At 46.5% G+C, this 71,822-nt stretch overlaps 3 protein-coding genes and 1 pseudogene across 3 annotated transcripts; 3 read left to right on the plus strand and 1 right to left on the minus strand.

The window, feature by feature from the left end:
• Positions 1 to 2,305: 2,305 nt before the first annotated feature.
• Positions 2,306 to 30,696, plus strand: LOC117192669 (ryanodine receptor-like). Its single transcript, XM_033397390.1, has 28 exons — positions 2,306 to 2,386; positions 6,499 to 6,672; positions 8,170 to 8,373; positions 8,710 to 8,721; positions 9,356 to 9,433; positions 9,502 to 9,890; positions 9,955 to 10,479; positions 10,550 to 10,674; positions 10,731 to 12,153; positions 12,221 to 12,824; positions 13,334 to 13,433; positions 15,075 to 15,279; positions 15,344 to 16,103; positions 16,161 to 17,332; positions 17,593 to 17,745; positions 17,831 to 17,946; positions 18,027 to 20,305; positions 20,377 to 20,856; positions 21,108 to 21,245; positions 21,360 to 21,646; positions 21,719 to 23,816; positions 24,970 to 25,082; positions 25,850 to 26,195; positions 26,375 to 26,675; positions 26,989 to 27,099; positions 27,156 to 27,575; positions 27,647 to 27,848; positions 27,912 to 30,696. Exons 2-28 carry the CDS (start codon positions 6,619 to 6,621, stop codon positions 30,592 to 30,594), a joined length of 15,378 nt encoding a protein of 5,125 aa, XP_033253281.1. The 5' UTR covers positions 2,306 to 2,386; positions 6,499 to 6,618; the 3' UTR covers positions 30,595 to 30,696.
• Positions 30,697 to 31,259: 563 nt separating this feature from the next.
• LOC117193779 lies at positions 31,260 to 33,852 on the minus strand (annotated as a pseudogene).
• A 1,272-nt stretch (positions 33,853 to 35,124) lies between these two features.
• Positions 35,125 to 36,610, plus strand: LOC108160631 (dynactin subunit 2). Its single transcript, XM_017294758.2, has 3 exons — positions 35,125 to 35,275; positions 35,336 to 36,257; positions 36,317 to 36,610. The coding sequence occupies exons 1-3, from the start codon at positions 35,240 to 35,242 to the stop codon at positions 36,499 to 36,501; spliced, it is 1,143 nt and encodes a 380-aa protein (XP_017150247.2). The 5' UTR covers positions 35,125 to 35,239; the 3' UTR covers positions 36,502 to 36,610.
• A 637-nt stretch (positions 36,611 to 37,247) lies between these two features.
• LOC117193254 (protein transport protein Sec31A-like) lies at positions 37,248 to 42,344 on the plus strand. Its single transcript, XM_033397995.1, has 11 exons — positions 37,248 to 37,345; positions 37,544 to 37,759; positions 37,821 to 38,787; positions 38,856 to 39,099; positions 39,170 to 39,282; positions 39,668 to 39,767; positions 39,831 to 41,257; positions 41,328 to 41,438; positions 41,498 to 41,815; positions 41,881 to 41,952; positions 42,016 to 42,344. The coding sequence occupies exons 2-11, from the start codon at positions 37,563 to 37,565 to the stop codon at positions 42,202 to 42,204; spliced, it is 3,738 nt and encodes a 1,245-aa protein (XP_033253886.1). The 5' UTR covers positions 37,248 to 37,345; positions 37,544 to 37,562; the 3' UTR covers positions 42,205 to 42,344.
• Positions 42,345 to 71,822: the final 29,478 nt, after the last annotated feature.

Here is a 71,822-nt window from a genome sequence, read left to right on the forward strand (position 1 = left end):
TGATTGCTATGAAACTCCCAAAGGTGTTTGCTATGTCACCCTTAGAGCTGTTTGCTATGAGACACCTAAAGCTGTGTGCTATGAAACTATAGAAGCTGCTTGCTTTTATTATTATTATATTTTATATTCAGAAAACTATTCTTTTTTTACCATATTATAAAATTTGAAATTATGGTTTACTTCAATTTGTATCATATTATTGCTAGAAAAATATTCATTTATTTGTACGTTTCGCTGTGGCGCACATTTTGGTTGCACGGACAAGAAATAGGGATAACCCCATTGATTGTTTCGCCTTTTTTCAATCATTTAGACATTCCCATTGAATTTCAAGGGTATTCGAACTTCGACCAATGGGACTATCATTCAATTTGTTCGACATTCTTTTTTAGCTTTCTTTATGAATGCAGGTGACACAAGTACCCCCTCCGGGCCGTACCTGAGAGAGACGAGACTGTTCTTTCTAGATGGCAGCGATGGCCGTCAAAAGGAACAAACCTCAATGGCGACAGCGTGGAAATGCACGTCACAAGTACTCGAATAGTTCATCTGGCCGAGTAAATGGAAAAGTTTTGTTTGCTAAACTTTTGGGGCAGCAGGACAGAGGATGGAGAGGAAGGTGCAAGTCTGAAGTCCACAGTCCAGAGTCCGCAGAGTCACTAAGGAAACAATGACGACCGAAAAACTTTTTGTCGGTGGCATAATCATTGTCATAGCCATTGACGCAAGGATTTGCAAATTATCAGGGAAACAACTTGGACCCGGGACCCATGTGCGACGACATGGCAACCACGTGGGCCAATAGCTGCCGTGGGAGAACAACTGTAATATTCCATCATTTAATTTAATATTCGGCTGGGTCAGAGGGCAGGGAAACCGGAGAGAAGGTGGCCCCAGTGTCTGGACCGCATGAATTGTGGCGAACCCGAAAACCCATAATGCCAAAACACACTTAGAGAGATACACAGAGAGACACAGTGGGAAATGATGGGAGGCAGTTTGCATACGAGTACGGGTACGAGTGCGAGTACGAGTATATCTTCCTCTTTCCGGTTGCCTGCACAATTCTTTGGACCTTTCCTTGCAAGGATCACGCATGCAGTTGCATCAAAATCCAGCCAGTTTTATCTTTGAACAGCAGAAACAGCAGAAACAGTAGCAGGAAGGAGCCTTACACTTGGCTAATTTGGGGCCTAGCCCCCATCTGGCTGTGCCTCTGCCCTGCTAGTGGCTCAAGTGCATGCCTTGGAAGGAATTGCAATGAAATGAGCAATAATTCAAATTACGCATCCGCCGCATGGTACAGATAGCAAGAGCTCTAACCAAAACCCTTTTCCAGGCCCCCCTACTACTATAAATAGAAATAAGCAAGAATGCAAGAACTAGCCGATATACCGACTGTGAGATGCCACCTATCTATCTTCCCAATCGTCTGTCAAACCGAATGTTGCTTTGATACCCCGTGGACGAAAGTCTAAAATTGTTCCGCCTGAACGCATCGCCGTCAAGCCAAAAAGAGACTCAAAGAACGAATGAGTTTGGCCACAAAAATATGATTTCATTCATTAAAAGCTGACAAGTTCAAGTTGAATGAGTGTATACGATAGATGCACGAATATAGTCGACATATGATTTATTTTTAGCACACCTATTACAGCATCATCATCATCAACGACTCGGCGTCTTGGCAGGCAGGCGTTTAGCAGCGAGGAAGCGGTGGCCCACACAGAGGAGACGCCAAAGACAGCGATGCGCTGACAATTATACAAGAAAACCGAAAAAACTTTTAAAAATGTGTTTTTATTTTGTTTTCTCGGTGGGGTGCGGGAGGGCACTCGTCTTCGGCATTTCCTCGAGCCTCCAACAGCTGATTCCTAGCCCCAAAGCATCAAAATACCGGAGAGCAATTGGAGCGAAATAAAGAGTGTACGTGCGAGTGTGGTGTGTGTGAGTGTGTCAAGCAGCAAACAAGCAACAAGCGATGAGGCGAAGAAAATCACGGCCAAAACGGCAAAGCCGGCGAGAGAGTGCTTCGGGCGAATCTGTTGCAGAGTGGGGCAAAACATAGAAGTGCCCATTATCAATCGATCTAAGACAGAGCAGGGCATATACGCTTTTTGTCTATAGATAGTAGGGTTTTTAAAATAATACACGTATTTTCATATGCCATTCTCCACAAATTGCACATGGAAATTACAGCATCCCATTTATGATTAATTGAAATTCACATACTCAGCCCACTGTTTCGCTCTGCCTCCCGACTGCGGAGGCTGGCTGCGTGTTGCGTGCCGCAGTCCGTTCGTTCGTTCGTCTGCAGCATTCTGCACTCGTAGTCGCCGTCGTTTGGGGCTCGTCGTCAGTCTAGAGAGTAATATCGACACGAAAAGTAAGTTCGCCGTGGTTCTGCTGTCCCCGTACTGGGCCCCCAGCATCGAGTATAGAATCTATATGTGCGTTCTGTGTGGTGCTGTGAAACTGGGGGAAAAACGTGGAAAATCCATGCTTTCCTTTCGCCTGGCCCCTGCGCATCCGCTTGCCGCATGCCAGAGCCGGTCTCCAGTGCGGACGTTCGATTGATTCCAATTGCATAAGCTTTGCAATTATCATTTTTCTGTATCAAATAAGTAAAAATATGAAAATTTGAGGAAAATTCTGAAAAGTGTTCTAGTTTTTTGCGCTGCCCAGGCCTTTGCGTGTGATATTTTTGGACATGTGTGCGCTCCTCGTCGGCTCTGTGCGCCTTCGGGCGGGGTTCGTGCGGCGGTGAAACCAAAAATAAACACACGACACCGCTGAACGCGAACAATTTGTTGGGAAAATTCAAATTCTACAAGAAAACTAAAGAATCTTTTCTGAAAAACAAAAAAAAACCGCCTCTACTATAACGAAATCCCAAGTGGCGCGCCGGGTTGGGACGTGGGTGTGGGAGCCGCCGCAAAATGGCGGCAGCTGTTTCGGGGCTCCGCGTTCACTGCGTTGTCATGCGGACCCTTGGATTACCAATTGCCACGCAGTGGGGGCGTCCCGACGCGTATGTCGTATCGTCGCGTTTCGTCTTGCAGACACTATGTCTCCAGTAAAACGAGTGAAAGAAAGTCCTTGGCCCAAGGATAAAACAGCCCACGCACAATCAAGCAATTATTTATGATATCCCCCCAAGCCCCATCGTCATGTCAGTCGGGAATTCTATGTGTGAATAGCTGTCAAACGGCAACATGTTGCACAAATAACAAGTACCTGAACAAAATATATCTAAAGATTAGCCATGTCGACCACGCCATTCCGACAAAGTAACTTTGGCACTTACCCAAAAAGAAACGAGGGGGAACGTTGTGAGTTGCTGCGGACACCGCAACTCTACAGTTATACCCGATACTTAGTCAGTATGGCTCTCCTCCGGCAGACGCCGCTAATATTGAACGACACGACAAAGAGTGCGTGCGAGAGAGACAGAAAATCAGTCTGAGCTTGACGTCGGGCGCTGCGTAGCCAGTGCAAATTGATTTGTTCCTTTTGGCTATAAAAATTATCTGATCTGATCCAGATTCAGCAATCTGATAGATATGATCATTATCTATGATTCTGCGTTTTTAGTTTTCTCGTATCCTCAATATTGTGGATGCAACAGATTTTCATCCTTTGTGGGGGCGGAAGGGGATGGGGCGAAATTTTGAGATAAACGTTTTAAAGTGAGATCTAACAGGAGTGCGGATACCAAATTTGGTTACCCTAGCCTTAATAGTCTCTGAGATTTGTGAATATCCCCAGATTTTCATCCTTTGCGGGGGCGGAAGGGGGTGTGGCGAAATTTTGAAACAAACTCGTCTCGGTCCGATATATTAGGAGTGTGGATACCAAATTTGGTTGCTCTAGCTTTTATAGTCTCTGAGATCTAGGCGCTAATGTTTTACTCTAAGCAAAGCCGGCTATGCTACGTGTGTGTTAGAGAGAGACAGGGCGAGAAAAAATGAAATTGTTTTCTTGATGCTGGCTATAATAATAATACGATCCAATTCAGATTCCGCAGTCTTAAAGATATGGTCATTCTCTACAATTCTACGTTTTTGGTTTTCTCATATCTTTAAAATTGTGGATGCCACAGACTTTCGTCCTTTGTGGGAGCGGAAGTGGGCGGGGCGAAGTTTTGAAATATTTTTGTAGCAGTGACATATCACAGAAGTCTGGATCCAAAACATCGTTGCTCTAGCTCTTATAGTCTTTGAGCACTAGGCGCTGAATGGGACGGACAGACGGACGGACGGACAGACGGACAGACGGACAGACGGACAGACAGACAGACAGACAGGGCCCAATCGACTCTGCTATTGATGCTGATCAAGAATATATATACTTTATGGGGTCGGAAACGATTCCTTCTGGACGTTACACACATCCACTTTTACCACAAATCTAATATACCCCAATACTCATTTTGAGTATCGGGTATAAAAACACTAGATGGAATGGATTTCGATTAGCCGCAGCTAATATACACTGTATTTGTTTAATTTCCGGACACACTTTTCATTTTTTAAAACATCGTGGACTTTCTTGTCTGAGTGCGCGCCTTTTTCTTTTTATCACCTGATCGCACCACCTGCTGTGAAGGCACTATCGATAAGAGTGGAGCTTTTGATTATTACAGAATTATTGTTGTAGTACTAGTAGCTTAAAAAACAAATCAATTGTACATATTTGTCAGCATATTGTTTACTTAGAAACACTTTATCAGCACATTGTGTATTTAGAAACACTTTTTATACCCGATACTCAAAATGAGTATTGGGGTATATTAGATTTGTGGTAAAAGTGGATGTGTGTAACGTCCAGAAGGAATCGTTTCCGACCCCATAAAGTATATATATTCTTGATCAGCATCAATAGCCGAGTCGATTGAGCCCTGTCTGTCTGTCCGTCTGTCCGTCCGTCCGTCCGTCCGTCCGTCCGTCCGTCCGTCCGTCCGTCCGTCCGTCCGTCCCCTTCAGCGCCTAGTGCTCAAAGACTATAAGATCTAGAGCAACGATGTTTTGGATCCAGACTTCTGTGATATGTCACTGCTACAAAAATATTTAAAAACTTCGCCCCGCCCACTTCCACCCCCACAAAAGACGAAAATCTGTGGCATCCACATTTTTAAAGATACGATAAAACCAAAAACGCAGAATCGTAGAGGATGACTATATGTTCTAGAGTGTAAAATCTCAACCAGATCGTATAATTATTATAGCCAGAATCAAGAAAACAATTTAATTCTTTCTCGCTCTGTCTCTCTCTAACACACAGGTTTTATGGTCGGCTTTGCCAATTGCAGAATATGAGTTCAAGGATCTCAGAACCTATAAAAGCCAGAGCAACCAAATTTGGTATCCACACTCCTGTGATATCGGACCTTGACCGTTTCGTGTCCAAATTTCGCCACACCCCCTTCCGCCGCCGCAAAGGACGAAAATCTGGGGCATCCACAAATCTCAGAGACTATTAAGGCTAGAGTAACCAAATTTGGTATCCGCACTTCTGTTAGATCTCACTATAAAACGTTTATCTCAGAATTTCGCCCCACCCTTTTCCGCCCCCACAAAGGACGAAAATCTGTTGCATCCACAATATTGCACATTCGAGAAAACTAAAAACGCAGAATCATAGATAATGACCATATCTATCAGATTGCTGAATCTGGATCAGATCATTTTTATAGCCAAAAGGAACAAATCAATTTGCACTGGCTACGCAGCACCCGACGTCACGCTCAGACTGATTTTCTGTCTCTCTCGCACGCACTCCTTGTCGTGTCGTTTAATGTTAGCGGCGTCTGCCGGAGGAAAGCCATACTGACTTAGTATCGGGTATAACTGTAGAGTTGCGGTCTCCGCAGCAACTCACAACGTTCCCCCTCGTTAGGTTTTGGATCACCAACAATTCCTTATTTGGCTGAATCTATCGATAAACTGAGCTTTGAATATCGTTTAGTCGAAGAAATTAGACAAAATAGCACGATCGGCAATAAAGTAAAGTCTCAAGTGCTACAATGGCATATCTTACCCTAAATTCATACATATTTACATATGTTCGTCTTTCTGAAATCGTGACACACACACACATAACGGTAAAAGTGAGACACGAGGAAAAAATGCGGCGAAAAAATGCAAAGAGAGCAGAGCGAGCAAATCAGCTGTTCGTGGAGCGAAACCAAAACAAAGTGTCGAAGAGCCGACTAGTGGTTGTGGGAGCGAGTGAGAAAACAAACGAAAAAGAGAGCTCTGTGCATTGCGTGTGTGCGTATGTGTGGGTGTGTATGTGTGAGTGCAAAAACGAAGCGGGAGAAATTAACAAACTATGAAAAACATAAAAATGTGCGCGCACGTTTCACTCAAATTCTGACATCCCATGCAAAAATCCACACAACGAATTCTTCGGCGGCGTCATGACGAGAGTGTTTAAATAATGCAACGAGAGAGTAACTAACAAAACAAAACAAACTCTATTTTACTTTTCTTCAAGGAAAAGAAAAGCGATACGAGTGGCTGAAAGGGAAATTCCCAACCAAATTAAATACACTACGCTGCTGGGTTGATCTTGTTTGCCTGGAGGCGCTGCAGTCGTTGGCGTTAACCAAACGAAATGGCTGAAGCGGAAGGTGGCTCCGAGCAGGATGATGTCTCTTTCCTGAGAACGGTAAGTAACGGGGCGGGGGGGCGATTGGGCATCCGGAGGTTATGCGGACAATGCCACTGACAGACAATCTGGCCTTAAGGGAGATCATCTAAAATCAATTAAAATCACTCAATAAAATCCATGGGGATTTTTCACAATTGGTATCATAAAATATACGACAAAGCGTCGGCGTCATCGGTGGAAGGGAGTAAGGGAGGAAAGAGTGCGATCGATGGGCCAATCCATAAAAGATGTTCCGGCCCTCAGTGTATCTGTAATGCATATTTATGGGCGCCCCTAACTTTTGTTTATGGCACGCAATAAATACAAAACTCGAGTCACAAATTCAATCACAGTCACCAAAAGGGGGCCTCAATTTCGGATGTAGCTTTCGTTGGGGCTCATTCTCCACTTTACATAGATTTATCCCCAGATGTCGGGTGGAGCCGGAGGTCGGAGCCTGGCGATGAACACATCTTCAGCTGACAAATGCTCCTATATATCAATGCCCACAGCTATAAGTAAATAGTGATACTTTCTGTTCCTGCTCCCCCTGTCGTAGTAGCCGAGCTGCCCACCCCCTTCCGTAAGGGTCAGCAGAAGCGACGACACCTTGCCGCAATAAATAAATATGTTTAAGGGCAAAAGTTGTTGAGATGAAAGTATCCGCAGACACACATTTTCGTATATCAGTCCCTGAATCCCAGACCCACAGCAGTAATTCAATAAATGCCAGGGGAATGGTGTCCTTAAGATGTGTTTGTGTCCGCCTCCTTGTTGTTGGAGACAATTTGCGGTTCCACAAAACCATTGACCGGAAAAGTGCAAGGTTGCAAAAACATTTCTCGGAATCGGAATGAAGTCAATGCAAATTTCGTCAATGAGCTGCAGTTTTTGGGGCCAAGTCCTTCGCTGTGGGCATTGTAGGCGTGTGTGGATGTGGTAAAGTTTAAATTTTAAACAGTTTTATCATCCTGATCAGGGAGGATAGGGGACACAGGACAGTAGTGGAAGCTGCTGTGTCAGGGACTCGCTCGGCAGGCACTTCATTCGGATTTAAATTATGCAAATTGCTCGATTCGAAATCCATTACCGCTCATTTAACTTCGAATACTACACACAACATCACATCCACACATCACATAACCCAAGAGCAACGCAAATCACATCCAAGGGGGTCCGTGGTTCAGGGAACATCCGTGTCCATTCATTTGCACATTCTGTGCCCTGTAACAATTCCCTCAATTTGCGTGTGCATTGCCTTTGCATGATCTGGCATTGGAACTTGTCCCCAAAGGGCTCACGTGTATGTGTGTGTGAGGGGGAAAATACCAATTGGTATTGTGGTTGCTTGCCGGTTGGAATTACTGCCAAAGTAATTAAAATTGCATCAGAACTTTAGGCCTCTTAACGACTTAATTGTTACCTAGCAACCGCCAGCCACCAGCCTCCCATTCTCCATTCTTCACTATCCCCTTCCTTTTCCGAGATTCTACTCACATCTAAATACAATTACAGGAGGACATGGTCACACTCTCGTGCACAGCGACGGGAGAACGTGTCTGCTTGGCCGCCGAGGGATTTGGTAACCGGCATTGTTTCCTCGAGAACATTGCCGATAAGAATGTGCCGCCGGATTTATCCCAGTGTGTGTTCGTCATCGAACAGGCCCTGTCGGTGCGTGCCCTGCAGGAGCTGGTGACGGCGGCGGGATCCGAGACTGTAAGTAAACATCCATCCATTTGTACGCGGTGTATACAGATATTTCATTAGGGACTCTTCCACAATAAACCTCCAAATTTTTACTTTATCCGAACTTATTTTATGTTGTGCTCAGAGATTCATGTCGCTTGTTCTCCTACCTGTTCCACTCCCACTCATTATAATATAATACTTTGGTGTATTACGGAAATATCCTAATGCCCTCTCTCTCTCTCTCTCTCTCTCTCTCTCTCTCTGTCTGTTCCCTATTCTACCTATTCTTCTACACATTTGTAACCAATCAATTTTTCGTTGTTTTTTTTAAAATTTGTTCTAAAAAAAACCCCACAAAAACAGGATAGTCAAGTTGTAAGTATACCGTTAAATTCTCCTTCTTCCTTCGCCGCTTCTTTTTCTTTCTATCTCTGACTCTCTTTCTGTTTGACTTTCTATCTGTGTCACTTTTGTCCGTGTAATGTCTATAGTGCTATTATCGCTCGCTGTTACTGCTTCTCTTTACGAGAATAATCATTAAGCGCTCTGTCTGACTCTTTCACTATCTATAAGAAACAAGAATATGTAGATCATGTAGTAGCACATTTCCTTTAGCAATACAATTCACAACTGTACCACCCCGAAGCGTTCGTGGTGAATGGTTAAACGTGTCAGTAAAGCGCAACATTCGTATCATTCGACGAAGGTCGCTACTGCTATTGCAAATGTGGTACGATAAGAAATAGATCATGTTGAAGAGTACTACCCGAGAAAGATGGCATCATTTCTCTGCTTGTACTACCACGTGTTTCGCTAACCCCGTAACCCCACAACGCAATCCTTAATACCCAGTCTAACCCACGAGTAAACGCCTTTGGAATGCCCCTTACCCCTTGCTGTTATGCTGTAGAAATTAGAAAGCAGATTGTATTTTCGTCCAAACCCTCAAGCTGTACCCATATACGAGAGGATCTTCAGTCATTAATCAATCATTTCCGATATTCGATAGGGCAAAGGTACCGGATCGGGACATAGGACATTGCTCTACGGCAATGCCATTTTGCTCCGACATCACAACAGTGATATGGTAAGTGCCGCCAATGCGATGCCATTCCTGGTTAAAGCATACCCATGGTAACCTTTGAATACTTCCAGTACTTGGCCTGTCTGTCGACCTCGTCGTCCAACGATAAGCTTTCCTTCGATGTGGGTCTGCAGGAGCACAGCCAAGGCGAGGCCTGCTGGTGGACGGTGCATCCGGCGAGCAAACAGCGCTCCGAGGGTGAGAAGGTGCGCGTCGGTGATGATCTGATCCTGGTGTCCGTAGCCACGGAGCGGTACCTGCACACGACTAAGGAGAACGAGCAGTCGATTGTGAATGCCAGCTTCCATGTCACCCACTGGTCCGTCCAGCCCTACGGAACTGGCATCTCCCGCATGAAGTACGTTGGCTATGTCTTTGGCGGCGACGTGTTGCGCTTCTTTCACGGCGGCGACGAGTGCCTGACCATACCAAGCACTTGGGGTCGTGAAGCGGGTCAAAAGTAAGGATCTAATCACAAGATATGCGTAGACTACCAGACTTTAATTAAACCCCTTGTCCTCCAGCATTGTCGTTTACGAGGGCGGCGTGGTCATGGCCCAGGCCCGTTCGCTGTGGCGCCTAGAACTGGCGCGTACCAAGTGGACGGGCGGCTTTATCAACTGGTCCCATCCCATGCGCATCCGCCACATCACCACTGGACGCTACTTGGGCGTCAACGATAGCAACGAACTGATTCTAGTGAAGAAAGAGGAGGCTTCGATTGCCACGACGACTTTCTGCCTCAGGCAGGAAAAGGACGACGAGAAGAAGGTGCTCGAGGACAAGGATCTGGAGGTGATCGGGTCGCCGATCATCAAGTACGGGGACACCCCCGTCATTGTCCAGCACGGCGAGACGAGCCTGTGGCTCAGCTACAAGAGCTACGAGACGAAGAAGAAGGGCGTCGGCAAAGTCGAGGAGAAGCAGGCCATTCTCCACGAGGAGGGCAAAATGGACGATTGCCTGGACTTTTCGCGCTCACAAGAGGAGGAGTCGAAAACGGCGCGTGTCATCCGCAAGTGCAGCAGTCTATTCACTCAGTTTATTACGTAAATATCCCAAGAATATCAGAGAATGCTCTTGAAGTCAATATAATTGCCTGTTTAATCATTTGCTTAGGGCATTGGAGATGCTGCAATCGAATCGCCGGCACTCGGTATTCTTCCAGAAGGTGAACCTCAACGAGATGGTCATGTGCCTGGAGGATTTGATCAATTATTTCTCCCAACCAGAGGACGATATGGGTATGTTGAAACGTTTTTTAGCTGATGGCTCCCCTAATCTCTCCGATTATATCTAGAACACGAGGAGAAGCAGAATCGCTTCCGTGCCTTGCGCAATCGTCAGGATCTGTTCCAAGAGGAGGGCGTTCTCAATCTTATACTGGAGGCCATTGACAAGATCAATATCATCACGTCGCAGGGCTTCCTGGCCAGCTTTCTCGCTGGCGACGAGACCGGCCAAAGCTGGGACCTCATCTCCACGTACCTCTATCAACTGCTGGCCGCCATCATCAAGGGCAATCACACGAATTGCGCTCAGTTCGCGAATAGCAACCGCCTGAACTGGTTGTTCTCGCGTCTGGGCTCCCAGGCCTCCAGCGAGGGCTCTGGAATGCTGGATGTGCTGCACTGTGTGCTCATTGATTCGCCCGAGGCGCTGAATATGATGCGGGATGAGCACATCAAGGTGATTATCTCCCTGCTGGAGAAGCATGGACGTGACCCCAAGGTCCTGGATGTCCTGTGCTCCCTGTGCGTCGGCAATGGCGTGGCCGTGCGCTCCTCCCAGAACAACATCTGCGACTTCCTGCTGCCAGGGAAGAACCTGCTGTTGCAGACGCTCCTGGTGGACCATGTGGCCAGCATTCGGCCGAACATCTTTGTCGGACGCGTGGACGGGTCGTCCATGTACCAGAAATGGTACTTTGAGATCACCATGGACCACATTGAGCAAACGACCCATATGATGCCCCATCTGCGGATTGGGTGGGCCAACACCTCAGGCTATGTGCCGTATCCGGGCGGTGGCAAGAAGTGGGGCGGCAACGGAGTAGGCGATGATCTGTACTCGTTTGGCTTCGATGGCGCCAACTTGTGGACCGGCGGGCGCAAGTCTTTGGTGGTGGATGCCATAACCGAGGAGCCGTACATCCGAAAGGGCGATGTCATTGGCGTGGCCATAGATCTGTCGGTGCCCGTCATCACGTTCACTTTCAATGGAGTCAAGGTGCGCGGCTGCTTCCGGGATTTTAATCTGGACGGCATGTTCTTTCCGGTGATGAGCTGCTCCTCGAAGCTGAGCTGTCGCTTCCTGTTTGGCGGCGATCATGGCCGCCTGAAGTATGCTCCACCCATGGGCTTCTCAGCGCTGGTGCAGTGTCTGATGCCGCCCCAGATCCTCAGCCTGGATCCGTGCTTCTACTTTGGAAATATCAACAAGAACGTCTTGGCCGGTCCTTGGCTCATCGAGGACGACACGGCGTTTGTGCCCAAACCCGTGGACACCTCGGGCGTGACCCTGCCCAGCTCTGTGGACCAAATCAAAGAGAAACTGGCGGAGAACATTCACGAAATGTGGGCCCTCAACAAGATCGAGGCGGGGTGGTCGTGGGGCGAACATCGCGACGACTACCATCGCATTCACCCGTGCCTTACGCAGTTCGAGAAGCTGCCGGCAGCCGAGAAGCGTTACGACAATCAATTGGCTGTTCAAACACTCAAGTGAGGAAGAAATCACTACAGAGATGGTCGACCTTCGCTAACGGTTTGCTTTATTTCCCCCCCGCAGGACAATCATTTCGTTGGGCTACTACATAACCATGGACAAGCCACCCGCCCGCATTCGTCCGGTGCGTCTGCCCAACGAGATCTTCATGCAGGGCAATGGCTACAAGCCAGCACCGCTGGACCTCAGTGCCGTCACCCTCACGCCTAAGCTGGAGGAGCTCGTCGATCAGCTGGCCGAGAATACGCACAACCTTTGGGCCAGGGAGCGCATCCAGCAGGGCTGGACATATGGCCTCAACGAGGACTCGGACAACTATCGCAGCCCCCATCTGGTGCCGTACGGCAAGGTGGACGAGGCCATCAAGAGGGCCAATCGGGACACCGCCTCGGAGACGGTGCGCACTCTGCTCGTCTACGGCTATGTGTTGGATCCGCCCACAGGCGAGGGCACCGAAGCCCTGCTGGCCGAGGCCCAGCGCCTGAAGTTTTCCGCCTTCCGGACGTACCGCGTGGAGCGCAACTATGCCGTGACTTCTGGCAAGTGGTATTTCGAGTTTGAGGTCCTCACCGCGGGACCTATGCGCGTGGGATGGGCGCGGGCCGACTGCTATCCGGTCGCCATGCTGGGCAGCGAGGACACCAGCTGGGCCTTCGATGGACACAATGTGAGTATGTCCCCTCCCCCAGTGGGGGGGATCAGGATCGGGACGGCATCGATGTAGGCTTGTTTTTAGGGCCGGATGCCCTAATACTAGTGCGGGTTAATGCGGGATGCGGGCATTAATGCAATGATCGATTCAAAACCCTCCTCTGAAACCCCCACATGATTATAGGTGACTAAAATGCACGCCGGATCCATTGAGCACTTCGGGGTGCGGTATGAGGCTGGCGATGTCATTGGTTGTTTTATCGATGTCAAGGAGCAAACCATCAGTAAGGACCCATAGACGCACTGCCAACGTGTGCACGTGCGCATATCCAACGTTGATTTATTTTTTCGCATTTTGTTTAACTCTATTTTCTTACTTAATCGAAGACTCTTACGTTCTCTTCTTAATTTTGTTCATTTAGCGACAATCTCACACTTGATCATTAACTAAAACCCAACATTCAAACAGGGAAAACAATCACCTATGAAGATTCTATTCTGAAATTGATTCTGAAACTTTTTTAGGAAGAGAAAGTCTATGGTGGCAACAGTGAATCCTTTGGTAAACAGTGCGGACCCGGTGACATAGTTGGGGTCTTTCTCGACCTAGCGGATCACACAATTAGTAAGAACCGAACCACTAAGGCTCTCTGTCTTTCCCTCTCTCTGTACTTTTGTAATGTGAAAGAAACCTCCCACACCCGACTCCCACTTTCAAAAGAATGTATTATGTACTATTCCGTGCTTTTGATATCTACTAAACGTGAAACAGAACGTGCAACCAGAACAAGAAACAGAACGAGCCGAGTGCTGTCGGCCCCAGCACGTTGCCAGCGATGTGGAAGGACAATCAATAGACTATCCCCCCTATTCCCCTAGCAAAACCCCTGCAATTAGGTCCATTAGATCAACATTGAAATCATTTCAGAACAGGTGCCCCCCACACACCAATCATAGCTCGCAAATAACCTCCAAGACATTTTTATACCCGCTACTCATAGAATATATAGTTTTGTGTTTCCGACCCCATAAGTCCGAAACGCCCCGTTCGATATGGCTGTGTCTGTTTATCCGTCCGCATGTCCGGCTTCATGAGCGCCTAGTTCTCAGATACTATAGAGGCTGGAGCAACCAAATTCTGTATCTAGACTCCTGTGATATCAAACTTTTACTAGTATATTTACCCCACAAAGTGCGAAAATCGGTGGCATCCACAATTTCAAAGATAGGGTAAACATATCTACAGAATCTTGCAGAATCTGGATCAGATCGGATCCAGATCGCTATATCCATCCACGCGCTTACTCTTTTTCTCTTACACACTCTTCAGTGTGCAGTGTGCGCCAAGTAGCGAAGGGAAGTAGGCCAATAAGTATAAAGAGGATAAATTAAGTGAATAGTTAACATAAAATAAGTCATAAGATCAAATATACACTGAATCAGTATCGCGTATATATACATATAAGTAGAGCGGCGTCCCGTGCCGGACCACAACGGACCAACTGGTCAAAAAACAGAATCGAAAATGTCTTCCCATTTTGTCCGTTAAAGAATGGTTTTCTTCCAACATCCTGAAAGTGTTTTTGGTTATTTGCTTATTTGCTTTAGCTCTGCCCCCACTGCATTAGTTCATTACCTTTAATAGGCAGCGCTTTTTTATAGTACATATTTTTGATCCCAGAAAACCAAACCCAAGCTCTAACGTTCAGTAGATACATATGAATACAATGTTGTAACCTTTGAACACCAGAATCGCAAAGCGTGAGAGGAAAGGGCCTGAGTGGCCGAAGGCCTGAGGAGAAGGTGACGACACATCAGCCCATCTAAAGCTTTTTACTCACTCGTCTCTCTCTCAATTAAACTGCCTGTAATTACTAATCAAAACTTAAGTGTACAATATGTATTTAGCATGAGAGCTAACACCGTAATACTCACTCGAACATTTATCATATAGTATAGCCTGCTTGTGATTTTATATATTGTACTACTACTAGCTTTAAGCCAAAACAAAAGTTAACCCAAGCTAAACGCATCAGTCCAGACGTACATAACATTTGAATACTGCAAGGCAAGTCCAAACCCAAATCCAAATGCAAATGCAAATTAATCCGCACGAATATGCTAGAGGAATTTTAATTGCTTGATGGATTCCATTCCCCCTTGGAATTCGAAATAGAACGCTGCCTGCTTCTTGGCTTAGAAGATTGCTAGATTGCTATCCCCCTGCATCCATCCATTAATTAAAATCAATCTGTGTGCTGTGCAGGCTTTTCGCTGAACGGAGAGCTCCTCATGGATGCCCTGGGTGGGGAGACAACCTTTGCCGAGGTCACCGCCGAGGGGGTGGGCTTTGTGCCCGCCTGCACACTGGGCGTGGGCCAGAAGGCACGCCTCATCTATGGCCAGGACGTGGACTCCCTGAAGTTCTTCACGACGTGCGGTCTTCAAGAGGGCTATGAGCCATTCTGTGTGTGAGTAAAATCGAACCCTGCACCCGTGTAGCTCTACATTTTCGCATTCCATACATTTAAACAGTAACATGCGGCGGCCAGTGACCCATTGGTATACGAAGGACCAGCCCATTTTCGAGAACACCGAGGAGATGCCCGACTGCCGCATCGATGTGACGCGTATTCCTGGGGGGGCAGACACCCCACCGCACCTGAAGATCTCCCACAACACGTTCGAGACCATGGAGAAGGCCAACTGGGAGTTCTTGCGCCTCTCCCTGCCCGTCACCTGCATGGGGGAATTCATCAGCGAGCAGGAGAAGGCGCGCCGGTGGGGGGAGATTAAGATCCGTCAGTATCGCTTGATGCGCGAGGCCCAGGCGGCGGCTGCCCAGGTGCAAAACGCCCAAACTGCCGCCCACATGGACCACATGCTCACAGGCGGTTTCAACATGAACGACATCAAGGGGCTGACGCGGGGGAACTTTGACGATCACGCGGAGGCCGAGGCAGAGCATATGATGCGCCCACCCCGGACGCTGCGCAAGGGAAGCCTCACCCGCAACATAACCTTCGAGAGCGACATGTCCGCCGCACTAGACGAAATGCAGCGATCGACATCGGTGCTGGATATGAACGGATTGGGCGAGGAGATCGACGACAAGAAGAAGCGCGGCCGCAGTCCTTTCAAGTTCTTCTCCAAGAAGTCGCGCGATCAGAGTCGCGAGAAAATGGGCTCCAGAACGTTGGATACTTCGCTGGAGCGTCGCAAGACGGTGGCCCATGGCCGGAATGTGGTCAACCAGCAAATGACAACCCGCGCCCCAACCCTGCGGCTGAACAATGTGAGGATCGAGAATGGAATGTAAGGATGAAGACAATCTGAAGGAATTCCATTTCAGGCGGAGATCCCATCCAGTCCGGTCCAGCAACAGGCCCAGCAGGGACCCAAGCAGTTGAGCTCCTCGAATCTGGGACAACCGCCGGTGGAGTCGTCGGGCAACGAGATGTTCGACGCCGATTGCCTCAAACTGATCAACGAATACTTTTACGGCGTACGCATATTCCCCGGCCAGGACCCCACGCACGTGTACGTTGGCTGGGTGACGACGCAGTATCATCTGCACAGCCGGGAGTTCAACAAGAACAAGGTGCGCCGGGGATCCGTCTACATCGGGGACGATTACGAGGTGCCCATCGAGCGAATCGATCGCCAGAGCTGCTATGTGGTGCGAGCCGATGAACTGTTCAACGAGGTGACCCAAGACGCCTCCGGCAAGGGTGCCTCCCAGGGCATGTTCGTGGGTTGCTTCGTGGACACGGCCACGGGCATTATTCGGTTCACGTGCGAGGGCAAGGACACCTCGCACCGCTGGATGATGGAGCCGGACACCAAGCTCTTTCCGGCCATTTTTGTGGAGGCCACCAGTAAGGAGATCCTACAGATCGAGCTGGGTCGCACACCCACCACCCTGCCACTGTCGGCAGCCGTGCTGCCGACCAGCGACAAGCACATCAATCCCCAGTCGCCGCCGCGCCTCAAGGTGCAGTGCCTGCGTCCGCATCAGTGGGCCCGAGTGCCCAACACTTCGCTGCAGGTGCACGCCCTGAAGTTGTCCGATATCCGCGGCTGGTCGATGCTGTGCGAGGACCCTGTATCCATGCTGGCTCTGCACATACCCGAGGAGGATCGCTGCATCGACATACTGGAGCTGATCGAGATGGACAAGCTGCTCTCCTTCCATGCGCACACCCTCACCCTGTATGCGGCGTTGTGCTATCAGTCCAACTACCGTGCAGCGCATGCCCTCTGCCAGCACGTGGACCAGAAGCAGCTACTCTATGCCATCCGGTCGGAGTACATGAGCGGTCCGCTGCGGCAGGGCTTCTACGATCTGCTGATCGCCCTGCATTTGGAGTCGCATGCCACTACGATGGAGGTGTGCAAGAATGAGTATATCACGCCCTTGGGTACCGAACTGAAGGAGCTTTATGCCGATGAAGAGATGCAGCACTCGCTGCGATCCTTGGTCACAGAGTCGGTGCGTCCCCAGCTGCGTATGACGCAAATCACGTGAGTTCTTACCCGTAGTTGCTCTCTGCCCATAGAATATACCTTGCATTGCATTAGATTTTTTTCATGCCTCATTCTACTTTGCATCAAACAATCTTCTTTCAATCAACAAAATATCCTGCTCCTGCATCCAACACACTCTGCACCACCGAACCACTACAATCACTACAAAACCAACAACAACAACCAAATCCGTGCATCTGATCCGACCCGTCCAGACCCCCTGTGATTGCAACATCTAGTATGCCAAGTGTTTCCAGCGAACCGATCCCCGACATCGACCAATTGTACTCCCCGAAGTTCCCCCTAGAAGTAGTCAGGCAGTTCGTGATGGAGGCCCTCAAAGACGCCGTGGAGATCAATCAGGTGCACAATCGTGATCCGATCGGTTGGACCAACGAGAACCTGTTCCTGTAAGTATATCCCCCATAGAAGCTGCCATAGCTTCTATGGCAGATACGAACTGCCTCATGAAACGATTGCTTCTGATGATTGTAGACCCCTCATTAAGCTCACAGATCGCTTGCTCTTGGTCGGTGTCCTCACCGACGAAGATGTACAGAAGCTGTTGGTAATGGTCGATCCCGAGACATGGGATGCTAAATTCGAGAAAGGTAAGACAACGTCCCGGAACGTCTATTAGTTTCGACTTGATCATTTATGATATGATCTGATCCGATATGATCCCTTTCAGAGGGCAAAGACGAACACCGCAAGGGACTGCTGACCATGAAGATGGCAGAGGGTGCCAAGCTGCAGATGTGCTATCTGCTGCATCATCTGTACGATACCCAGCTGCGGCATCGGGTGGAGAGCATCATTGCATTCTCGCACGACTTTGTGGGCGATCTGCAAACCGATCAGTTGCGTCGTTATATCGAGATCAAACAATCGGATCTTCCCAGTGCTGTGGCGGCCAAAAAGACCAAGGAGTTCCGGTGTCCGCCGCGCGAGCAAATGAATCAGATACTGTGCTTCAAGAACCTCGAGTCCGATGACCAGGACAACTGCACCTGTGGCCTTAAGTTGCGCGGCCGACTGGGCGACTTTCACGACAGCCTCATGCAGAAGGTGTCGCTCAATGCGCTGCAGGAGCCCGACGGTACCGAGAGCGGTACAGCGATCGAGGAGATAAAAACAGGGCCCATCACGAAGATCTATAACTTTATCAATACGGTCAAGGAGCTGGAGGAGGGGCCCAAGGAGGTAGAGGAGCCGGAAAAGAAGACACCCGAGGAGGTGTTCCGCAAGGTTCTCATTAAGCAAATCGTCAGCTGGGCAGAGGAGTCGCCTATCGAGAACCCCAAGTTGGTTCGTGAAATGTTCAGCCTCCTGCTGCGCCAATACGACACCGTTGGTGAGTTGGTGCGGGCGCTGGAGAAGACATATGTGATCAACAATCGAGCGCGCGAGGATGTGGCCGAAATGTGGGTGGGGCTCAGCCAGATACGCGCCCTGCTGCCCGTCCAAATGAGCCAGGAAGAGGAGGAACTGATGCGCAAACGTCTCTGGAAGCTGGTGAACAACGCTACCTTCTTCCAGCACCCCGATCTGATACGCATCTTGCGCGTACACGAGAACGTCATGGCCGTGATGATGAACACGCTGGGACGTCGGGCCCAGGCACAGAGCGACGCACCCGCCCAGCCCGAGGGAGGCGAGGGTGTGCCCTCGAAGGAAAAGGACACGTCCCACGAGATGGTCGTGGCCTGCTGTCGCTTCCTGTGCTATTTCTGCCGCACCGGCCGCCAGAACCAGAAGGCCATGTTCGATCATTTTGACTTCCTGCTGGACAACGCCAACATTCTGCTGGCACGGCCGAGCCTGCGAGGCTCCACACCCCTGGACGTGGCATATTCGAGTCTGATGGAGAACACAGAATTAGCTCTGGCGCTTAGGGAACACTACCTGGAGAAGATCGCCGTGTATCTGTCCAGGTGCGGCCTGCAGAGCAATTCGGAACTGATCGAGAAGGGGTATCCCGATCTCGGCTGGGATCCCGTTGAGGGCGAGCGTTACCTGGACTTTCTGCGCTATTGCGTGTGGGTCAATGGCGAGAGTGTCGAGGAGAATGCAAACCTTGTCATTCGTCTTCTTATCCGTCGTCCAGAGTGCTTGGGACCGGCTCTAAGAGGAGAAGGGGAAGGTCTTTTCCGGGCCATCGTTGAGGCCAATCGCATGTCGGAGCGCATCTCGGATCGCTGTAAAATGCAGGACGAGGCCGAGGGCACCACCATAGCCGGTCTGAATTTTACGCATCCGCTGCCCGAGAGCGACGAGGACGAGGACTACATCGACACGGGTGCCGCCATACTCAATTTCTATTGTACGCTCGTCGACCTGCTGGGCCGCTGTGCCCCTGACGCCTCTGTCATCGAGCAGGGCAAGAACGAGTCGCTGAGAGCTAGAGCTATTTTGAGATCTCTGGTGCCGCTGGAGGACCTGCAGGGTGTGCTCAGCCTTAAGTTCACTCTCACCCAGACGGGGCCCGGCGAGGAGAAGGCCAAAACGGACATGCCCTCCGGCCTACTGCCCAACAACAAGCAGAGCATTGTGCTCTTCCTGGAGCGCGTATACGGCATCGAGACACAGGATCTGTTCTATCGCCTGCTGGAGGACGCCTTCCTGCCCGATCTGCGCACGGCCACCATTCTCGATAAGAGCGACGGCTCCGAGAGCGACATGGCCCTGGCCATGAATCGCTACATCGGCAACTCCATCCTACCCCTCCTCATCAAGCACTCCAAGTTCTACAACGAGGCCGAGAACTACGCCAGCCTCTTGGATGCCACTCTGCACACGGTCTACCGGCTATCGAAGAACCGTATGCTAACCAAGGGGCAGCGAGAGGCCGTCTCCGACTTTCTGGTGGCCCTCACATCCCAAATGCAACCTGCCATGCTGCTCAAGCTGCTGCGCAAGTTGACTGTGGATGTGTCCAAGCTGTCCGAGTACACCACTGTGGCACTGAGGGTAGGTTCAGGATTTGGTTCGGTAAATAGAGATATCCCATATGCTAATACGGCTTCTCTCTGCCTTTACAGCTGCTCACCCTTCACTTCGATCGCTGCGCCAAGTACTATGGGTCGACTCAAGGCCAGGGTTCGTACGGGGCGTCGTCGGACGAGGAGAAGCGCCTGACCATGCTCCTGTTCTCCAACATTTTTGACTCGCTCAGCAACATGGACTATGACCCGGAACTGTTCGGTAAAGCACTGCCCTGCCTCATCGCCATCGGCTGCGCCCTACCGCCCGACTACAGTCTATCCAAGAACACGGACGAGGACTACTACGGCCGCCAGATGGGTGCCCCGGACCAGCCGCAATACGTGCCCCATCCCATCGATACGAACAGCGTCCATTTGGACAACGATCTGAACTCTCTGGTGCAGAAGTTCAGCGAGCACTATCACGACGCCTGGGCCAGTCGCCGCCTGGAGGGTAGCTGGACCTATGGCGACATCCGCTCCGAGAACGATCGCAAGCATCCCCGCCTCAAGCCCTACAACATGCTCACCGAATATGTACGTGTGGGAAACGAATCATATCAAATCTATTGATTATCCATCATCATCTAATCTGTCGATCCATTGATCGATTCTATTAATCATCTAAAAACTCATATAATATATATAAATAGAGCCGATCTATAATCATATAATAATGTAATCTCTAATATATATTTATATAATCATGTAATACTTTCACAGATTTATTTAAAATCCGTTTTGTCCTGTGTAGAAATATTGAATAATGAAATAATATGCTTTCGCAGGAACGGGAGCGTTACCGTGATCCAGTGCGTGAGTGCCTGAAGGGTCTATTGGCCATTGGCTGGACCGTGGAACACTCGGAGGTGGATGTCCCACTCAATCATCGTGGATCGACGCGTCGCCAATCGAAGCCTCAGATTGTATGTAGCAGTTTTCCAGCGTTTACCCGACTAATCCATTCCCCCATCTGGCTCCAATCCAACACCAATCTTTCTAACGCCTTTTCCATATTTCCACTCCGTTAACAACGATAGCACGATTTTCAGAACGAGGGCAGTCCCTTCAACTACAATCCCCATCCGGTGGATATGAGCAACCTAACGCTCAGCAGGGAGATGCAGAATATGGCCGAACGTCTGGCGGAGAACTCCCACGACATTTGGGCCAAGAAGAAGAACGAGGAGCTCAATGGCTGCGGAGGTGTCATCCATCCACAGCTGGTGCCGTACGATCTGCTCACGGACAAGGAGAAAAAGAAGGATCGCGAACGATCGCAGGAGTTCCTCAAGTACATGCAGTACCAGGGATACAAGCTGCACAAGTGAGTCCCCATCAGCAGGAGATCCATTCCGGTTTACTATAATACCAGCCACAATCCCTAACCTCGTTGTAGACCATCCAAGGGCGGCGCTGTGGAGGAGGGTGGAGCCACACAGGCAGCCGTTGAGCTGAGATTCTCATACTCGCTTCTGGAGAAGCTCATCGCCTATCTGGATAGGGCCACCATTAACATGAAGCTGCTGAAGCCATCGACCACCTTTAGTCGTCGCACCTCCTTCAAGACGGCCACGCGCGACATCAAATTCTTCTCGAAGGTGGTCCTGCCACTGATGGAGAAGTACTTCTCTACGCACCGCAACTACTTCATTGCCATTGCCACGGCCACGAACAACATTGGAGCAGCCTCGCTCAAGGAGAAGGAAATGGTTGCCTCCATATTCTGTAAACTGGCGGCCCTTCTGCGTAACCGCCTGAGCGCCTTCGGGCCGGATGTGCGCATCACTGTGCGCTGCCTCCAGGTGCTGGTCAAGGGCATCGATGCCAGGACGCTGACCAAGAACTGCCCCGAATTCATACGCACCTCCATGCTGACGTTCTTCAACCAGACGTCCGACGATCTGGGCAACACCATCCTCAATCTGCAGGACGGAAAGTACAGCCACCTGAGAGGCACGCACCTGAAGACCTCCACGTCGCTGGGCTATGTCAATCAGGTGGTGCTGCCCGTGCTGACGGCGATGTTCGATCACCTGGCGGCCTGCGATTACGGCAGCGATCTGCTGCTCGACGAGATCCAGGTGGCCTCATACAAGATACTGGCCGCACTCTACCATCTGGGCACGGACGGGACGCTCACGCACGACCGGAAGTATCTGAAGACAGAGATCGAGCGGCATCGTCCGGCCCTGGGCTCGTGCCTGGGCGCTTACAGCTCCTGCTTCCCTGTGGCCTATCTGGAGCCTCACCTGAACAAGCACAACCAGTACTCGCTGCTAAACCGCATCGCGGACCACTCGCTAGAGGCGCAGGACATCATGGTGAAGATGGAGCAGTGCATGCCCAATCTGGAGACCATTCTCAGCGAGGTGGACCAGTTCGTGGAGTCGGACAAGACGTACAACGATGCACCACACATTATCGACGTCATCCTGCCGCTGCTGTGTGCCTACCTCCCCTTCTGGTGGTCCCAGGGCCCGGACAATGTGAGTCCCACCAGTGGCAATCATGTGACCATGGTCACGGCGGATCACATGAACCCCTTGCTGCGCAATGTGCTCAAGATGATCAAGAAGAACATTGGCAACGACAATGCCCCCTGGATGACCCGCATTGCGGCCTACACGCAGCAGATAATCATCAACACGTCCGAGGAGCTACTGAAGGATCCGTTCCTGCCTCTGGCGGAGCGCGTGAAGAAGCGCACCGAGAACATGCTCCACAAGGAGGATAGCATGCGGGGCTTCATCAAGTCTGCCACCGACGACACCTCCCAGGTGGAGACGCAACTGCAGGAGGACTGGAATCTGCTCGTTCGCGACATTTACTCGTTCTATCCGTTGCTCATCAAGTACGTGGATCTGCAGCGCAACCACTGGCTGAAGGACAACATCCCCGAGGCCGAGGAGCTCTACAACCATGTGGCCGAGATCTTCAACATCTGGTCCAAGAGCCAGTACTTCCTCAAGGAGGAGCAGAACTTTATCTCTGCGAATGAGATCGACAACATGGCCCTGATCATGCCCACGGCCACGCGTCGCTCCGCCATATCGGAGGGCGCTCCCGCCGTCGGTGGCAAGGTGAAGAAGAAGAAGAAGAACAGGGACAAGAAGCGCGACAAGGACAAGGAGGTGCAGGCGAGTCTGATGGTGGCGTGTTTGAAGCGCCTGCTGCCCGTCGGCCTCAATCTGTTTGCTGGACGGGAGCAGGAGCTGGTGCAGCACTGCAAGGATCGGTACCTGAAGAAGATGACCGAGTACGATGTGATCGAGTTTGCGCGCAACCAGCTGACGCTGCCCGACAAGCTGGATCCCTCCGACGAGATGTCCTGGCAGCACTATCTCTACTCGAAGCTGGGCAAGAGCGAGGAGACCGTGGACGAGCAGGCACTGGAGAAGGCGAACGTCAACTCAAACGAGAAGGGCAAAGACAAGACCCAGGAGACAGTAGATCGCATAGTGGCCATGGCCAAGGTTCTGTTTGGCCTTCATATGGTAAGTGCAGGTCCATTAGGCTCTCCAGTATATTTCATTCTTGGTCTCTTGAAATCCCTCTCTCTCTCTCTCTCTCAACGACAAACTTTTAATCATTCTATTTATACCCGATACTCAAAATGAGTATTGGGGTATATTAGATTTGTGGTAAAAGTGGATGTGTGTAACGTCCAGAAGGAATCGTTTCCGACCCCATAAAGTATATATATTCTTGATCAGCATCAATAGCCGAGTCGATTGAGCCATGTCTGTCTGTCCGTCTGTCCGTCCGTCCGTCTGTCCGTCTGTCCGTCCCCTTCAGCGCCTAGTGCTCAAAGATTATACGAGCGAGAGCAACGATGTTTTGGATCCAGACTTCTGTGATATGTCACTGCTACAAGAATATTTCAAAACTTTGCCCCGCCCACTTCCGCCCCCACAAAGGGCGAAAATCTGTGGCATCCACAATTTCGACGATACAAGAAAACTAAAAACGCAGAATCGTAGAAGATGACTATATCTTCTAGAGTGCAAAATCTGAACCAGATCGTATAATTATTATAGCCAGAATCAAGAAAACAATTTCATTCTTTCTCGCTCTGTCTCTCTCTAACACACAGGTTTCATGGTCGGTTTTGCCAATTGCAAAATATGAGTTCAAGGATCTCAAAACCTATAAGAGCCAGAGCAACCAAATTTTGTATCCACACTCCTGTGATATCGGACCTTGAGCGTTTCGTGTCCAAATTTCGCCACACCCCCTTCCGCCCCGCAAAGGACGAAAATCTGGGGCATCCACAAATCTCAGAGACTATTAAGGCTAGAGTAACCAAATTTGGTATCCGCACTTCTGTTAGATCTCACTATAAAACGTATATCTCAGAATTTCGCCCCACCCTTTTCCGCCCCCACAAAGGACGAAAGGACGCTCAGACTGATTTTCTGTCTCTCTCGCACGCACTCTTTGTCGTGTCGTTTAATATTAGCGGCGTCTGCCGGAGGAGAGCCATAATGACTTAGTATCGGGTATAACTGTAGAGTTGCGGTCTCCGCAGCAACTCACAACGTTCCCCCTCGTTTTATTTTCCTTTCGCAACATCAACTACAAAATCAATCTCTCTCTCACATTTAACCCAAATGATGACCGTATCCGTGTACGAATCGACATTTACAGATCGACCATCCGCAACAGCAGAGCAAGAATGTGTACAGGAGCGTTGTGTCGATCCAGAGGAAGCGTGCCGTAATCGCGTGTTTCCGTCAGACATCGCTACACTCTCTACCCAGGTTAATGCCCAGGCGATAAATGGCCGATTGCCGATTAATTAACTCCTTGAATGATCGACTCGCGAGACTGTTGCTATATGTCTCTATATATTGTAATAGTACTAACCAGAGCCTTGAGTTGGATCTGTTCAAAGCCCTACGCTACCTACCATCATCCATTCGTCTATCATCCTCAATCAGCTTTTTGTTTCGTACTGTTTTTACCCCACTAACAACAACAATAACAACTTGACTAATGTGTTCGCGCTGCTCTTCTCTAAAATCCATTTGTATTATTGTATATTTTTATGCAAAATGCTTGACCAAATTCTTGTCAAAAAAAAAATCAAACCAAACGCTCGCTCCAACCACTCCTCCGCTCCACTCTGCACGTTTAGTCAGCCGCCTCCAAGAACAGAACCAAACGCTGGAGTTCAAAGATTTCGGTGGCGCGTCGCCAGGCGGTCATTTCAAGCTTACGCGCCAAGCATCTATATCGCATGAGCAGGTGGTAGACTAGTCGCACATCAAAATAAGTGTTTCATTTATTTCGATCTCTCTCTCTTTTCAATCTCTATAATTTCCATTCTCTACACTCCCAGAGATCTGCTAAGAGCAGAGGCAGAGGATCACTTGTTCCGTTCTTCCGTTCTTCGGTTCTTCCTTTATTGGTTTACTTGTTCTTTATTTGTCGTTCGTTTACTAATTTGATTTCATTAAAAGCATGCATGTTTGGTCCATCCATGATTGATTGATCCACCCAACTAATGAGCTTTATATTTCGGCAGACATCGCGCTTGCAACATCTTTGCCCGCACCTATCACGAGCAATGGCTGAACGAGGAGAATGTCGGCCAGGAGGTGATGGTGGAGGATCTAACGCAGTCATTCGAGGACTCGGAGAAGTCCAAAAAGGATGGGGAGGAGACCGACAGCAAGCCCGATCCACTCACCCAATTGGTGACCACATTCTGTCGCGGTGCCATGACCGAACGGAGTGGCGCACTGCAGGAGGATCTGCTCTATATGTCGTATGCCCAGATTACGGCCAAGTCCTGTGGCGAGGAGGAGGAGGAGGGCGGCGACGAGGAGGGCGGTGAGGGTGCCGAAGAGGGCGAGGGCACCAGCATCCATGTAAGTACTAACTAACCGATCCTCTTCACTAACAATAAAACTAACCCCTTGGGACATGTCTAACCAAGTGGCGAATGAGAGAATTAATGGTAAGGGAATGGGAATGGGGAGATCTTACTAACACCACAACTTTTGTTGTTTGGGCTAATCACTTTGCTTCGATAACCATCATTCGATAGGAACAAGAGATGGAAAAGCAGAAGCTGCTCTTCCATCAGGCCCGCCTCTCGAATCGTGGCATTGCCGAAATGGTGCTGTTGCACATTTCCGCCTCCAAAGGTATACCTTCGGAGATGGTAATGACGACACTCAATCTCGGCATCGCCATATTGCGCGGCGGCAACATCGACATCCAAATGGGCATGCTCAATCATCTGAAGGAGAAGAAGGATGTGGGCTTTTTCACGTCGATTGCTGGCCTGATGAACTCGTGCAGTGTCCTCGATCTGGACGCTTTTGAGCGCAACACCAAAGCAGAGGGTAAGTTCCACAGCATCTGGTCTGCCTCCTGCCATCCTTCCTCCTTTTTCGCCTGCTCTTTCTGTGACTTTTGTTTTACTGCTGGGATCGCCGCTCTCGCTGGTGCCACCACATATTCTTCTTAGTTTTCGATATTGATTTGTGTCTACTCTACTTCCTTTCAACCAACTATTCCCCCACCCACCACCATGTTTCGCTTGCCAACCACAACCACAACCAAAATCAAAACCAAACCATACCGATAAATCCCCGAATCATGTATCGTTGTACAAAACACAAAAAAACAAAGAGTATATTCCGAGTGCGGGTGCAGGTCTTGGTGTAGGTTCCGAGGGGGCGGCAGGCGAGAAGAACATGCACGATGCCGAGTTCACGTGCGCACTCTTCCGGTTCATCCAGCTCACCTGCGAGGGCCACAATTTGGGTGAGTCCACAACCATTTACCCCCAGGCCATACCCCGAACCTTTATCCCCTTGCAGAATGGCAGAACTATCTGAGGACACAGGACGGCAACACGACAACCGTCAACGTGGTCATCTGCACTGTGGACTATCTGCTGCGGCTGCAGGAGTCCATCATGGACTTCTACTGGCACTACTCCAGCAAGGAGATCATCGATCCCGCCGGCAAGGCAAACTTCTTCAAGGCCATCGGTGTGGCCAGCCAGGTGTTTAACACCCTCACCGAGGTCATCCAGGGTCCCTGCACCCTCAATCAGCAGGCTCTGGCCCACTCTCGTCTGTGGGATGCAGTCGGAGGCTTCCTCTTTCTCTTTTCCCACATGCAGGACAAGCTATCGAAGCACTCCAGTCAGGTGGATCTGCTGAAGGAGCTGCTCAATTTGCAAAAGGATATGATCACCATGATGCTGTCTATGCTGGAAGGAAATGTCGTCAATGGTACTGTCGCATCAAAAGGAACCTCAAGTCAAAGTCGATCCACTCTTAAATAATATTTCTTTCACTTTCAGGTACTATTGGCAAACAGATGGTGGACACTCTGGTGGAGTCCGCATCGAATGTGGAGCTGATTCTCAAGTACTTTGATATGTTCCTTAAACTGGCCGACCTCATTGAATCGCCCAGTTTCCATGAGATCGACATAAAGAACGAAGGCTGGGTCACGCCCAAGGACTTTAGGGAGAAAATGGAGCAATCCAAGAACTACTTACTGTAAGGAGAGGGAATCCTTGACTAACTATCGAATTAATGTCTTTCCCAATTAAAATTTTGCAGGGAAGAAATGGATTTCCTTTTGGCTTGTTGCGAACGCAATCACGAGGGAAAGATCGACTACAGAGCTTTCGTGGAACGCTTCCACGAACCATCAAAGGAGATCGGTTTCAACCTGGCTGTTCTGCTGACCAACCTAAGCGAGCATATGCCGAATGAGCCGCGCCTGGCGCGCTTCCTGGAGACGGCCGGCTCGGTGCTGAACTACTTCGAGCCGTTCCTGGGTCGCATCGAGATCTTGGGTAGCTCGAAGCGCATCGAGCGGGTCTACTTCGAGATCAAGGACTCGAACATCGAGCAGTGGGAGAAGCCGCAGATCCGCGAATCAAAGCGTGCCTTCTTCTATTCCATCGTCACCGAGGGCGGCGACAAGGAGAAGCTCGAGGCCTTTGTCAACTTCTGCGAGGATGCCATCTTTGAGATGACCCATGCCTCTGGCCTGATGGCCACCGACGACGGCGGCAGCAACGTGAGGCGCGACACCGCCTACAGTTCGTACATGAGCGAGGAGGAGGAGGAGCGCGCCGCTCGGGACCCCATCAGACGCACCATCACCGCCGTCAAGGAGGGTCTCAAGTTCGGCATCCACATGTTGAGTCCGGCGAACATCAAGCACCAGATTGGCGTCATGCAGACCAAGTCCATCCCAGAGCTGATTGTCGGCTTCTTCAAGATGATCATCTACATGTTCTACTACACTGGCTATGCCCACTTCTGCGTGGTGCGCTACATTTTTGACATACTCCTGAACCTGATGAGCGGACCCGCCCCTGAGCAGGAGGATCAGCTGCCGGTGGTCGAGGAGGAGACGTTTGGCAGAGCACTGCCGCCGCTACCGTTGGAAGAGCCGCCTGGGACCGTTCAGGCATTTGGCTTGGACATAAACAAAGAGGACAACGGCGTGTACAAGGTGGTGGTTCATGAATCCCCTGGCAACTCCTCGGTGGAGGAAGGTGGCGAATCTAGCCCCGAGGATGGTGCAGCCATTGCCGGGGAACTGGCCGAGGGCGAGCCCTACCAGGAGCCAATCAGCATTGTAGATCTGCTGGGCGGAGATGCGGCCAAGAAGGCGGCTCAGGAGCGACAGGAGGCGCAAAAGGCCCAAGAGGCGGCGATGGCATCCATTGAGGCCGAGGCCAAGAAGTCTTCGGCAGCCCCACAGGAAACACCCGCGGTGCACCAGATCGACTTTTCGCAGTACACGCACAGGGCCGTCAGCTTCCTGGCGAGGAACTTCTACAATCTGAAATACGTCGCCTTGGTGCTTGCCTTCAGCATTAACTTTATGCTGCTCTTCTACAAGGTCACCTCATTAAAGAGTGAATCCGAGGGCTCTGCCGAGGAGGAGCTGATTCTGGGCTCCGGTTCGGGGGCAGGTGTGGACATGAATGGATCTGGATTTGGAGGCTCTGGCGATGGCGGATCCGGGGACGGGGAAATGGAGGATGAGATACCAGAGCTTGTGCACGTGAACGAGGACTTCTTTTATATGGCGCACGTACTGCGCATTGCCGCGTGTCTCCACTCGCTCGTGTCGCTGGCCATGCTGATCGCCTATTACCACCTGAAGGTGCCGCTGGCTATTTTCAAGCGTGAGAAAGAGATCGCCCGACGACTGGAGTTCGATGGCCTCTTCATTGCCGAGCAGCCGGAGGACGATGACTTCAAGTCGCACTGGGACAAGCTGGTCATATCGGCCAAGAGCTTCCCGGTCAACTATTGGGACAAGTTCGTCAAGAAGAAGGTGCGACAAAAGTACAGCGAAACGTACGAATTCGACTCCATCTCAAATCTGCTGGGCATGGAGAAGAGCGCATTCACGGCGCAGGAGAGCGAGGAGACGGGCATCTTTAAGTACATCATGAACATTGACTGGCGCTACCAGGTGTGGAAGGCGGGCGTCACATTCACGGACAACGCCTTTCTCTACTCGCTGTGGTACTTTAGCTTCTCGGTTATGGGCAACTTCAACAACTTCTTCTTCGCTGCCCATCTTCTGGATGTGGCCGTCGGCTTCAAGACACTGCGCACGATCCTCCAGTCGGTCACGCACAACGGCAAGCAGCTGGTCCTGACCGTGATGCTGTTGACCATTATTGTCTACATCTATACGGTGATAGCGTTCAACTTCTTCCGCAAGTTCTACATCCAGGAGGAGGACGAGATGGTGGACAAGAAGTGCCACGACATGCTGACCTGCTTCGTCTTCCATTTGTACAAGGGAGTGCGTGCGGGCGGAGGTATTGGAGACGAGATTGGCGATCCTGTCGGGGACGACTACGAGGTGTATCGCATCATCTTTGACATCACTTTCTTCTTCTTCGTCATCATTATCCTGCTGGCCATCATCCAGGGTCTGATCATTGACGCCTTCGGCGAGCTCCGTGACCAGCTGGAGTCGGTCAAGGACAACATGGAGTCCAACTGCTTTATATGTGGCATGGGAAAGGACTTCTTCGACATAGTGCCGCATGGCTTCGACACACACGTCCAGAAGGAACACAACCTGGCCAACTACATGTTCTTCCTGATGCATTTGATCAACAAACCGGACACCGAGTACACGGGCCAGGAGACGTACGTGTGGAATATGTACCAGCAGCGCAGCTGGGACTTCTTCCCGGTGGGTGACTGTTTCCGCAAGCAATACGAGGACGAATTATCTGGCGGCGGCGGTGGCGGTTAGCCGCTGTCGCCAGCATTCCTACCAACTATCTGATCGCTTTCTGGGCCCAAGTCGGTCCAAGGACTCGGCATCTAATTTGTATCTACTACTTACTACTCTACTGATTCGTTTGGTACTTTGATATCATCTGAAATTTGTTACCTAGTCAACTTTATAGATGTAATTTAAGACTTGCATACATATGTGCATATGCAATGTACCCCCACACAATTATTTGAACATACGAGTAATACATAAATGTACAACTATCTATGTGTACGTATGTAGGTGGGAGACGACCTTTTTTCCAAAAGATAATGATGACGATTCTAGCACGTATAAAACAACATGTTCTTAACTCATTTTAAAATAAATCTATTCATTTTTAACGAATACAATGCCCTTCTTGGCAGAAATTTTTTTATTCGCATTAACAATATGCAGAACCCAGGTTTGGTAAGTCAAGTTATCTATATTATTTCCAACACTTAAAAATAACAAACAAACAAAAACAACAATTGCATTTAGAGTTCCCACAAAATATTGACTGGTATTAAATTACAACAATTACATACATATTAAATATATTCGTATTTGTATAATATATAATACGAATTGTATTTGATAAAAAAAATCACAGCTACATACACACATATATTCCTACAATATAAATGTGGACCAACATCTGTCCTTATAAAAATTAACTGATTTACAATAAAAATATATCATATTCATTTTCCTATTATGTTCTGTGCTGTAAATGTACATACTTATAGGTATGTGAGCATACTTATGTATATGTATACATAGACTATATTTATGATGTATATTTTGCTAAAGATTTCGTATCTAAAGACAGCTTCCGAAGGTCATGTGATAAAAATACGATTCCCGTGCCGTATGGAACTGGGACCACTGGGTGCCGGGGACCTGTGACTAGCGAAAATTGTACAATTGAAAATAATACAATACCAGAACAATCAAAACGGCGGTAAAATATCAGTAATCGAGACGTTTCTTTAAGCGGAAGAAATCGGCATTGTCGATGCTCGTCATATTGTCCATATTGAGGTTACGCAGCGTGTGTACGCCGGACAAACGCTCCTCGATGTCCGCGTACATGCTGCGGCAACGGTAGACGGACAGAGTCTGCAAACCAGTGCAGTTAACGATGATGGCATCGAGGGTGTGCTCCGTCAGCTGGCTGCAGCCACTGATATGCAGCGCGCGCAGGCGAGCCAATTTGCCTGTGACCACCTGCATAGTCCTATCTGTGATGTTGTAGCAATCGGACAGATCCAGCTCTTCAATGGAGGGGCAGCTATTGACCAGAGCCTCCATGCCCAGCAAGGATATTTGCTGACAATTCGAGAGCAGTAGTCGCCGAAGCTCGACATGCTTCAGGCCGTACTTCAGGGAGACATCGCTGATCCTGTTGCATCCACGCAAGTTCAGGGAGCGCAGACCTCGCAGCTGCTGAATGTTATGCCCCTCGAAGTCCTCCTTATGTATCAGGTTCATTTCGTAGGCAGCCAGCATGACCTGCTTGCGTCTGGCGTCGCGCACGATCTCGTCCTCGGCTTTGCTCCTCAACGATATCTTAATGGACTGCAGCGAGCTGTCCCGCTCCCCAGGCTGTGGCTATACGGCGGGTAGAAGTTCTCCATCGTAGACGCTTGAGAGCCCGATTGCTTTCGACTCAGCTCCAGCTTAGATATGTTCAAGCCGGTGAGAGCTGCATCTGTCAACTACATAGGTTCAAAAGATAAAGATTCAGATTCCAGCATGAGATTGGGAATATAGAACTGGACTTACGCCAGAGCAGTGCTCGAGGGACAGGTCGCGCAGCCAACGCAGCTGACCAATCACGAACTGTATAGCTTCATCCGTGACCCCATTGACACAGTTGTTCAGATGAAGCGATCGCAGGGAGCGCAAATTGATTGCAATGGACTTGATGCACTCCTCGCAGATTTGCAAGTGCGACACATTTATCTCCAGCAGCACGTGGTTCTCTTCGCTTGCCACCCCCCCCCCCGGTGATGCCATCGCTGGTTATGCCATCACAGCTGGAGAGGTCCAGGCTTTTCAGGCGCCGCAGCTTGTGGAGATGGATCGCTCCAGCGTTGGTGACGCCCGTGCATCCGTTAATCTTCAAATGCTCTAGCTGGGAATTAGTCTGCGCAATGCAGGCCAAGTTATCATCTGTCACGCACGTAGTCGCCGACAAGTCCAAAGCTGTCAAAAGCGGTTGAGTGGCGAGGAAGGTTTTGACAGTCATGGCATTTAGCTGCCTGCAGCCGCCCAGATATAGGCGTTGCAACTGGAGATCTAAATCGCACAGAGACAGCGGAGATTGCCCGATCAGGGTGTGGCTAAAGTCCAACTCGCGCAGCGTTCTGCGCTGTAGGTTGAGAATGGTCAGAATAAAGTTGAATGTAAGCACCGATTCGCTGGGCAGCAGACTGTCCGAAGCGTTCGCATTGGGGTAGAAGCGTCGCTGCAGCGCGTTGTGGAAGGCTATTTGACAGCCAGACATATTGATCACCTTCAGGCGAGGCATGAACGACGTAAGTCGCATAAGAATGGCGTCAGTGAGATATTGGTTATGGCATAGCGCCAGCTCCCGCCAGCCTGCCAAATTATTGGCCAATTCGTTGAGATTTGAGCAGGAATTGGTATAGCTTTCGAGGAAGGAGCCAGACATGAACAACGGGAGGCAACGCTTCAGGGAAAGCGAATGGAGGTGCGGCAGCACCCCCAACATGTCGTTCAGATCGACATTATCCAGGGTCAGAGACTAGGCCGTTTGACCTATGATCTTCAGAAGCTCCCTCACCTGGCCTAGCGTCACATCTTCGAGCATAAAGTGGTTGAAGCGTCTTTCGCATCTCAGCAAATCGACGGCTGGACTCTGCTGATCCGAGAGCAATACTTTCGAAAAACAGACCCGGGTGCGCGCTTTAAACTCGGGTTGATCTAAAGCAGAATGCCATCTGCTGCAGGTCGATCCAGCTGCCAGCAGATCGGAGTATTCCAGGGAAATGTAATCAATCAGGTGACTGTTGTCGCCCATAACAACCATAAAAGGAGGAGATACGAATCTAATTGGAACGACAGTCACGGGACTACCAGTAGCAGTTGACTTACCTCTAACGGTAGCTCGTCATATCTAGCGGAAGAATATTCCAAAGACGACATTATATTTATGCAGATACAAGCAAGAATCTATAACTGAAATTTGACCAGCCTGCAGCGATTCACCACCCACACAACAACTGCCACCCCCTGAAACTAGTGCTGTCTAATTTTAATGGGTCTTTAAGGGTTGTCCCTCTCTAGGACATACACCTTGCAATATAGTAGTATTTTTATACCCGATACTCAAAATGAGTATTGGGGTATATTAGATTTGTGGTAAAAGTGGATGTGTGTAACGTCCAGAAGGAATCGTTTCCGACCCCATAAAGTATATATATTCTTGATCAGCATCAATAGCCGAGTCGATTGAGCCATGTCTGTCTGTCCGTCTGTCCGTCCGTCCGTCTGTCCGTCCCCTTCAGCGCCTAGTGCTCAAAGACTATAAGAGCGAGAGCAACGATATTTTGGATCCAGACTTCTGTGATATGTCACTGCTACAAGAATATTTCAAAACTTTGCCCCGCCCACTTCCGCCCCCACAAAGGGCGAAAATCTGTGGCATCCACAATTTCGACGATACAAGAAAACTAAAAACGCAGAATCGTAGAAGATGACTATATCTTCTAGAGTGCAAAATCTGAACCAGATCGTATAATTATTATAGCCAGAATCAAGAAAACAATTTCATTCTTTCTCGCTCTGTCTCTCTCTAACACACAGGTTTCATGGTCGGTTTTGCCAATTGCAAAATATGAGTTCAAGGATCTCAGAACCTATAAGAGCCAGAGCAACCAAATTTTGTATCCACACTCCTGTGATATAGGACCTTGACCGTTTCGTGTCCAAATTTCGCCACCCCCCCTTCCGCCCCCGCAAAGGACGAAAATCTGGGGCATCCACAAATCTCAGAGACTATAAAGGCTACAGTAACCAAATTTGGTATCCGCACTTCTGTTAGACCTCACTATAAAACGTTTATCTCCGAATTTCGCCCCACCTTTTTCCACCCCCACAAAGAACGAAAATCTGTTGCATCCACAATATTGCACATTCGAGAAAACTAAAAACGCAGAATCATAGATAATGACCATATCTATCAGATTGCTGAATCTGGATCAGATTGGATCATTTTTGTAGCCAAAAAGAACAAATCAATTTGCAGTGGCTACGCAGCCCCCGACGTCACGATCAGACTGATTTTCTGTCTCTCTCGCACGCACTCTTTGTCGTGTCGTTTAATATTAGCGGCGTCTGCCGGAGGAGAGCCATACTGACTTAGTATCGGGTATAACTGTAGAGTTGCGGTCTCCGCAGCAACTCACAATGTTCCCCCTCGTTAGAGTTCTGTTTAGTATTTTAGTATTTTCCAGAATGCAGCTACAATCGATTGCACTATCGCTCAAACTTGGGCACACTGCCACACTGTTTATGACAACAGATTTTTGCAAAAACTATTTTTCGCTGAAAAACATTAAATTTCCTTGCGCCAGGAAACCAGGAGATTGTTGTCACCGTACCCACAGCTATGGCCGATCCAAAGTTTCAAAACCTTCCAGGAATCGTAAGTTTAGCAAAAGGGCTGGCCTCCAAATCGTCACCTGCACATTTGTCCCTTTCACAGGCCTATGATCAACCTGATGTCTACGAAACGCCCGACGATCCTGAGACGAACACCTCCGATTATTATGAAGAAGAGCCCGAGAATGAGGCCATAGAGCGAATGCACATTTCGGCAAGCGCTGCCCATAAACGCTTTAGCGGAGCAACACTCGAGGGAAGCGTGGACTTCACGGACCGCATTGGCCGCCGCGCTGGCCGAGGTTACGATATGCGAGGCGCTGGCGAATATGAGCTTGTGGGGCAGGGTGAAAAGGAGACTCCCGTGCAGAAGTGTCAGCGGCTGCAGATTGAAATGAACGAACTTTTGAATGAGGTGGCCGCGCTGCAAGTGGATCGCAAAATTGCTGACGAGGAGAAGCAATCTTACGATGCTGTGGCCACTGTTATAAGCACAGCAAAGAAAGTATTGGACACTTTGAAGCTGGAACAGGTTCTTGGCAAAGAGCAGGTGCCCAATAGCAAGCAAGTGAAAGCACTCATCAGTCAAGTGGAGGAATTTAAGCAGTCCGGCGTGCTTACGGCCATACCAACGCCAGGCACCGATTTGGCATCCACAGCTCGTGTGGCTAATCTCGAACAACGGCTATACCAATTGGAGAAGACTGTGGGAGCGCAACCAGAAAAGCTAAGCCGTCTGAACGCTGCCACCAACACGACCAATGTCCTGGAAGCCGTCCGACAACTCAGCACCAAGGCTGCACTGCTGCAGCCAGACAAGCTGGACACCATTGAGCAGCGCCTAACGACTCTGGCCGGAAAAATGGACTCTATTGCCGAGAAATTCAGCGGAAGCTCTCAGGACGCCAAACGCGACCAGAAAATTTGGGAGCTCTATGATATTGCTAAGCGTACAGAGCCTGTGGTTGAAATACTCCCGCATGTCATTGAGCGTATGCAAGCTCTAGAGTCCCTACATAAATATGGTAAAGTAGACATTAGTTTCATAATTAACATTTCATTAATTGCCATCAATGCATTTCAGCGAACAACTTTGCTAAGATTATAGCCGAAATTGAGCAGAAGCAGGGTACTATAACAACCAGTCTGGTCAATAATAAGGAACTGCTGCACTCTGTACAGGAGACCTTTGCTCAAAATCTGGAGACCATCACCAACAAAGTGGCTAAAGTTGAGCAGCGCGTTACGGCGATTTCGACAGCTAAATAAGCGAATGCACAGCACACGAAATATGTATTTCCATTATAATATACCTTATATTTATTAATCAACAATAAACATTCAAGTCTTTTTTAAAAAGTAATCAAAATGCATCAGATGTTTCCCGATGAGCTTAAGAACATCGGCGCCGGCACCCCAGGATCTGCACCCTCACGGCCATAGAATAATTGTAAAGCGAGAAATTTTTAAATAAATGATTAACAGAAATACATTAAACATTAGGGGCCCAGTCGATTTGGATTTGAAAACGCATTGAAAGTGGTGGTCTTCTTAGACAAAGAATTGATATTGCGACCAGGATATATATACAAGAAACTAATCAAACGCATGAATAAATCTAAAACATATTAGTATGAGAAAATGTCTTTATTAATTACTTTTTAAAACAGTATGGAAAAATAGGGTATAAAAATTGCCATACTCAGTTGATAAGCAAGAAGTCTTCAAATACCAGCAACATTGACATGAGAACATTGCGACTGTTCTATTGTTGAAATAAAATAAATGGGAGTACTTAAAAGTAATTAATCTTGTAGTCAATTTATTCAAAAGGATAAAACTATGTGGGCAAGGCTGAAAGATCTATCTATATTCGACGGAAGATCAAAAACGAGGAATATGTAAAATATAACTTTAAGTCGTCAGTATATTTAAAGTATATTTTTCAAATGAGACGGTTTTTCGGTATATTTCTTAGGGTCGGACGGTATATTTTGTTGTTAAATCCGCGGTCACACTGTCTTAAACGTATCCACAGTTCCAATTAAAAAACTAAGAACAATTTAAATTGGTTAAAGTGTTAGGCGAATGTTAATTGTATTTACAAGTCTAAGTGAGTTTCGGCTTTTACAAAATTTGATGCTGTCCAGAGTCCAGTCGAGTTGCGGCCGCATCGGCAGCGTAGATGCCTAAAAAAAAAGTGATGACGGGGCGCACTCCAATTGGACGTGAAACAATTACATTTGCAAGAGGCAGCAGTCCAAGAAAAGACAAAAATCTAGCGAAATATTTATTGTTATTTCTGTTACAGCACTAAAAAGATTTGCAACATGAAAATCAAGGAACTGCAGAAGACGGTTAACATTGCTTGGTCACCGGCACAGCAGCAGCAAATATTCTTGGCTGCCGGCACGGCTGCCCAGCAGTTTGGTTCAAATGCAAGCTCCACCTTGGAAATATACTCGCCAAGCTTCAGTGATGCCACCTACGACCTGGAGCTTAAGGCCAGCGTGGCCAGTCAGTACAAGTGAGTTTTTGATGTATTCATGCATGGGATCGGATTCTATTTAATCCGTTTTCGTTTGCAGGTTCCAGAAACTTATATGGAGCCCCATAGGTCCTCACCCAAGCGGCCTTATCGTGGGCGGATGTGAGGCGGGCCAAATCAATATATATTCGGCTGCCAAGCTACTCGCCAATGGCAACGAGGAACCCCTGCTGGCTCGGCAGGATAAGCACACTGGGGCTGTCAGCGGACTGGACTTCAATCCATTCCAAAACAATCTGCTCGCCTCGTGTGCTTCCGAATCGGAGATTTTTATTTGGGACCTCAACAACCCAGCCACGCACATGAACCCGGGCGCCAAGACCCAGCCGCTGGAGGACGTCAAAAATGTGGCCTGGAATCGACAAGTGCAGCACATTCTGGCCTCTGTTTTCAGCACCCGCTGCCTTATCTGGGATCTGCGCAAGAGCCAGCAGATTATTAAGCTCTCTGATTCGCAATCCCGTGTGCGGTGGCACGCCATCGAGTGGCATCCAGAGGCAGCGACTCAGGTGTGGCTGGCCTCGGAAGATGACCAGGCGCCGGTTGTGCAGCTGTGGGACCTGAGGTATGCCACCGCCCCGGCGAAAACATATCAAATCCATGAGCGCGGAGTACTGGGCATGTCGTGGTGCCTTCAGGACAACGACCTGATGGTGTCCTGCGGCAAGGACAATCGCATTTATTGCTGGAATCCCAATACTAAAATACCAGAAGGTGAAATTCTCTCGGAAGTGGCCACCACGTCATCCTGGTACTCCGATGTGCAGTTCTGTCCACGCAACCCGGCACTAATTGCCAGTGCCAGCTTGGAAGGGGCCGTGTCTATATACTCCCTCCACGGAGGCACCCACCACCTGGTGCAGACTGCAAACAAGATTGCAGACTCCTTCCCGGGAATGGATCAGTTTGCTCAAGAGCCGATTCCTCAGCAGGCCACGCAGGTGGTTTACCATGACCTGACGTACGCACCCAAGTGGATAAAGCGCCCCTGTGGCGTTGCCTTTGGGGTAAGTTTCTCTTCAACAAACAGTGTAGAAATTTTCTATACAAATGAGTGGTCTTTTCCTTTCAACAGTTTGGTGGGAAGCTGATCAGCTTTGATGGTACCTCCAAAAGAGTGAAGGTATCTCAGTTAACCACCGAAGCAGCTCTCGTGGAACGGGCCAATGCCCTGGAGCGCTCGCTGGCCGATGCCAACTACGCAGATTATTGCCGACAGAGAGCAGATGACACACCGGATCAGCACGGTCGCTACCTTTGGTACTTCATCAAGGCCAACTTTGAGCTGAACCCAAAGGAGGAAATGCTCAATCTCTTGGGTATGTTAGGCCACGTAGCCTATCGATGACACAAATAGTTCATGTTAATTTTGAATGTCTCTCTCTTTAGGCTATAACAAAGATGATATTGATATCAAGTTCAGCAAGTTTATCAAGAAAACTGAGACGAACTCGCAATCAGATGTGGATACACTCACGACCCGCATTTCCACACTCACCCATGTAAGTTTCCGCCCCGCTGTGACGCGACAAGAAGCCTTTATCAGTTCAAGTCCATTTCCAAAAGCAAAATTGAGCCACGCACTATCAATTCCAACTCTTTGTGTACTTATTTCTATTCGATAACATACTCCATGCATTGCCAAACATCGTGGGGCTATGCTGTTTCTGTTGCTGTGGCTGTAGAGCTACTCTTCTAAAGTTGAGTGCGATCAGAGTACAAATTATAGCACCGATAATTCGGTAAGACTAGAGATTTAAGATTAGCAAAGAATAGAAAATATTAGACAGAATCTGAAACAGAAAGAGAAAATGCAGCTAAATAGTGATTATCTTCAATGAAATCTTAGTAGCCTCATCTAAATTTTCTTCCTTTTTGTTTATATAGGCAACATTGGACAGCAAATTTGATGGAAATGGAACCGATTCTCAAAATCACGACTATGCCACGCTTTCGAGGCCACAGTTTAAAGTTCCCAGCGGAGAACGTAAGTAGAACCAACGAATTTAGACATTGACTAGATTCCTTCTAACTGATTTGATATTTGCAGACTCTGATAGTTTAATTGCCGAGGCAATACTCACCGGCAACGTAGAGGCTGCCGTGGAGCTGTGTCTTGAAGCCCAGCGCATACCAGAGGCCCTCATCATAGCCTCGACAGCCGGCATTGAGACCCTTACTCGAACCCAAACCCGTCACCTAGTGCAGCAGAAGAGCGAGCTGTCGCACGTGATCTCGGCCTTGGTTACCCGGGATTGGCTTGACTTCGTCAACCGCTGCACCGTGGATTCCTGGAAGGAAGCCCTGGTGGCTGCCCTCAAGCACAGCGAGCGCAAAGTGGTCGATATCTGTGAACGCCTGGGGGATCGCTTGTTGAGCGAGTGCGCCAACAGCGTGGAGTTTACGCGCAACGCCATGTTGTGCTACATCTGTGCGGGGAGCATTGACAAGTTACTGAGCGCCTGGTATCAGCTGAAGCAGCTGCAGCAGCAGAGCCAGAGCTACAAGCTGAACACCACCGAGCTGCAGGACCTGGCCGAGGTTGTGATGCTTATGTGCAAGTCCCTCGAGCAGCAGGGAATCTCCGTAGACTTGGCTGGTCGATTTGCTGGCTTTCTCACTGAATATGGCGGCCTCTTAGCCTCCCAAGGAGCCCTCACGGCAGCTCTCCAATACATAAACACATTAGGTGGTGGAGCAGCGTGTGAAAATGAAATTTTGCATGGTTTGCGAGATCGAATCAACAACGGCGTGAATTTGGAACATACCCAGCCGCCAGCAGCTCCAGCTCCATTTGACTACCCAGGGACTGGCCCGCAGCAACGGGGTAGAGGCTCGTACTCACAGCAGCATCCTGTGGCTCCAATGTCCTATGGCCAACCAGCCAATCAGTATGGAAACCCCACCAACACTGGCTGGCCTACGCCTACGCCACCCGCACCAGCAACGTATCCAGTGTCCCAGCCGGCTCCACAGATATTCAATCCGCAGCCAGTTAAGCAAGAACCTCTGAACCACCCACCCCGGCCTCTCAGCAACGCCATCTCCACGGGAGGGCTTCCACCATCATCAAGTGGTCCGTCTGGTGGATTAGGGCTACATGCTCGCTCAAAATATCTATTGGATCCATCTGTAGCAGCTCCCAGCAGTACCTATGGCATGCCATACAATCCAGTTCCTGCCCCAGCCCCATCGGCAGCGCCTTTCACGGGAGGAGTAGGACCTGGAGCTCTTTCACAAGCGGTCAGCGTGCCCACATACAACAGTAATCCATTCAATACCAATCCTCTGTCGTCAGCCCAAGGGTACAATCCAACATCCTTCTCCGGAGCACCGCAAAACTCTTACTTACCGGGGGTTAATCCCATTAAGACCATGCCACAAGCTGCTCAGCCACCTTTTATTCAGAATTTGCAACGCAATCCCACACCGCCACCGGGCTGGAACGATCCACCCGCATTGAAGTCATCACGTGCGGTAAGGGCCGTAATCATAGTCAGCCGCTCGAAAGGAAATTTCTGAATAACGTTATTTTTCAATTGTACAGCCAAAGCCAAAGCCAGTCGCAGATAATAGTGCTGCGCCCATATTTCATCCGATTTTCCCTGTCGATCCCAATAAAACCCCGAACGGTTATATGGATCCTGCTCAATATCAGGTATAATGCAGCAAAGTAACCAAATGCAGCTTTATTGTAATTTTAAAACACCTTTTTAGAATGCACCACCCGCTGTCGGGGCAACCAATGCGTACTATAATCCAGATGCATTCAACAACAATCCACAACAGCAACAGCAGTCATACCTCCAGCCCCAGCAACAGGTGATTCCCAATCAGGGACCACCTCAGCAGCAGAACTGGCAAGGGCAACAGCAGCAGCAGACCATTGGGTACACCGAACAGCCAGCACCGATTAAGCAACAGCGCCAGCCGGAAGTGCCAAAGGAGAAGCCACCACTTCCAGAGGAATACATCTACTTGCAGACAGTACTGGAGGAGCTGAAGAACCGTTGCTTGAGCGCAACCAATGATCCGGTAAGTAGACACGGAATCTGCACTTATTTTATGGCCAACCCTATTAATATTCGTCCCAATAACAGCGCACCAAACGCAAGTTTGTGGATGTCGTCAAACGGTTGGAAAATCTCTACGATTGCTTGCGCGATGGAAAGGTAAGACTCGGCCATGGATCAGATCATTCGCATTTGTTAATAACTTTACGTTTCTCACGTCAGCTCACACCCACGACCGTACAATATCTTTATCAAATAATACAGTACATTCAAATATCCGACTACGCCAATGCCCTGGAAATACACACACGAATCGCATTCGGCACGGACTTTGCTCAGTGTGCAGGCTTCATGCAGGGATTGAAGGTCCTGTTGCAGTCGGCATCCGAGATGCAGCTGGTCTTGCGCTAAACCTTATACTACATACGTTACGTGTTCGAAAGTACCCGCCTCAGTCGGGCCGCTTCAACGTCTACTTATTGTGTCTTTAAATGTCTACTATCGTTTCTGTATCTGTTTTCTGTCAATGTATTCCTGGATTCTGTCTGGTATATGTCAAACGTGTAATGAATTATATTTCCGCACAAGACGAAGAATGGACATGTGCATGCATAACAAAACAGAATTGCGTTACAAATGACAATTGCATTGATCTTCGGCCTATAGCAGCTTTGGCTGATTCCTAATATTATCCAGATCAAGCTGCATCTGCGGCGAAGCGAAAGCCGCATGCCCACCCTTGAAGGGCGGTGGGTTGCGTTCTTGTTCATGAGCTCCATAGTCCAATTGCTCTTCCGGTAATAAGCGATATTTTTTAAGATACTTGTAAGATGCATTCGACATGTCGTTGGGACTCTGCGAGTGGACTACATTTATATTGTCTATCTGCCGAAGCGGTTCTGCTTGCGGGGATTTTTGAATGCAAGTAACATCCGCAGGCGACGGGGACAAGCTCATTTCTTGCATCAGATCGTCCACGGGCTGTCGCAAGTATTTTAGGGCGAGCTCCTTCATGACCATGCTCTTCTCCGTATTCGGCTTGGACACGACACCGGCACTTGGAATTCGAGTAGTTTTCGGTGTGTTGGCGCGGTATTCAGTCGACTTTGGCTTATTTTAAAATCAAATAGCTTGAAAAATAATTCAAATGCTTTAAGCTTGAAATCTAGCTTAATTCAAATTTCATTTACTTTTTTTGGCTTAAACAAATTTGGTACAACATTTTTTTTTGTTATTTGATTGTATTGTAATATCTAGGCCGTCAGCCATCGGGTGCTACAGGGGACAAACGGATGACGGGTCGGCTCGCACAACTGTGAACTCGGAACTGAGGCGCAGCCGCTCCGGTTAGTAATACCCGGTGCGGTCTGCGTCTCACACCCCCCCTTGGACACAGAGGGTTGCGAGCGAACCGTCACCGCCGTAACTGTGCACACCGGTGGAAGTGCGACTATACTCTCCCCGTGAGGGCGGCTGGAAACAGGTCCTAACACGGTCATGTCTCTGCTAGGATGCTGGCGATTGGTAGTCGGGCGGAGAGAAGAAAACTCTCAGTGAAATTACCTCAATCCAAGGTGACACTGTTATATGCCGAGGGATGCATGGCCGGGGTGCCCGGTCGCTAATATGCGGACTCTGCATACCTGCCGACCTCCAGTTTAAATCAGGCTTCCCGGGGCAAGCGGGCTATGCCTCGGGTGACCATCCCCTTCCCGCCTACTCGTGAGAACTACTATGTCAAATACTCAATATATCAAAACCAACAAAACCGCAAAGGAGCTCGGTACTCCTCTTAAAGTACCGGAGGGACAAGCCAATCCCACTCCACCAGCGCCTGGGAAACCGGGTCCAAAGAAGACGGGGAAGGAGACTGAGTCGGTCCACCGTCTTCAGGCAGCAGCCGCAGCGAGGGGGGGCCCGAAAAGCCAATCGGGTCCTTCCAAGTCGGGGGGCTCCAAGGGCGAAGCGGATACCGGGGCTGGTAAGCGCACCGGGACCGAAGAACCCATGGGAGCCCCGGCGGACAGCGTCTCTGCACCAAGGGGAGGAAAGCCGTCGTACCAGGACAGGAGACGAGCGGCTTTCATCCTGTCCAACGAAGACCCGAACTTCAGGGCGTCAGCCGAAGGAAAGGAGCAGAGGCTGTGGGCCTCCTCAATCCTTCCACTGTTCCAGCCAGCCAAAGCCGGAAAGGGCGCAGCCAAGGCCCCCAACAAGCGGCAACGCTCAGCGGAGGACCCCGCAAATCAGCCAGGCCAAGCCCAGCAAGCCAAGCGGGTGAAGACCCACCTCACGAACCGGTCGTTCGCTGAGGTGCCGAGGGGCAAGACCCTGATCGGTGTCCTGGACAGGGGCGCCGAGGACGGCCATGTCCCTCGCGATAAGTGGCATCTCCACCAGGTGGAGCTCCAGGAGCTCCAGGACTGGTTCCTACTGGAACTGGAGGAGAACGGCGGACCACCGCCAAAGTGTGAGGACGCAGGGTGGCATCAAGGCAAGGTGAAAGCCATGGCCTGCCAAGACGCTCGCTCTGCGGCCCTCTACATGAAGGCGGTGGCGGCCCTCAAAGAGGTCTATCCAGGGGCGAAACTGGAGGCCGTGAAGTGGTAAGATGTCCCTAGCCGCCCGAGAGCCAGAGCGTGGGTCTCGGCTAAGCCTGCAGAGCCTGAGAAGATCCTCAGGTTACTGCAGGTCTGCAACCCCCACCTTCCTACAGCCGATTGGAAGGTGGTAAAGGTGGAGGATATCCAAGGGCAGAGGCGCCAGATTATCCTCGTCCTAAGTGAGGAATCCATTGATCTCCTCGCAAAGTCGGACGGTGTATTGGATTATGGCTACAAGAAGGTCACCATATCCACTTACAAGTCCGATCGCAAGGGCAGGCAAGCGGAGGTCGAGCCAGACCCGGAGCTGCCGGAGATCCCGAAAGAGGGGGCCTCGTGCGAGGAAGACAACCCGGCGTCGGATGCGGCGTCCATGATGTCGGACGACATCTTGGACGACTACGCGTTCGACGAGAGCGACCCAGCCAGAGGTCTCAGCCACATCGTTGTCGGGAGGAGCCGGAGTCCCCTGACAGCGATCTAGAAGCAACAATGGTGGAGGCGAGCCTCAGGAATGTCGTTGACGCTCCTGCAGATAAACCTCCACCATTGTAAGGCAGCATGCGCTGCTCTACTGCTCCACCTGGCCAAGGGTGGAGCCGACATAGTCCTCATTCAGGAGCCCTGGATCCTCGGAAACAGGGTCTCCGGTCTGAGGACTTCTGACTACAAGCTATACGTAGCTGAAACCGCAGGTAAAATTCGTACCTGCATTCTTGCAAAAAGAGAGTTGCACTTATTTTTGCTCCCAAATTTCAGCAATGAAGACCACACCGCAGTGAGCCTCGAAGGCCAGGAGCGCTCACTGAGGATCTGCTCCGCATACATGGGGCATGAACAACCAGACCCCCCTCCACACGCGCCTATCCGGGCTCTAATCGCAGACTGCTCGGCCAAGGACATCGGCCTAATTGTGGGGTGCGATGCCAATGCACATCACTGTCAGTGGGGAAGCACTGACACAAACGAAAGGGGTGAGTACCTTTTCAGTTACTTACTGACCACTCAGATGGTCTTATTAAACCGGGGTAGTGATCCCACCTTTATTATTAAAAACCGCAAGGAGGTCCTGGACCTCACGCTTGCCTCTCATGAGATACAGCGTAACATTGTATCCTGGAGGGTCCTGGAAGAGCACTCCTTCTCGGACCACAGGTACGTGGAAACTGTCTTCTCCTTCTCAGTACCGAAGCCAGTCCGATTCCGGAACATCAGGCGGACAAACTGGACCCGGTACTCTGATTACCTCTGTCGTGTTCTCCCTGAGCCCCCATCTGAGGAGGAGTTCTCCACGGAGGCCACGACTCGTCTTCTTAAGATCTTTACCGACGCCTGCAATAAGGCGCTCGACAAAGCATGCCCCTCTGGCAAGAACAGAGGCCGGAAGAAACCTGAATGGTGGAATCCGAAACTGGGTGAACTCCGGAAAGCCTCCCGGAGACTCTTCAATAAAGCTAAGGCTGAAAACGTTGAGCAAAACTGGGCCGAATACAAGGCCAGTCTGTCAACCTACAACAAAGAACTTAGAAAAGCCAAACGCGCCTCCTGGCGAAATCGAGAGTAACTCAGAAGCCTCACGCTTGCGCAGAGTTCTCTCGAAGACAACACCCACCCTGGGCTACTTGAAGAACACCGACCAGTCGTGGACTACGTCCAGCGAGGAGTCGCTAAATCTTCTCCTAAATACCCACTTCCCTGGCTGCGATGAAAACAGACCCAACTACCTCGCGCCTCCTTCTGTCGCCTCAAATGCCATCTTGGGACTGCTAAGCCAGGAGAACATTTCCTGGGCGATCAGAAGCTTTAAACCCTACAAGTCCGCGGGGCCAGACGGCATTTTCGCTGCCCAACTGATTCACGCGGGACATAAAGCCATTAACTGGCTCAAAATAATTTACGAGGGAATCTTCTCCCACGGGTGCATTCCTGACACCTGGCTTCAGACCAAAGTCGTATTCATACCCAAGGCAGGCAAGCCCTCGCACACTGCCCCAAAAGATTTCAGACCCATAAGTCTATCGTCTTTTCTTCTAAAGGCGATGGAGCGGCTCCTGGGGCTGCATCTAACGGCGTGCATTCCGTCCAGTCTGATCTCAGACTCCCAGCATGCCTATCGGAAGGGAAGATCCACCGAAACGGCCCTACACTCGATCACATCGATCATCGAAGCATCCCTTAATTTTAGTGAGTACACCCTAGTAGCCTTCCTCGACATAGAAGGCGCCTTTAACAACATCCTTCCGACCGCCATCACGGGCGCACTGACGGATCTGGGCGTTGACTCCAGGACGGTGAGCCTGATCGATCAGATGCTACAATGCAGGACGGTTGAGGCATCACTGGGGACGTCAACGTGTACCAGATTTGTCAGCAGAGGCACACCGCAGGGCGGAGTCCTCTCGCCCCTCCTATGGAACGTGGCAGTGAACACACTGCTGCGGGAGATAGAGGGGGGTGGCTGCCGTGTGGTGGCGTACGTGGGCGATGTTGCCATAGCATTCTCCGGAAAATTTCCGCAGACATTGTGTGAGTGCATGACAAGTACTCTCACGAAAATGTCGAAATGGGCAGACAAATGCGGGTTAGGCGTAAACCCGTCTAAAACGGAACTGGTGCTTTTCACTAGGAAGTACAAAGTTCCGGTACTGATTCCCCCAAGACTATGTGGGGAAACGCTAGTCTTCAGCAACAACGCCAAGTATCTTGGCCTAATCCTCGATAGAAAGCTCGATTGGAAATTGAGGATAGAGGATAGAGTAAAGAAGGCCACAGTGGCCCTCTATACTTGCAGGAAAGCCATCGGACTAAAATGGGGAATGACCCCCTATATAGTTCGGTGGCTCTACACCGCCATCATACGACCAATCATGCTCTATGGAGTGGTGGTATGGTGGCCAGCCTTGGACAGAAGGACATGCCTCAATAAACTCAGCAGAGTTCAGCGCATGGCAGAGCTATGCATAACTGGCGGGCTACGCACTACTCCAGGGGAAGCCCTGGATACTGTGCTGGACCTCCTCCCTGTGGATCTCATGGGAAAGAAGGTGGCAACACTTTCCGCCCTCAGAATGAGAGAAGCCAGACTGTGGAAAGCATCCGCGGTTGGGCACTCGGGAATCCTGATGAGACTCCCGCAATTACCAGAGAGGACAGATTACTGTATTCCTAATGATCACCTCTCGACGCCCTTCCAGGTATCAATCCCACCTAGGGAGGCACCTCCTCCCACCTAGGCACCTAGGGAGGACTGGGAGATGGGCGAACCAGGACCTGCAAATGCGGTCCACTTCTACACTGATGGCTCAAAGCTAGACGGCCGCGTGGGAGGCGGAGTCTACTGCAGCGAGCTGAACATCAGTCATTGCTTCAGGCTCCCGGATCACTGTAGTGTGTTCCAAGCGGAGGTTGAAGCCATCAAGGAGGCCATTTCGATCGTCTCCAAATTACTTCTAGATACGCACTTAGTGTGCATCTTCTCGGACAGCCAAGCAGCTATCAAAGCTCTAGGCTCAATATCGTCGAACTCAGCGACTGTAAATGACTGCCGCAGGTCTCTGCAAAAAGATCGCAGAGCAGTTAGATCTCTTCCTTATATGGGTCCCCGGCCACAGGGACATCGAGGGGAACGACGCCGCCGACGAGCTAGCCAGGCAGGGTACTACGATTCCTCTCCTATCGGAGAGGGAGCAAGTAGCGATGCACTTGGCTACGTTCAGGCTCCTAACGCACGAATTGTTCGAGCAAAATGCCAATAGGAGATGGCAGCAAACCGTTTCCTGTAAAGTCTCAAGATTGATATGGCTGTTCAAACATGAACATGAACATGAACATATTATCGTCAATACAATGCCACTTTCGGCCCTTTGCAGAATATTTAAATATAAATAGATTATTGTACACATAAACTCATGTAACAACACCGATCTCTAAAGAAATAACATAAAGTAGACAAGTTATGACTGCACTGGTGTAAACAGAGATCTGTAACCCATTAATACGACAACAAAACACAAGTGGAGAAAACACTTAACAAATGCGGTCCTAAAATAAAACTAATGTAAGCATGTACTCAAAAAGACACCCTCAGTAAAGTGTATTCTCTGCGTAGGTCTAACGATAATTATAGACTACCAAATTGTACCTCCTACCTCATTGTCAAATCACATATAAGGCTCTGATTTTAAGAATAAAATTCAGTTTGAATTTACAACTCAACTCGCAAATGTCTAGACTTTTCTTTTAAGGTCTTAACATTTTGTTCCTTCGAGACTCTCCGTTGTTTCCCCCCTGTGGTAAGAGCACGGAGTTAAACCAGCTTCCTTGAGACTGAACAAGTGCCTAGTTCACTGACAGCTAAAGGTAGCAAAATAAAAAACTTTGATTTCCCTCCTATAGGAAGGAACAGAGTATAAAATAAATTAATGAAACGAGAGTTTCAATTAATAATTTGGAAAAATACGAGCTAAACAGGCTGTATTTTTAATAGATAACTGGGTATATCTATTGTGATCGGAGAATAAAACAAAAAAAATAAATAAAAATAAATGAAACGGAAGTTTCAATTAATAATTTGGAAAATACGAGCTGGACAGGCTGTATTTTAATAGATAACGAAATATGTATATCTATGGTAATTGAAAAAAAAAATTTTTCGCGACGGTGGCGTTTTCGAGGCCGGAACATCGAAAGAGAAAAAATAATAATCCGAAACATCGAAAGTGCTTAATGGCTAGAATTGAAAAAAAAAGTGGCAAATAACTGTGACTGTGAAAAAGAAATATATAAATGGGTTTGTGTGTGCCCACTGTGCCAGCAACAATAACTGCAGCGACAGGAAGATCAGCGACAGCGACTTAAGCAGAGGCAACACCAGCAGCAGCGACAGCGATATCAGCAGCAGCGACGTAAGCAGAGGCAACACCAGCAGCAGCAACAGCGGTATCAGCAGCAGCGACTTCAGAGGCAGCAGTAACAACAACAACAGCAGAAGCAGAATTCATCAGCTAAGTCTCATATTTCAAATTGTTTTTAAGCCTAATTAAGAAAAAGTAAAAAAAAAAATAAAAAAAAAAAATTTTTAAACTAAGATGTTGTCGGAACAAATAATTAAGCTATTAGAGGCTCAAGCAGCGATAGCAAGGGAGATTAAAAAGATTGAAGCTGGTCCTTTGACCAGCGATGTAATCCAAAGGTTAGGAGACCTTAAAAACAAAGTTACAGGCAATAATTCTGCACTGTTAACATATGGAGTAGTCGATCATGACTACTTTAAGAGACAGCAGTACGAAAAAATGATTAAAACGAGGGGGAACGTTGTGAGTTGCTGCGGACACCGCAACTCTACGGTTATACCCGATACTAAGTCAGTATGGCTCTCCTCCGGCAGACGCTGCTAATATTAAACGACACGACAAAGAGTGCGTGCGAGAGAGACAGAAAATCAGTCTGAGCGTGACGTCGGTCGCTGCGTAGCCACTGCAAATTGATTTGTTCCTATTGGCTATAAAAATGATCTGATCTGATCCAGATTCAGCAATCTGATAGATATGGTCATTATCTATAATTCTGCGTTTTTAGTTTTCTCGAATGTGCAATATTGTGGATGCAACAGATTTTCGTCCTTTGTGGGGGTGGAAGGGGGTGGGGCGAAATTTGGACACAAAACGGTCAAGGTCCGATATCACAGGAGTGTGGATACCAAATTTGGTTGCTCTGGCTCTTATAGGTTCTGAGATCCTTGAACTCATATTTTGCAATTGGCAAAACCGACCATGAAACCTGTGTGTTAGAGAGAGACAGAGCGAGAAAGAATGAAATTGTTTTCTTGATTCTGGCTATAATAATTATACGATCTGGTTGAGATCTTACATTCTAAAACATATAGTCATCCTCTACGATTCTGCGTTTTTGGTTTTATCGTATCTTTAAAAATGTGGATGCCACAGATTTTCGTCCTTTGTGGGGGCGGAAGTGGGCGGGGCGAAGTTTTCAAATATTTTTGTAGCAGTGACATATCACAGAAGTCTGGATACAAAACATCGTTGCTCTAGCTCTTATAGTCTTTGAGCACTAGGCGCTGAAGGGGACGGACAGACGGACGGACGGACAGACGGACAGACAGACATGGCTCAATCGACTCGGCTATTGATGCTGATCAAGAATATATATACTTTATGGGGTCGGAAACGATTCCTTCTGGACGTTACACACATCCACTTTTACCACAAATCTAATATACCCCAATACTCATTTTGAGTATCGGGTATAAAAAATATAGAGGACATACATACATTAAAAGTATGTAGAGTCAAAAAATAAAGAAACGTTAAAGAAAGGGAAGGTAGAAAAAACAAACTTACAACCAGTGGAGACTGGAACTTTGAAGGAAAACATAGAGCCTAAAATTGACAATAGCATAGAAAAAGTATCTGAGGATATCGACAGAATAGTGGAAAACCTAAGGACATATTTAGAGCAAACCATGCAGAGGTTTGATCAGGCTAAAATGGGAGAGTGTAGAATGAGAAAGGAAAAAATTGAGTTCCTCAGTAAAAAACTGAGCTCAAAAATTGAGGAGTTTAATCATAGCTATGAAACAAACGACAGTTTCAACGAGCAGATCGTCGAGTTGGACTTTGATATTCAAAGCATGTTGAGCAACCTAGAAGTTAGGATGCAAACCATAGCTGAAGAAAACAGCATGGATACTAAAGGGGCAACGGTAAAAAAAAGAAGATATCGATTTGCCTGATCTTCCGAAAGTGGAAGTACCCACATTCTCGGGCGAATTATATGAAAGTCATATAAAAAGGACAAAAGAGATCCAAGCATTGCCAGATGTGATGGAATTTTTAGAACAACGGTACACTTCTCTTTACACGTCGCAGGATAAAGAGTGGAAACCGTTGAAAAAAGTTGTGCAATATGGTAAAATAAAAGAAAATTGTCCGTTATGTAAAATGGCAGGACATACCATAATTCACTGCTATAAGTTTAAGGGAATGAGTCCGATAGATAGAGGCCAGTTTATTAAAAAACAGCGCCTTTGCACAAAATGCTGTAGGCATGATATGTATAAGAAATGCTTTTCTGAAATTTTATGTGGGATTTGTAAAAAACATCATCAAACGATGCTCCATATTCCCTACGAAAAGAGGGAAAATGTTAACACTTGCTTGACAAAAGAACAAGCGTTCTTAGCCACAGCACTTATAAAAGTAAGGGCAAGGAATGGTGGCTATCAAAACCTTAGAGCTCTCATTGATTGTGGGTCGCAATGTACCATAATTTCAGAAGAAGCTGCGCAAATATTAAACTTAGTACGAAAAAGAGCGAACACCGAGGTAAATGGAGTGTCATCTACAGACTCTTGCACTTCAAAGTACAAAGTTACTTTATCGGTAAAAACTCGTGATTATAATAAAGGTCCTCTAAATATTGAAGCAATTATTCTTCCGAAATTGATGAAAGCTTTACCATTAAAGTCTTTCAATATTGATAAAACTAAGTGGCAAGATTATGTGTTGGCAGACCCTAACTTTAACAAACCAAGTAGGGTAGATGTAATAATTGGGATAGATTTGTATACCTATATTTTAAAAGACGGAGTAGTAAAAATAGACGGACTACTTGGACAAAATACAGAATTCGGATGGATTATATCCGGTTGCACCAAATCAAAATTTGATAAATTTATTGTGGCGACAACAATTGAAGTTGGGGACTTAGAGCGGTTCTGGGAATTGGAAAGTGAAAAGAATGACGTAGAAGAAGATATGTGCGAGGAGCATTTCTTGGAAACAACAAGAAGAGATGAGAATGGTAGGTATGTGGTTAAAATACCATTTAAAAAAGAAAAGGATCTAGGAGATTCAAAACACCAAGCTATAGCGCGATTTTATAATTTAGAAAGAAAGCTCAGCAATAATAAAACATTAAAAGAAAATTATGTAAAGTTCATGCATGAATATAAAAACTTAGGACATATGGTAGAGTCCAAAGAAGATGGGAAATATTATTTACCCCATCAAGGAGTCATAAGAGATTCCAGTCTAACGACAAAGCTGAGGGTGGTTTTCGATGCTTCAGCCAAAACCACAAACAATAAAAGTTTAAATGATATCATGTGGGTTGGACCAAGGGTCCAAAAAGATATCTTCGATATTATGGTGAAATGGCGTAAATGGCCATTTGTAATATCTGCGGACATTGAAAAAATGTACCGGCAAATTAATGTTGATAAAGACGATCAACAATATTTGCATATAATAATCCAAGATAATCCAAACGAAAAGTTAAAAGATTATAAACTTACAACCGTTACGTACGGTACAGCTTCAGCACCCTACTTAGCAACCAGGGTGCTTGTTGCAATAGCAGATAATTGCAAAAATCAAGCAATTAGGGAAATCATAAAGAATGATTTTTATATGGACGACCTGATGACAGGTGCCGACATGATACTGGATGCTAAAAAGTATGTAAAGGAAGTTACCCGGGAGTTTAATAAGGTTGGGCTTAACTTAAGAAAGTGGATAACAAATATCCCAGAAATTATAGAAGGCATTAGAGATGACCAAGAAAATAAAGTATTAACCATTGAGGAGAATGAATACGTCAAAAATTAGGACTACAATGGGAGCCGGTTAAAGGCGAGTTTAGGTTCAGTTTCCACTATGAACCAATTAAGAAAAATAACAAAAGAATAGTATTATCTACCTTAGCCAAGATATATGACCCCTTAAGCTGGTTGTCTCCAGTGACACTTGTCGGAAAATTGTTTATTCAAAATCTTTGGCTAGCAGACAAAAATTGGGATGAAGAATTATTAGAACAGGATACTCGAGAATGGAATTCGTTTAAAAATAGTTTAACAGAGTTAGAGAGCATTCGGATACCGAGATGGCTAAATTCTCAGCACAATAAGACGATGCAAATTCATGGGTTTGCCGATGCATCCGAAAAGGCTTATGCTGCCGTAGTGTATGCCAAGGTAGATAGTTCTACAATTATAATAGCCAGCAAAAGCAAAGTTAATCCAAAGAAGAATCGGAAAACTATTCCAAAATTAGAACTTTGTGCAGCACATCTTCTGGCAAAATTAATTCAACGGGTGAAAGTAGCGGTTGGAAGTAATGTAGAGTGTTATGCCTGGAGTGATTCTACTATTACTCTAGCCTGGATAAAGAATGGAGACAATAAAGACAAGTTTATCAGGCGTCGAACTGACGAAGTAAGAAAGATTAAGGAAATTAAATGGGGACACGTTAGAACTAAAGACAATCCAGCAGATGTAGCATCAAGGGGCATTAGTGCAGATAAGCTAAACGATTTTAAGATTTGGTGGAAAGGGCCTCAATGGTTGGCGAAATCTAAGGAACATTGGCCAAAAGAGGAAATTGAAGAAAAATTAGTTGTGAGCACAACAATGGTAATAGCAAAAAATAACATTTTTTGTAAATTATTACAAAAATATTCGTGTATGCATAAACTAGAAAGAGTCATTGCATATGTATTGAGGTTTATTCAAATCAAAACCAAAAAGAAAGAATTTCCTTCATTTTTGACAGTGAAGGAGATTAAGAGCGCCAAAGTATTAATAGTAAAACAACAACAAGCTATCCAATTCGGTTCCGAAATAGCTAGCCTAATTAATATAAAAAGGAAATAGAAACAAAAAATAAACTATTAAGCTTAAATCCGTTCTTAGATAAAGACGGATTGTTACGAGTTGGAGGTAGATTGCAAAACTCCAACGCGGAATTTGAGGTTAAACATCCCTTGATTTTAGATAAGTGTCACTTGACGACTTTAATTATCAAGAATGCACATAAAGAAACATTGCACGGTGGAATTAATTTGATGCGAAACTATATCCAGCGAAAGTTTTGGATATTCGGGCTAAGAAATTGCTTAAAGAAAAAACTTAAAGAGTGTGTCACCTGTGCTAGGTATCGACAGAATACTGCAGAACAAATTATGGGAAATCTGCCGAAACACAAAGCTACAATGTCGCACCCGTTTACAAATACAGGGATAGACTTCGCCGGGCCTTACCATATCCGATGCTCTAAAAACCGGGGGCAGAAATCTTATAAGGGATATATTGCCGTATTCGTATGCATGGCGACAAAAGCTATTCATTTGGAAGTAGTCAGCGATCTTACTTCAGATGCATTTCTAGCTGCACTTAGAAGCTTTTTTTCAAGAAGATGAAAATGTGCAAAAATTTTTTCCGATAATGGAACTAACTTTGTGGGAGCTTCGCGAAAATTAGACGAGGAATACCAAAAAGCCCTCAAAGACAACATAAAAGTGGTTCCAATATTAGAAAGAGAACAGATCGAGTGGCATTTTATTCCCCCGGCAGGACCTCACTTCGGAGGTATTTGGGAAGCTGGGGTAAAATCAGTGAAATATCACTTATCGAGGTGGAACGTTGTGAGTTGCAGCGGACACCGCAACTCTACAGTTATACCCTATACTAAGTCAGTATGGCTCTCCTCCGGCAGACGCCGCTAATCTTAAACGACACGACAAGGAGTGCGTGCGAGAGAGACAGAAAATCAGTCTGAGCGTGACGTCGGGCGCTGCGTAGCCACTGCAAATTGATTTGATCCTATTAGCTATAAAAATGCTCCGATCTGATCCAGATTCAGCAATCTGATAGATATGGTCATTATCTATGATTCTGCGTTTTTAGTTTTCTCAATTGTGCAATATTGTGGATGCAACAGATTTTCGTTCTTTGTGTGGGCGGAAAAGGGTGGGGCGAAATTCTGAGATATACGTTTAATAGTGAGATCTAACAGAAGTGCGGATACCAAATTTGGTTACTCTAGACTTAATAGTCTCTGAGATTTGTGGATGCCCCAGATTTTCGTTCTTTTCGGGGGCGGAAAGGGGTGTGGCGAAATTTGGACACGAAACGCTCAAGGTCCGATATCACAGGAGTGTGGATGCCAAATTTGGTTGCTCTGGCTCTTATAGGTTCTGAGATCCTTGAACTCATATTTTGCAATTGGCAAAACCGACCATGAAACCTGTGTGTTAGAGAGAGACAGAGCGAGAAAGAATGAAATTGTTTTCTTGATTCTGGCTATAATAATTATACGATCTGGTTGAGATTTTACACTCTAGAACATATAGTCATCCTCTACGATTTTGCGTTTTTGGTTTTATCGTATCTTTAAAAATGTAGATGCCACAGATTTTCGTCCTTTGTGGGGCGGAAGTGGGCGGGGCGAAGTTTTGAAATATACTTGTAGCAGTGACATATCACAGAAGTCTGGATCCAAAACATCGTTGCTCTAGATCTTATAGTCTTTGAGCACTAGGCCCTGAAGGGGACGGACAGACGGACGGACGGACGGACGGACAGACGGACAGACAGACAGGGCTCAATCGACTCGGCTATTGATGCTGATCCAGAATATATATACTTTATGGGGTCGGAAACGATTCTTTCTGGACGTTACACACATCCACTTTTACCACAAATCTAATATACCCCAATACTCATTTTGAGTATCGGGTATAAAAAGGGTAATTGGGGACAATAATTTAACCTATGAGGAAATGGCAACTCTATTATGTCAAATTGAAGCGGTACTAAATTCACGCCCTTTGTATACAGCTACAAATGATATTGACGATCTGGATGTATTAACACCAGGTCATTTTATAATTGGAAGGCCAATATTTGGCCCGATGGAGACAATTTCAGAGGAAACGAGGGTTAACGTTGTGAGTTGCTTCGGACACCGCAACTCTACAGTTATACCCGATACTTAGTCAGTATGGCTCTCCTCCGGCAGACGCCGCTAATATTAAACGACACGACAAAGAGTGCGTGCGAGAGAGACAGAAAATCAGTCTGAGCGTGACGTCGGGCGCTGCGTAGCCACTGCAAATTGATTTGTTCCTATTAGCTATAAAAATGATCTGATCTGATCCAGATTCAGCAATCTGATAGATATGGTCATTATCTATGATTCTGCGTTTTTAGTTTTCTCGAATGTGCAATATTGTGGATGCAACAGATTTTCGTTCTTTGTGTGGGCGGAAAAGGGTGGGGCGAAATTCTGAGATATACGTTTTATAGTGAGATCTAACAGAAGTGCGGATACCAAATTTGGTTACTGTAGCCTTAATAGTCTCTGAGATTTGTGGATGCCCAAGATTTTCGTCCTTTGCGGGGGCGGAAGGGGGTGTGGCGAAATTTGGACACGAAACGGTCAAGGTCCGATATCACAGGAGTGTGGATACCAAATTTGGTTGCTCTGGCTCTTATAGGTTCTGAGATCCTTGAACTCATATTTTGCAATTGGCAAAACCGACCATGAAACCTGTGTGTTAGAGAGAGACAGAGCGAGAAAGAATGAAATTGTTTTCTTGATTCTGGCTATAATAATTATACGATCTGGTTGAGATCTTACATTCTAAAACATGGAGTCATCCTCTACGATTCTGCGTTTTTGGTTTTATCGTATCTTTAAAAATGTGGATGCCACAGATTTTCGTTCTTTGTGGGGGCGGAAGTGGGCGGGGCGAAGTTTTTAAATATTTTTGTAGCAGTGACATATCACAGAAGTCTGGATACAAAACATCGTTGCTCTAGCTCTTATAGTCTTTGAGCACTAGGCGCTGAAGGGGACGGACAGACGGACGGACGGACAGACGGACAGACGGACAGACAGACAGACAGACAGGGCCCAATCGACTCGGCTATTGATGCTGATCAAGAATATATATACTTTATGGGGTCGGAAACGATTCCTTCTGGACGTTACACACATCCACTTTTACCACAAATCTAATATACCCCAATACTCATTTTGAGTATCGGGTATAAAAAAAACGAGGGGGAACGTTGTGAGTTGCTGCGGAGACCGCAACTCTACAGTTATACCGGATACTAAGTCAGTATGGCTCTCCTCCGTCAGACGCCGCTAATATTGAACGACACGACAAGGAGTGCGTGCGAGAGAGACAGAAAATCAGTCTGAGCGTGACGTCGGTCGCTGCGTAGCCACTGCAAATTGATTTGTTCCTATTGGCTATAAAAATAATTTGATCTGATCCAGATTCAGCAATCTGATAGATATGGTCATTATCTATGATTCTGCGTTTTTAGTTTGCTCGAATGTGCAATATTGTGGATGCAACAGATTTTCGTCCTTTGTGTGGGTGGAAGGGGGTGGGGCGAAATTTGGACACGAAACGGTCAAGGTCCGATATCACAGGAGTGTGGATACCAAATTTGTTTGCTCTGGCTCTTATAGGTTCTGAGATCCTTGAACTCATATTTTGCAATTGGCAAAACCGACCATGAAACCTGTGTGTTAGAGAGAGACAGAGCGAGAAAGAATGAAATTGTTTTCTTGATTCTGGCTATAATAATTATACGATCTGGTTGAGATCTTACATTCTAAAACATATAGTCATCCTCTACGATTCTGCGTTTTTGGTTTTATCGTATCTTTAAAAATGTGGATGCCACAGATTTTCGTACTTTGTGGGGGCGGAAGTGGGCGGGGCGAAGTTTTCAAATATTTTTGTAGCAGTGACATATCACAGAAGTCTGGATACAAAACATCGTTGCTCTAGCTCTTATAGTCTTTGAGCACTAGGCGCTGAAGGGGACGGACAGACGGACGGACGGACAGACGGACAGACAGACATGGCTCAATCGACTCGGCTATTGATGCTGATCAAGAATATATATACTTTATGGGGTCGGAAACGATTCCTTCTGGACGTTACACACATCCACTTTTACCACAAATCTAATATACCCCAATACTCATTTTGAGTATCGGGTATAAAAATCGGGAATCTGGATAGATGGAGATTAATTCAGAAAATGAAAATAGAATTTTGGATTAAATGGAAAGAAGATTATTTGCACACACTGCAACAAAGAAATAAATGGAAAATAGGAATGCAGAATATTAAAACAGGACAGATTGTATTAATAAAAGATGAAACCTGTCACCCAGCTAGATGGCCCTTGGGAAAAATAGAAGAAATACATAAAGGTAGGGACGATAGAGTCAGAGTTGTAACTATAAAACATCAAGACGGGTTGATAAAACGACCTATAACTAAAATTTGTCCATTAGCTGGAATTGAGTCAGAAGAGCAAGACTCAGGAATGACTCCAAAAGAGACCAGAAGTACGCGTAGTAGACCTCGAATGTCCAAGCTAGGACTGATGGCAGCATTGTTAATGCTTGTGTTATGTTGCCAAGTTTCAAATGCAAACATTGCTGCTAGAGGAACGGCGAAGTGGTCAATTGAAAAAATGAACAGTTCCGCTTCGATATATTTGGACCCGATGGGGGATGTTAAAATAGCCTCCTTATCCTGGGATTTAATTGTTTATTATAACATGGACCCGTATTTCCAAATGTTAAAAAAGGGGAAAGAATTATTAGAAAACCAACATAACCTAGATGATTTAATTAAAAAACAAACATCGGTGGTAGAATCAACGGTAAATATTCTCAAAAGAACTACCGAGGAAATAAATTTGAACTTTAGAAGTATGAGCACTAGAGTAGAAAACATAACGGAAGCATTAAAGGAAAGTTTCTATGTGTACAAAGAATCCATAAATTTCTTTATGGTAACAAAGCAACTAAGCTCCTTGATTGAAGAGTGCGATAAAATTCAATCAGCAGTTATTAATCTACTGATAGATATTAATCATGGTAGACTAAATCCAAACATTTTAAAACCTATACAATTAAAGGGAGAAATAGCAAAAATAAAAGATAACTTGTTAGAAACATTGGTGCTTCCAGGAAAAAGAACAGGAACAGAATTGAAGGAAATTTACAGCCTATTAACAGCGAAAGGAATTTTTGTTGATAACAAATTAATTCTGAACGTGAAGATTCCACTGTTTGGTAGACACGCAGCCCATTTGTTTAGGATAATTGGGATGAAGAATTATTAGAACAGGATACTCGAGAATGGAATTCGTTTTAAAATAGTTTAACAGAGTTAGAGAGCATTCGGATACCGAGATGGCTAAATTCTCAGCACAATAAGACGATGCAAATTCATGGGTTTGCCGATGCATCCGAAAAGGCTTATGCTGCCGTAGTGTATGCCAAGGTAGATAGTTCTACAATTATAATAGCCAGCAAAAGCAAAGTTAATCCAAAGAAGAATCGGAAAACTTTTCCAAAATTAGAACTTTGTGCAGCACATCTTCTGGCAAAATTAATTCAACGGGTGAAAGTAATCGCCTCTTGAAAGATGCAGTCATTGCATGTCAACGTCCACTTAAAGAAAAAAAGTAGCGGTTGGAAGTAATGTAGAGTGTTATGCCTGGAGTGATTCTACTATTACTCTAGCCTGGATAAAGAATGGAGACAATAAAGACAAGTTTATCAGGCGTCGAACTGACGAAGTAAGAAAGATTAAGGAAATTAAATGGGGACACGTTAGAACTGAAGACAATCCAGCAGATGTAGCATCAAGGGGCATTAGTGCAGATAAGCTAAAAGATTTTAAGATTTGGTGGAAAGGGGCTCAATGGTTGGCGAAATCTAAGGAACATTGGCCAAAAGAGGAAATTGAAGAAAAATTAGTTGTGAGCACAACAATGGTAATAGCAAAAAATAACATTTTTGGTAAATTATTACAAAAATATTCGTGTATGCATAAACTAGAAAGAGTCATTGCATATGTATTGAGGTTTATTCAAATCAAAACCAAAACGAGGGGGAACGTTGTGAGTTGCTGCGGACACCGCAACTCTACGGTTATACCCGATACTAAGTCAGTATGGCTCTCCTCCGGCAGACGCCGCTAATCTTAAACGACACGACAAAGAGTGCGTGCGAGAGAGACAGAAAATCAGTCTGAGCGTGACGTCGGGCGCTGCGTATAAAAATGATCTGATCTGATCCAGATTCAGCAATCTGATAGATATGGTCATTATCTATGATTCTGCGTTTTTAGTTTGCTCGAATGTGCAATATTGTGGATGCAACAGATTTTCGTCCTTTGTGTGGGCGGAAGGGGGTGGGGCGAAATTTTGAGATACACGTTTTATAGTAAGATCTAACAGAAGTGCGGATACCAAATTTGGTTACTCTAGCCTTAATAGTCTCTGAGATTTTTGAATATCCCCAGATTTTCGTCCTTTGCGGGGCGGAAGGGGGTGTGGCGAAATTTTGAAACAAACTCGTCTCGGTCCGATATATTAGGAGTGTGGATACCAAATTTGGTTGCTCTAGCTTTTATAGTCTCTGAGATCTAGGCGCTAATGTTTTACTCTAAGCAAAGCCGCCTATGCTACGTGTGTGTTAGAGAGAGACAGGGCGAGAAAAAATGAAATTGTTTTCTTGATGCTGGCTATAATAATAATACGATCCAATTCAGATTCCGCAGTCTTAAAGATATGGTCATTCTCTACAATTCTACGTTTTTGGTTTTCTCATATCTTTAAAATTGTGGATGCCACAGATTTTCGTTCTTTGTGGGGCGGAAGTGGGCGGGGCGAAGTTTTTAAATATTTTTGTAGCAGTGACATATCACAGAAGTCTGGATACAAAACATCGTTGCTCTAGCTCTTATAGTCTTTGAGCACTAGGCGCTGAAGGGGACGGACAGACGGACAGACGGACAGACAGACATGGCTCAATCGACTCGGCTATTGATGCTGATCAAGAATATATATACTTTATGGGGTCGGAAACGATTCCTTCTGGACGTTTCACATATCCACTTTTACCACAAATCTAATATACCCCAATACTCATTTTGAGTATCGGGTATAAAAATCGGGAATCTGGATAGATGGAGATTAATTCAGAAAATGAAAAGAGAATTTTGGATTAAATGGAAAGAAGATTATTTGCACACACTGCAACAAAGAAATAAATGGAAAATAGGAATGCAGAATATTAAAACAGGACAGATTGTATTAATAAAAGATGAAACCTGTCACCCAGCTAGATGGCCCTTGGGAAAAATAGAAGAAATACATAAAGGTAGGGACGATAGAGTCAGAGTTGTAACTATAAAACATCAAGACGGGTTGATAAAACGACCTATAACTAAAATTTGTCCATTAGCTGGAATTGAGTCAGAAGAGCAAGACTCAGGAATGACTCCAAAAGAGACCAGAAGTACGCGTAGTAGACCTCGAATGTCCAAGCTAGGACTGATGGCAGCATTGTTAATGCTTGTGTTATGTTGCCAAGTTTCAAATGCAAACATTGCTGCTAGAGGAACGGCGAAGTGGTCAATTGAAAAAATGAACAGTTCCACTTCGATATATTTGGACCCGATGGGGGATGTTAAAATAGTCGCCTCATCCTGGGATTTAATTGTTTATTATAACATGGACCCGTATTTCCAAATGTTAAAAAAGGGGAAAGAATTATTAGAAAACCAACATAACCTAGATGATTTAATTAAAAAACAAACATCGGTGGTAGAATCAACGGTAAATATTCTCAAAAGAACTACCGAGGAAATAAATTTGAACTTTAGAAGTATGAGCACTAGAGTAGAAAACATAACGGAAGCATTAAAGGAAAGTTTCTATGTGTACAAAGAATCCATAAATTTCTTTATGGTAACAAAGCAACTAAGCTCCTTGATTGAAGAGTGCGATAAAATTCAATCAGCAGTTATTAATCTACTGATAGATATTAATCATGGTAGACTAAATCCAAACATTTTAAAACCTATACAATTAAAGGGAGAAATAGCAAAAATAAAAGATAACTTATTAGAAACATTGGTGCTTCCAGGAAAAAGAACAGGAACAGAATTGAAGTAAATTTACAGCCTATTAACAGCGAAAGGAATTTTTGTTGATAACAAATTAATTCTGAACGTGAAGATTCCCCTGTTTGGTAGACACGCAGCCCATTTGTTTAGGATAATTGGGATGAAGAATTATTAGAACAGGATACTCGAGAATGGAATTCGTTTTAAAATAGTTTAACAGAGTTAGAGAGCATTCGGATACCGAGATGGCTAAATTCTCAGCACAATAAGACGATGCAAATTCATGGGTTTGCCGATGCATCCGAAAAGGCTTATGCTGCCGTAGTGTATGCCAAGGTAGATAGTTCTACAATTATAATAGCCAGCAAAAGCAAAGTTAATCCAAAGAAGAATCGGAAAACTATTCCAAAATTAGAACTTTGTGCAGCACATCTTCTGGCAAAATTAATTCAACGGGTGAAAGTAGCGGTTGGAAGTAATGTAGAGTGTTATGCCTGGAGTGATTCTACTATTACTCTAGCCTGGATAAAGAATGGAGACAATAAAGACAAGTTTATCAGGCGTCGAACTGACGAAGTAAGAAAGATTAAGGAAATTAAATGGGGACACGTTAGAACTGAAGACAATCCAGCAGATGTAGCATCAAGGGGCATTAGTGCAGATAAGCTAAAAGATTTTAAGATTTGGTGGAAAGGGGCTCAATGGTTGGCGAAATCTAAGGAACATTGGCCAAAAGAGGAAATTGAAGAAAAATTAGTTGTGAGCACAACAATGGTAATAGCAAAAAATAACATTTTTGGTAAATTATTACAAAAATATTCGTGTATGCATAAACTAGAAAGAGTCATTGCATATGTATTGAGGTTTATTCAAATCAAAACCAAAACGAGGGGGAACGTTGTGAGTTGCTGCGGACACCGCAACTCTACGGTTATACCCGATACTAAGTCAGTATGGCTCTCCTCCGGCAGACGCCGCTAATATTAAACGACACGACAAAGAGTGCGTGCGAGAGAGACAGAAAATCAGTCTGAGCGTGACGTCGGGCGCTGCGTAGCCACTACAAATTGATTTGTTCCTATTGGCTATAAAAATAATCTGATCTGATCCAGATTCAGCAATCTGATAGATATGGTCATTATCTATGATTCTGCGTTTTTAGTTTGCTCGAATGTGCAATATTGTGGATGCAACAGATTTTCGTCCTTTGTGTGGGCGGAAGGGGGTGGGCGAAATTTTAAGATACACGTTTTATAGTAAGATCTAACAGAAGTGCGGACAACCAAATTTGGTTACTCTAGCCTTAATAGTCTCTGAGATTTTTGAATATCCCCAGATTTTCGTCCTTTGCGGGGGCGGAAGGGGGTGTGGCGAAATTTTGAAACAAACTCGTCTCGGTCCGATATATTAGGAGTGTGGATACCAAATTTGGTTGCTCTAGCTTTTATAGTCTCTGAGATCTAGGCGCTAATGTTTTACTCTAAGCAAAGCCGCCTATGCTACGTGTGTGTTAGAGAGAGACAGGGCGAGAAAAAATGAAATTGTTTTCTTGATGCTGGCTATAATAATAATACGATTTTCGTCCTTTGTGGGGGCGGAAGTGGGCGGGGCGAAGTTTTTAAATATTTTTGTAGCAGTGACATATCACAGAAGTCTGGATACAAAACATCGTTGCTCTAGCTCTTATAGTCTTTGAGCACTAGGCGCTGAAGGGGACGGACAGACGGACGGACGGACAGACGGACAGACGGACAGACAGACAGACAGACAGACAGACAGGGCCCAATCGACTCGGCTATTGATGCTGATCAAGAATATATATACTTTATGGGGTCGGAAACGATTCCTTCTGGACGTTACACACATCCACTTTTACCACAAATCTAATATACCCCTATACTCATTTTGAGTATCGGGTATAAAAAAGAAAGAATTTCCTTCATTTTTGACAGTGAAGGAGATTAAGAGCGCCAAAGTATTAATAGTAAAACGAGGGGGAACGCTGTGAGTTGCTGCGGACACCGCAACTCTACAGTTATACCCTATACTAAGTCAGTATGGGTCTCCTCCGGCAGACGCCGCTAATATTAAACGACACGACAAAGAGTGCGTGCGAGAGAGACAGAAAATCAGTCTGAGCGTGACGTCGGGCGCTGCGTAGCCACTGCAAATTTATTTGTTCCTATTGGCTATAAAAATGATCTGATCTGATCCAGATTCAGCAATCTGATAGATATGGTCATTATCTATGATTCTGCGTTTTTAGTTTTCTCGAATGTGCAATATTGTGGATGCAACAGATTTTCGTCCTTTGTGCGGGCGGAAGGGGGTGGGGCGAAATTTTGAGATACACGTTTTATAGTAAGATCTAACAGGAGTGCGGATACCAAATTTGGTTATTCTAGCCTTAATAGTCTCTGAGATTTTTGAATATCCCCAGATTTTCGTCCTTTGCGGGGGCGGAAGGGGGTGTGGAGAAATTTTGAAACAAACTCGTCTCGGTCCGATATATTAGGAGTGTGGATACCAAATTTGGTTGCTCTAGCTTTTGTAGTCTCTGAGATCTAGGCGCTAATGTTTTACTCTAAGCAATGCCGCCTATGCTACGTGTGTGTTAGAGAGAGACGGGGCGAGAAAAAAATGAAATTGTTTTCTTGATGCTGGCTATAATATTAATACGATCCAATTCAGATTCCGCAGTCTGAAAGATATGGTCATTCTCTACAACTCTACGTTTTTGGTTTTCTCATATCTTTAAAATTGTGGATGCCACAGATTTTCGGAAGTGGGCGGGGCGAAGTTTTGAAATATTTTTGTAGCAGTGACATATCACAGAAGTCTGGATCCAAAACATCGTTGCTCTAGCTCTTATAGTCTTTGAGCACTAGGCGCTGAAGGGGACGGACAGACGGACAGGCGGACAGACGGACGGACGGACGGACGGACAGACAGACAGGGCTTAATCGACTCGGCAATTGATGCTGATCAAGCATATATATACTTTATGGGGTCGGAAACGATTCCTTCTGGACGTTACACACATCCACTTTTACCACAAATCTAATATACCCCAATACTCATTTTGAGTATCGGGTATAACAACAACAAGCTATCCAATTCGGTTCCGAAATAGCTAGCCTAATTAATAAAAAGGAAATAGAAACAAAAAATAAACTATTAAGCTTAAATCCGTTCTTATATAAAGACGGATTGTTACGAGTTGGAGGTATATTGCAAAACTCCAACGCGGAATTTGAGGTTAAACATCCCTTGATTTTAGATAAGTGTCACTTAACGACTTTAATTATCAAGAATGCACATAAAGAAACATTGCACGGTGGAATTAATCTGATGCGAAACTATATCCAGCGAAAGTTTTGGATATTCGGGCTAAGAAATTGCTTAAAGAAAAAACTTAAAGAGTGTGTCACCTGTGCTAGGTATCGACAGAATACTGCAGAACAAATTATGGGAAATCTGCCGAAACACAAAGCTACAATGTCGCACCCGTTTACAAATACAGGGGTAGACTTCGCCGGGCCTTACCATATCCGATGCTCTAAAAACCGGGGGCAGAAATCCTATAAGGGATATATTGCCGTATTCGTATGCATGGCGACAAAAGCTATTCATTTGGAAGTAGTCAGCGATCTTACTTCAGATGCATTTCTAGCTGCACTTAGAAGATTTTTTTCAAGAAGAGGAAAATGTGCAAAAATTTTTGCCGATAATGGAACTAATTGTGTGGGAGCTTCGCGCAAATTAGACGAGGAATACCAAAAAGCCCTCAAAGACAACATAAAAGTGGTTCCAATATTAGAAAGAGAACAGATCGAGTGGCATTTTAGCGATTTAGGTGGAACGTTGTGAGTTGCAGCGGACACCGCAACTCTACAGTTATACCCGATACTAAGTCAGTATGGCTCTCCTCCGGCAGACGCCGCTAATCTTAAACGACACGACAAAGAGTGCGTGCGAGAGAGACAGAAAATCAGTCTGAGCGTGACGTCGGGCGATGCGTAGCCACAGAAAATTGATTTCTTGCTTTTGGCTACAAAAATGATCCGATCTGATCCAGATTCAGCAATATGATAGATATGGTCATTATTTTTAGTTTTCTCAATTGTGCAATATTGTTGATGCAACAGATTTTCGTTCTTTGTGGGGGCGGAAGGGGGTGGTTTGAAATTCTGAGATATACGTTTTATAGTGAGATCTAACAGAAGTGCGGATACCAAATTTGGTTACTCTAGCCTTAATAGTCTCTGAGATTTGTGGATGCCCCAGATTTTCGTCCTTTGCGGGGGCGGAAAGGGGTGTGGCGAAATTTGGACACGAAACGCTCAAGGTCCAAAATCACAGGAGTGTGGATACCAAATTTTGTTGCTCTGGCTCTTATAGGTTCTGAGTTCCTTGAACTCATATTTTGCAATTGGCAAAACCGACCATGAAACCTGTGTGTTAGAGAGAGACAGAGCGAGAAAGAATGAAATTGTTTTCTTGATTCTGGCTATAATAATTATACGATCTGGTTGAGATTTTACACTCTAGAACATATAGTCGTCCTCTACGATTCTGCGTTTTTGGTTTTATCGTATCTTTAAAAATGTAGATGCCACAGATTTTCGTTCTTTGTGGGGGCGGAAGTGGGCGGGGCGAAGTTTTCAAATATTTTTGTAGCAGTGACATATCACAGAAGTCTGGATCCAAAACATCGTTGCTCTAGATCTTATAGTCTTTGAGCACTAGGCCCTGAAGGGGACGGACAGACGGACGGACGGACGGACGGACAGACGGACAGACGGACAGACAGACAGGGCTCAATCGACTCGGCTATTGATGCTGATCCAGAATATATATACTTTATGGGGTCGGAAACGATTCCTTCTGGACGTTACACACATCCACTTTTACCACAAATCTAATATACCCCAATACTCATTTTGAGTATCGGGTATAAAAAGGGTAATTGGGGACAATAATTTAACCTATGAGGAAATGGCAACTCTATTATGTCAAATTGAAGCGGTACTAAATTCACGCCCTTTGTATACAGCTACAAATGATATTGACGATCTGGATGTATTAACACCAGGTCATTTTATAATTGGAAGGCCAATATTTGGCCCGATGGAGACAATTTCAGAGGAAACGAGGGGGAACGTTGTGAGTTGCTGCGGACACCGCAACTCTACAGTTATACCCGATACTTAGTCAGTATGGCTCTCCTCCGGCAGACGCCGCTAATATTTAACGACACGACAAAGAGTGCGTGCGAGAGAGACAGAAGATCAGTCTGAGCGTGACGTCGGGCGCTGCGTAGCCACTGCAAATTGATTTGTTCCTATTGGCTACAAAAATGATCTCATCTGATCCAGATTCAGCAATCTGATAGATATGGTCATTATCTATGATTCTGCGTTTTTAGTTTTCTTGAATGTGCAATATTGTGGATGCAACAGATTTTCGTTCTTTGTGGGGGCGGAAGGGGGTGGGGTGAAATTCTGAGATATACGTTTTATAGTGAGATCTAACAGAAGTGCGGATACCAAATTTGGTTACTCTAGCCTTAATAGTCTCTGAGATTTGTGGATGCCCCAGATTTTCGTCCTTTTCGGGGGCGGAAGGGGGTGTGGCGAAATTTGGACACGAAACGCTCAAGGTCCGATATCACAGGAGTGTGGATACCAAATTTGGTTGCTCTGGCTCTTATAGGTTCTGAGATCCTTGAACTCATATTTTGCAATTGGCAAAACCGACCATGAAACCTGTGTGTTAGAGAGAGACAGAGCGAGAAAGAATGAAATTGTTTTCTTGATTCTGGCTATAATAATTATACGATCTGGTTGAGATTTTACACTCTAGAACATATAGTCATCCTCTACGATTCTGCGTTTTTGGTTTTATCGTATCTTTAAAAATGTAGATGCCACAGATTTTCGTCCTTTGTGGGGGCGGAAGTGGGCGGGGCGAAGTTTTGAAATATACTTGTAGCAGTTACATATCACAGAAGTCTGGATCCAAAACATCGTTGCTCTAGATCTTATAGTCTTTGAGCACTAGGCCCTGAAGGGGACGGACAGACGGACGGACGGACGGACGGACGGACGGACAGACGGACAGACGGACAGACAGACAGGGCTCAATCGACTCGGCTATTGATGCTGATCCAGAATATATATACTTTATGGGGTCGGAAACGATTCCTTCTGGCCGTTACACACATCCACTTTTACCACAAATCTAATATACCCCAATACTCATTTTGAGTATCGGGTATAAAAAGGGTAATTGGGGACAATAATTTAACCTATGAGGAAATGTCAACTCTATTATGTCAAATTGAAGCGGTACTAAATTCACGCCCTTTGTATACAGCTACAAATGATATTGACGATCTGGATGTATTAACACCAGGTCATTTTATAATTGGAAGGCCAATATTTGGCCCGATGGAGACAATTTCAGAGGAAACGAGGGGGAACGTTGTGAGTTGCTGCGGACACCGCAACTCTACAGTTATACCCGATACTTAGTCAGTATGGCTCTCCTCCGGCAGACGCCGCTAATCTTAAACGACACGACAAAGAGTGCGTGCGAGAGAGACAGAAAATCAGTCTGAGAGTGACGTCGGGCGCTGCGTAGCCAGAGAAAATTGATTTCTTGCTTTTGGCTACAAAAATGATCCGATCTGATCCAGATTCAGCAATCTGATAGATATGGTCATTATGTATGATTCTGCGTTTTTAGTTTTCTCGAACGTGCAATATTGTGGATGCAACAGATTTTCGTCCTTTGTGTGGGCGGAAGGGGGTGGGGCGAAATTTTGAGATAAACGTTTTATAGTAAGATCTAACAGAAGTGCGGATACCAAACTTGGTTACTCTAGCCTTAATAGTCTCTGAGATTTGTGGATGCCCCAGATTTTCGTCCTTTGCGGGGGCGGAAGGGGGTGTGGCGAAATTTTGAAACCAAAAACTTGTCTCGGTCCGATATATTAGGAGTGTGGATACCAAATTTGGTTGCTCTAGCTTTTATAGTCTCTGAGATCTAGGCGCTAATGTTTTACTCTAAGCAAAGCCGCCTATGCTACGTGTGTGTAAGAGAGAGACAGGGCGAGAAAAAATGAAATTGTTTTCTTGATGCTGGCTATAATAATAATACGATCCAATTCAGATTCCGCAGTCTTAAAGATATGGTCATTCTCTACAATTCTACGTTTTTGGTTTTCTCATATCTTTAAAATTGTGGATGCCACAGATTTGCGTCCTTTGTGGGGGCGGAAGTGGGCGGGGCGAAGTTTTTAAATATTTTTGTAGCAGTGACATATCACAGAAGTCTGGATCCAAAACATCGTTGCTCTAGCTGTTATAGTCTTTGAGCACTAGGCGCTGAAGGGGACGGACAGACGGACGGACGGACAGACGGACAGACAGACAGACAGACAGGGCCCAATCGACTCGGCTATTGATGCTGATCAAGAATATATATACTTTATGGGGTCGGAAACGATTCCTTCTGGACGTTACACACATCCACTTTTACCACAAATCTAATATACCCCAATACTCATTTTGAGTATCGGGTATAAAAGAGAAAGAATTTCCTTCATTTTTGACAGTGAAGGAGATTAAGAGCGCCAAAGTATTAATAGTAAAACAACAACAAGCTATCCAATTCGGTTCCGAAATAGCTAGCTTAATTAATAAAAAGGAAATAGAAACAAAAAATAAACTATTAAGCTTAAATCCGTTCTTATATAAAGACGGATTGTTACGAGTTGGAGGTAGATTGCAAAACTCCAACGCGGAATTTGAGGTTAAACATCCCTTGATTTTAGATAAGTGTCACTTGACGACTTTAATTATCAAGAATGCACATAAAGAAACATTGCACGGTGGAATTAATCTGATGCGAAACTATATCCAGCGAAAGTTTTGGATATTCGGGCTAAGAAATTGCTTAAAGAAAAAACTTAAAGAGTGTGTCACCTGTGCTAGGTATCGACAGAATACTGCAGAACAAATTATGGGAAAACTGCCGAAACACAAAGCTACAATGTCGCACCCGTTTACAAATACAGGGGTAGACTTCGCCGGGCCTTACCATATCCGATGCTCTAAAAACCGGGGGCAGAAATCCTATAAGGGATATATTGCCGTATTCGTATGCATGGCGACAAAAGCTATTCATTTGGAAGTAGTCAGCGATCTTACTTCAGATGCATTTCTAGCTGCACTTAGAAGATTTTTTTCAAGAAGAGGAAAATGTGCAAAAATTTTTTCCGATAATGGAACTAATTGTGTGGGAGCTTCGCGCAAATTAGACGAGGAATACCAAAAAGCCCTCAAAGACAACATAAAAGTGGTTCCAATATTAGAAAGAGAACAGATCGAGTGGCATTTTAGCGATTTAGGTGGAACGTTGTGAGTTGCAGCGGACACCGCAACTCTACAGTTATACCCGATACTAAGTCAGTATGGCTCTCCTCCGGCAGACGCCGCTAATCTTAACCGACACGACAAAGAGTGCGTGCGAGAGAGACAGAAAATCAGTCTGAGCGTGACGTCGGGCGATGCGTAGCCACAGAAAATTGATTTCTTGCTTTTGGCTACAAAAATGATCCGATCTGATCCAGATTCAGCAATATGATAGATATGGTCATTATCTATGATTCTGCGTTTTTAGTTTTCTCAATTGTGCAATATTGTTGATGCAACAGATTTTCGTTCTTTGTGGGGGCGGAAGGGGGTGGGGAAAAATTCTGAGATATACGTTTTATAGTGAGGTCTAACAGAAGTGCGGATACCAAATTTGGTTACTCTAGCCTTAATAGTCTCTGAGATTTGTGGATGCCCCAGATTTTCGTCCTTTGCGGGGGCGGAAGGGGGTGTGGCGAAATTTGGACACGAAAAGCTCAAGGTCCGATATCACAGGAGTGTGGATACCAAATTTGGTTGCTCTGGCTCTTATAGGTTCTGAGATCCTTGAACTCATATTTTGCAATTGGCAAAACCGTCCATGAACCCTGTGTGTTAGAGAGAGACAGAGCGAGAAAGAATGAAATTGTTTTCTTGATTCTGGCTATAATAATTATACGATCTGGTTGAGATCTTACATTCTAAAACATATAGTCATCCTCTACGATTCTGCGTTTTTGGTTTTATCGTATCTTTAAAAATGTAGATGCCACAGATTTTCGTCCTTTGTGGGGGCGGAAGTGGGCGGGGCGAAGTTTTGAAATATTTTTGTAGCAGTGACATATCACAGAAGTCTGGATCCAAAACATCGTTGCTCTAGATCTTATAGTCTTTGAGCACTAGGCCCTGAAGGGGACGGACAGACGGACGGACGGACGGACGGACAGACGGACAGACGGACAGACAGACAGGGCCCAATCGACTCGGCTATTGATGCTGATCAAGAATATATATACTTTATGGGGTCGGAAACGATTCCTTCTGGACGTTACACACATCCACTTTTACCACAAATCTAATATACCCCAATACTCATTTTGAGTATCGGGTATAAAAGAGAAAGAATTTCCTTCATTTTTGACAGTGAAGGAGATTAAGAGCGCCAAAGTATTAATAGTAAAACAACAACAAGCTATCCAATTCGGTTCCGAAATAGCTAGCCTAATTAATAAAAAGGAAATAGAAACAA

This window comes from Drosophila miranda (assembly GCF_003369915.1).
Source record: "Drosophila miranda strain MSH22 chromosome Y unlocalized genomic scaffold, D.miranda_PacBio2.1 Contig_Y2_pilon, whole genome shotgun sequence".
Taxonomy (NCBI): domain Eukaryota; kingdom Metazoa; phylum Arthropoda; class Insecta; order Diptera; family Drosophilidae; genus Drosophila; species Drosophila miranda.

Bases quoted from the DNA above. Each gene is read 5' to 3' on its own strand.
- LOC108160631 (XM_017294758.2), top strand. From the start codon at position 35,240: ATGGCCGATCCAAAGTTTCAAAACCTTCCAGGAATC. The intron at 35,276-35,335 runs GTAAGTTTAGCA...TCCCTTTCACAG, and splicing joins TTCAAAACCTTCCAGGAATC to GCCTATGATCAACCTGATGT. The intron at 36,258-36,316 runs GTAAAGTAGACA...AATGCATTTCAG, and splicing joins AGAGTCCCTACATAAATATG to CGAACAACTTTGCTAAGATT.
- LOC117192669 (XM_033397390.1), top strand. From the start codon at position 6,619: ATGGCTGAAGCGGAAGGTGGCTCCGAGCAGGATGATGTCTCTTTCCTG. The intron at 9,891-9,954 runs GTAAGGATCTAA...CTTGTCCTCCAG, and splicing joins GGTCGTGAAGCGGGTCAAAA to CATTGTCGTTTACGAGGGCG. The intron at 16,104-16,160 runs GTGAGGATCGAG...ATTCCATTTCAG, and splicing joins CAACCCTGCGGCTGAACAAT to GCGGAGATCCCATCCAGTCC.
- LOC117193254 (XM_033397995.1), top strand. From the start codon at position 37,563: ATGAAAATCAAGGAACTGCAGAAGACGGTTAACATTGCTTGGTCACCG. The intron at 37,760-37,820 runs GTGAGTTTTTGA...TTTCGTTTGCAG, and splicing joins AGCGTGGCCAGTCAGTACAA to GTTCCAGAAACTTATATGGA. The intron at 38,788-38,855 runs GTAAGTTTCTCT...TCCTTTCAACAG, and splicing joins CCTGTGGCGTTGCCTTTGGG to TTTGGTGGGAAGCTGATCAG.